Source organism: Lycium barbarum, chromosome 8 (assembly GCF_019175385.1).
Source record: "Lycium barbarum isolate Lr01 chromosome 8, ASM1917538v2, whole genome shotgun sequence".
In the NCBI taxonomy this organism is placed as follows: Eukaryota; Viridiplantae; Streptophyta; class Magnoliopsida; order Solanales; family Solanaceae; genus Lycium; species Lycium barbarum.
Genome location: NC_083344.1, coordinates 4,861,593 through 4,924,512, shown reverse-complemented (window position 1 = coordinate 4,924,512; position 62,920 = coordinate 4,861,593). Strand labels below are relative to the sequence as shown.

General features: G+C 36.6%; 3 protein-coding genes across 3 annotated transcripts; 1 reads left to right on the top strand and 2 right to left on the bottom strand.

Annotated features, from left to right (window-relative positions):
* Positions 1-3,745: 3,745 nt before the first annotated feature.
* On the bottom strand, positions 3,746-4,294 carry LOC132606115 (serine/threonine-protein phosphatase 7 long form homolog). The gene has a single exon (XM_060319456.1). The coding sequence runs from the start codon at positions 4,292-4,294 to the stop codon at positions 3,746-3,748; it is 549 nt and encodes a 182-aa protein (XP_060175439.1).
* Positions 4,295-10,498: 6,204 nt separating this feature from the next.
* On the top strand, positions 10,499-11,416 carry LOC132604957 (uncharacterized). The gene has a single exon (XM_060318305.1). It carries the CDS (start codon positions 10,583-10,585, stop codon positions 11,054-11,056), a length of 474 nt encoding a protein of 157 aa, XP_060174288.1. The 5' UTR covers positions 10,499-10,582; the 3' UTR covers positions 11,057-11,416.
* A 10,201-nt stretch (positions 11,417-21,617) lies between these two features.
* Positions 21,618-26,788, bottom strand: LOC132604956 (cation/H(+) antiporter 15-like). Its single transcript, XM_060318304.1, has 3 exons — positions 26,362-26,788; positions 23,696-24,700; positions 21,618-23,219 (listed from the first exon to the last, which is right to left on the bottom strand). Exons 1-3 carry the CDS (start codon positions 26,566-26,568, stop codon positions 22,047-22,049), a joined length of 2,385 nt encoding a protein of 794 aa, XP_060174287.1. The 5' UTR covers positions 26,569-26,788; the 3' UTR covers positions 21,618-22,046.
* Positions 26,789-62,920: the final 36,132 nt, after the last annotated feature.

The following is a 62,920-nucleotide window of genomic DNA, read 5'->3' as shown; positions in this document are numbered from 1 at the left end:
AGTAGTACTTGATGTACTTTAGTTTAAAATAGAATTCACCACAACATTTGAGAACAAAAAAAAAAAAAAAGGGAATGAATGGGGTGGGAGATAGAAAAAGAAAGTGTCGGCAGTGGCAGACCAACATTAATTATATTAATTGAAGAAATGAGATAAAGTTTAAATTGTATGCGATAATGGTATAAGAAAGATATTTTTATTAAGGTAATTTATAAGAGATATAAAATTATAACTAGTTTTTTTTTATGACAAATACTCCCTCCGATCCCTTTTTAACACCCTGTTCGGATGGTTATCACAAATCAAAACATACAAAGTATAGTTTACTTATAAGTTACCCCAATTTATTAGAGGTTTTTTTAGAATGAGAAAAATTAAAAGAATTACTCCTTTAATGTTAAGGGTATCTATAGTTGGAAATATTAGTCCACTTTAGTTTTGAATTCCTGGTTTGACAACTATTTTGAGACAATTCTTTTGAATTAAAATGACAACTAAAATGGAATAATAATAATAATAATAATGCGATAAAAATATACTAACTAATATGTTATTGAGTGTTAAAGTATTAAACTATATGGATAATATCATTTTATACACTATATGTATATAATTTAAAATTCAGTGAAATATAATGGTAACTAGCTAGCTAGGTGAAAACATGGGATTTGTATGTACTTCCAACAACAGTGACATAGTATTCAGCCAGGAAAAACGATGTCATGCTGGAAAAAGGAGCAACATTTGATGTTTTCCCCCTAGTTTGGGGTCCGGAATTTTTTTAACCAAAAAACAAAAATGGAACCAAACTAACCCATTAAAAAAAAAAAAAAAAAAACTAAAGTAGGCTTTACGCACAGAATCATTTACACTTTGGTCCTTTCACACATAGATTTTGTGCGTGAAACCCTCTTCCCCCCCCCCCCCCCCCCCACCCCAGCCTTTGGAAATCAAACTCAAAATTAAGTTTTTTTCCGTACTTTGACCGAAGATTAGTCACGTTTCAAAACACCGGAATATAAATATTTTATATAGAATTTTATATTTTTTTTAGTGTACAATAATATCGGCTCATTACATCAGGTATACATATACATTTGGATCGTCATTTTAGGGGTTGTAAAGTGCTCCGAAGTAAGTTTGAAAACTTGTTATATTTAAGTTTTTTTTTCGTACTTTGACCGAAGATTAGTCACATTTCAAAACGTTGGAATATAAATATTTTATATAGAGCTTAATATTTTTTTTAGCGTACAATAATGTCGTTTCATTACATTAAGTATACATATATGTTTGGATGGTCGTTTTAGGAGTTGTAAAGTGCTCCGAAGTAAGTTTAGAAACTTGTTATCTTTAAGTTTAATTGTCATATTTTATAGGGTTCTAATTAATATAGGACGTCGCACGAGTTATTATTAATAGACAATAAATACTAAAATAACTAATTATCATTAAAAAAATAATACCCAAAAATATATATAATATTAACATAAAATGTACATTTTATTTACAAATACACAATCTCGTAAGGCCTAAGGATCCTCCTAACCCACCACCCTCACTATCATCAGGATCCTCTCTCCTCCTCTTAATGACAGGATGATTTATGCCATGATCATCCTTTCTTCCCTTCTTCAGGCCCTGGGTGAAAATATACTTCCTGTGGGAGACGGCGGCGGTCGAAACCTAAGTAGCCTCATTAGATGCCTCAGGAGATGACTCAATCGAAGGATACTAGACCACAAGAGCAGAAGAACGAACCTGAAATAACATATAAACAATTTAATATTTCATAAACTAAACATGAAATAACATATAAACAATTATTTAATAAATTATTTCTTTGTAAAAAAACAAACCTGTGTGTCGACGGCCTCCTGAGATGGCTGGTCAGAGGACTCCTTCAACGGTCTCCTGAGCGCTACCCGGAGCTGTAGCTGAAGGTGGAGACGGGTCAATCTGAACAAGAGGATACGGGTCCACAGGCGCAGAAGAATGAACCTATAATACATGTAAATAATTTAGTTTAGATTAATAAAATAATTAATTAATTAATACATTATTTTATTGTAAAAAACAAACCTGTGTGTCGACGGGCTCCTAAGATGGCATGTGAGAGGGCTCCTAAGCGGCCCGCGGAGTCGGAGATGCAGATGGTGCCGTAGGCCTGGCTCTAGGACGAAGAAAGTACTCATCGAAAATAATCTCCAAGTCTAAGTCCTCATGTTCGTCTCCCATATGTAGGTCACTAACTGGCACCTGTGGAAATGATGACCAAGGATCATAATGTGCAAACATCTCTGACGTATATCTAGGTCTCTGTGAAGTCGACGGTCTGGAAAAAGAAGTCGACGGGATATCTATAGCCGACGGAGCGTGACGGGCTATATCGTCATGCTCATCTACTAGACCTCTGCCAGCTCGACCACCTCAGCCAGCCCGACCACCTTTATCAGCCCGACCACCTCTATCAGCCCTACCACCCTCTGGAATATCCTCTGGTACAGGCTCTGGAACATCCTCATCGATACGATGCCACTCCTGTGCCCGTGTCATACCAGTGTCGGTAAGCTAACTATCCGTGCTGCATATGCCACTATCCCAGGCTCAGGGGACTCCGTAAGGGGAATCCTCTCATGGCGTATCATCAGAGTCATCCGTAGCTACATATATTTGCAAATTTTAAGAATTGAATAAATTCGTAAAGTAATACATAATAAGACGATGGATTAAGTTTAAGACTAATAAAACTTACCAGCGCCTCATACGCTCCTGAGAGTGATACATATCCTCGGCCATCAGGATGAGGCGTCGAGGGGTTGGTAATCAAGGTGCGAGTGATCTGCATGTACCACGTCATGTATTCATGGACCAGAGTGTCATGTCCGACCGCTGCTAGAGTCGTCATTCTCGCATTCCATGCATCAACTTCCTGGTGCATACGCTCCCGCCATGCCGCATTGTCGATCGAACGCTCGTCCCTGGTATAGTGGGCGTGCTCCCAACACTTAGCCGAGGGTATGTTCTGTACATGCCCATACTGCCCTAACACGCGGTCAAGCGCGTGATGCTCAACGATGTCCATATGGATCAATGGACACCGTGCCATCCACATATGCTCACCAGCCCAACAAAACGCCGGCATCTGACCCAAAATCTGATCATACGGCGTCCATATGAAAGCCTATAAAAGAATTCAACTAGTTAACAATAAAAGATTAACAAAAATAACAAACTAATGTTAAATAAAAAAAACTTACCTCGAGTGCCGTCATGCGGTCTAACTGATCCCTAAATGGGAGAATGACATGGTGCGTCTCCACACCTCTGGTACAGCCTCGCGACCATCTCCGCGCGTATGGCATATCCTCATCAACATAGTCATCGGGAGGGTGAGCAGCTATGGGCTGAAAATGTCTCAACCTAGTCCACACCCATATCTGTCATAGTCATCAAAAAATTATTTATCAGTCGTCGTTTCGAAAAAATATAGTAAGTGTTTTATTACACACACTTAAATATATTACCTGAAGAAGAAGGCTAAATGCAACGACCTCAAGCCTCTCGCCCATAGAGGCTCGATCAAATCCTCTGTACATGTAAGCCAGGACAGAGGCGCCTCAACTGTAACATCCAGCTGGTCTAGATCTTCAATAAAGAGCAGATACCTCATGCTCATATCCGCACCCGACGTGTTAGGGAACATGATGCCCTCGAATATGATGAGAAGATATAAGCGAGCACGTCAGTTAGCATCAGCCTGAGGCGTCGCCTCGCCAATCGGATGCTGCAGATCTACGAGGCGCAAGTGAGCATGGAGAGAGGACCGCAACAACCGACTCTGTCCACGTATATCCCTCTGCTGAGGCACGAAACCAGTGAGCCTAGTCAACTCCTGGCGATACGGTAGCTGCGGAGGCTCCACTCTATACAATGCTTGTCCATCAATCTGTAGACCATAAATCACCTCGACATCCTGTAGGGTGATGGTAGCCTCGCCAGTGCGGAGATGAAATGTATGGGTCTCCGGTCGCCAACGCTCAATCATGGCCGTCACTAGAGCCCTATCGTGCACAAGCCGACCAACCTCGATGCACCGGTAGATACCGCTCCGACGTAGTATATCTATGAAACGAGGATGTGGGAGAATAGCCTCTAGAATATCCCATGCTAACTTTCCCGAATGGGTACAAACCACTCTATTATAGGATACCGGTGCATCCCATACATAATGGGACCTATGCTCATGCTGTAGATAAAGTACCCCTATGTTGTCGAAGGGCCTCGGCTCCATGGAGGTGTCCTATCTATTTTAGGCCTTTTAAATTAATCATTAATACATGAAGTAAGGATTAAAGTGGTATATTTTTTACGCATTTTAAATTAATCATTATTTTTTTAATTAATCTCTAATACGTAGTATTAATTATGTAATCTTTTATCGAGAAATTATACAAAGGATTGAATCCTAAACTAATCATTTTCAATTTCTAATTAGCAAATAAATAATAACAATTAAAGATATAAAGATTAATAATTAACAAATCAAAAAATTAACATTAGCTAGCAAACAATTAACATATAATTAATAAATAAACAATTAACTAACTAATCAAACAATTAATTAACAATTAGCTAGCAAACAATTGAACATATAATTAATATATAAACAATTAACTAACTAATCAAACAATTAACAAATTATTAGCATATAATTAATAAATAAACAATTAACTAACTAATCAAATAATTAACAAATTATTAACAAATAAACAATTGGCTTAACAAAAACTAAATAAATAATTAGCGAGTCTAACAATTGAAATAACTAATCTAACAATTAAAAACTACTTAACTCGCTAATCTTACAATTAACAAATACTAAATAAACAATTAACAAATTAACAACAAATAAACAAATAAAAAAATGAAAAAACGGGCTGGAAACAGCCCCATTTTGCGCACAAAAAAAGTGCGAAAAAGTTTTTTTTTTTTTTGTCAATATCCGCAAATAATACACAATAATAATGCCTAGGTTAATAATGTAATAAAAAAATCGTAGTAAAACACCTAGATTGAAGCTTTGATTTTGAGTTTTTGAATTGAATTATACGCCGTTTTATTGCGAAGAAACTTGTTCCTAGAATTCAATATACCAAAAATATTAACTTTCGGGTTGGAAATCAACAAGAAAACAATGTTTTTGATCATGTGGGACCTCGGAACGCACCTTCAATGGTTGATTTTCTTTTTCTTTTTTTATCGTGGGGGACCAATGGTGGGGAAGAAGGAGCCCGGTATATTTAACGCTTTTATGCACAGAATCTGTGCGTAAAAGAACTTGTACACTTTGGTCCTTTAGCCTGTTTTGGCTTTTTTTTAATGGGTTATTTTGATTCCAAAAATTTATTTTTGGGTTACAAAAGTCTTGGGCTCCCTAGTTTGAGAACAATGTAACACTCTCACTTGTAATTGAATCTGCGATCCCAAAGCATGTCGCTACTAATTACTCCCTCCGGAATAAAAAAAATGGTCTACTTAGCCATTTGTACACCCCTTAAGAAACTACTCACTCCAAGAAAAAAAAAATGTAAATTGACTAAACTATCCCTAATTAAATAGGTATTGGGATTTGATCACATAACACTCAATAGGGGCAAATTTGGAAAGATAAGGTTAATTATTTCTTGATTTAGTAAGTAGACACTTTTTTGGACCCAAGAAAAAAAGGTCAAATGAACACTTTTTTTTATTCGGGGGAGTACATATTACTTACTATTCTTGATGTAAAAGATCAACATTTTTATTTTATTTTATAATCATTTGATATTTGAGATTAACTGTCCAATTAATTGAGATTCAAACAATATAAGACCTATTTAAGATGAAAGCGCTTTACTAGAAATTTTTTCATTCTCAAGGTCCTACTCTAAATTGTTCGATTAAGTATAGAGGTATCGAATTTCATCCATCTTGCCACATCATTGATGGCGGGTAAAATATTACGCTTGCTTACAATCTAGACCTCTACTCAAGTAGGCTCAACTTTGTTCTAATGTGTTTTCCCTTTGGTAAGAAATACTCAGGCCATTGACATTATATTCAAGAGTATGACTTCAAGGCCAATAAATAGAAAATAGATCGTGAGAAATCAGGGTTTAAATCGCATTAAAGACCAGGTACCAAAAAAGCAATTGATTTTTCTCTAATTTATCAGTGTTGTAATTAATCCTACCTTTTGTCCTTTTGTGCAATGCAAAGAATACAAATACTTTAGAAGGATATTAACGTATTCATTTTAAATGAACTAAACATATTCATTCCAAATGAATTCTGTAATGGTTCTTTACTTCCATTAATTTTCATTAATCACCATATTTCTTCTCTTTGCAACCGATCTTGCAATCTCCTATATAAGCAGTGTCTTTGGTGAACATAATACACACGAACAAAAACACTTCCTTCTCTCTTTCTCTTAACTTATTATTTGGGCAATTGTCTTGAGCAACCTCCAAACTTGCAGTTACTAGTGTAAGTGTTAGGGTGTGTTGGTAACCTTGGGGAGCGATCGGTCTTAACGATTTGTATCGGAATCGAGCTGAAATCGCTTTCAAGGCAGTGACTTGCCACGACGCAGCGATTTAATCCAATAAATTGATTCTATCCTTTAGTTCAATTTTACTGATTGATATTGTTAATATTTCCAACAACTTGAAAGCGATTTGCTTTATACAGTATTGATCAGTAGCATATGGAGCGGTAAAATAGTTCTATACATATTTTGGTGGTGAGAGTTATCTTCGTCAATAACTGTACTTTTAGATACATGCTAATTATAATAAAAACGACATGATGGGAGCGATGCTAGCTATGGGACAAAGAAAGATTTAAATCGACACATTAGTTCTTATTTAAAAGTGATCTAATGCAAAAGTTCGATGATGAATTGATGTAAAGTCGAAAACAAAGTAAATTTTTACCGCAATAGTAAATCATGGATCAAGATCTATTTATTTAGTAGAATCAAGTATCTCACCCTTCAAGCACCTGCCATTACTCGCAGACCAAGATGCTCAAATTTCACTGACCCCACCTTTAATTAGAAAAACCTTTGGAATAATACAATTTTGATCAAGTTACGGACAAATTTTAAAGTATTATTCAAATTACAGATCGTTTTAGTTTAGTTTTTATTTTTAATTTAAAGAAAACGAGTGGAAGTCAGAGAATCGTTGCAGAAATTGGAAAAAAAAATGTATTTTTTTTCAGTTGTATTTCTTTTTCCGTACCTAATCACTGACTGCAGAGTTGTAATGCCTATATTCACGCCGACTAGCAATATGAGTTCATTCATGCAGTGGGATCCACTGAATGTCATTAACAGGCGGATTAGGACCCAAATCTTTCACTAAGCAATTCATTATATATATGGTAAGCCTCCATAAAAAAGGATTTTATGTAATCTTCATGAAAATAAAATAAGTTAGAAGCTATAACAGGTGGAAATGACCTGATGATGTAAAATTCCATTACGCTAGCCATATATATTACTTAAACTCTTAAATTTAAACTAACTTTTTTCCCTATAATTGTGAATTCCATTAAATTCCCTATACGAAGGAGGCGTCTTCATTTAGAAGTTTGTAAATGTTACATTTAGCTTTCTCGGATTTAAGATATAGTGTACTACATGTTGGGTGTGCGAACAAAGTACCGCATTGGTAACTGAAAAGAAAAAGGAGCTACTTATAAGGAGTTGGATACTCTTAATGATCTGAGGCCTTTTGGAGAAAACCGTACGGGCTTGGCCCAAAGCGGACAATATCACATAATGTTGAGAGTATCTTTGGGCCGTTTTATCTCAACAAAGTGGTATCAGAGCTTGTGGTTGTATTTGGTTGTGTTGATTGTCTATTTGAATGATGGAGGCAAATATGAGCAAGATGGTTTGTTTAAATGACAGTAATTACCATATTTGGAAAAGCAAGATGAAAGATCTTCTATTTGTCAAGAAATTGCATTTACCTTTGTTTGCTTCTAAGAAACCCGAGTCTATTAAAGATGACGAGTGGGAATTTGAGCATTTACAGGTTTGTGGCTATATTAGGCAATGGGTTGAAGATAATGTTCGAAATCATATTGTGAATGAGACAAATGCTAAAAGCTTGTGGGAAAAGCTCGAGACACTTTATGCTTCGAAAACTGGCAATAATAAGTTGTTCCTACTGAAACAATTGATGAATATTAGATACAAAGAGGGCAGCCATATTTCTAATCATATCAATGATTTTCAGGGTGTCCTTGATCAGTTGTCTGGAATGGGTGTCAAGTTTCATGAAGAAATACAGGGACGTTGGCTTCTTAATACTTTGCCAGACTCTTGGGAAACCCTTAGAGTTTCTTTGACTAATTCTGCTCCCAGTGATGGTGCAACTATGGAATATGCTAAGAGTGGTGTTTTGAATGAAGAGATGAGAAGAAGATCTCAAGCTTCGTCTTCTTCAACTTCACACTCCGATGTTTTGGTTACTAAAGACAAGGGGACAAGTAACTTCAGAGGTCAGAATGACAGAGGCAAAAGTAGAAGCAAGTCAAGATCCTTCAGGTACAAGAATCTTACATGTGACTATTGTCACTTGAAAGGGCACATCAAGGAACATTGCTACAAGTTTAAGAGAGACCAGAAAAGGCAAAAGAAAGAAGGCGATAATGAAAATCGTGTTGCTGTTGTTGCTGAAAATGATCTTCTTGTTGCTTGTGGTAAAAATGATATCAATCTTGTTTGTGATGAGTCTACCTGGTTTGTGGATTCAGTTGCCATTTCTCATGTCACGCCAAAGAAGGAATTATTTTCTTCTTATACTTCGGGTAATTTTGAAAATTTATGAATGGGCAATAATAGTGAGGTTGAGGTACTTGGTATTGACACAGTTTGCTTTTTAATACATACATATACGGATACTACATTTTTTTTATACTTAAAATGTAGTTTAACCTATTACTGTAGGTTAATTATCGTTTTAGCATGTTACCATTAACCATATTTATAGAAATTAATAGATAATTATTTTATAAATAATCTGATTGTGTAAACTTTTTTTTTTCCGGGCAATGTACGCAAGTTCCCAAATCTAGATTCTTGTTAGAATTAATGGTAAGTTACTTTCCAAATCAAGTTTTGAGAGAGAACATATTTTAATGCTATTTTTCTATGCCCAAAGATGAAGGATTGTCTATCATCACTAAACAATGATATTCGCCAAAAACGAGAAGAATAACAAGCAATAAGAAAGCTTGTAAGTTAGGATACAAATTCCTGCCGAAGTTTACTTTTCTTTTACTTGACTAATTAATCCATGTATAATCACTACATATTTGGTAGGTCAACAAGCATACATGCACGCTTGGATATGATTATTAGGTGTGGTAGGTGCTAAATTTGAGAATTCTAATAGAGTCCAAGTTATATGTACTAATTAATGTACAAACTATTTACAACTTAGTTAGGTTACTTAAAAGACAATAACATATAACTTTTGTTATAACCTTTTATTATTAATATCTTCATACTTCTAACACTGAAAATTATCTGCTATAATAAGTAAAAATAGATTGATAGTATAAAAGATCTTGGAGTTGTTTGAACTCTCATTTGACTTTTTTTCACTCTGCACGAAATGGCAGAAGAAATCCACAATTATTGCAATTTATTTACAGAAAGTAGTCTTTCTTCGATTAGCAACCTAGCTGCCAAACGTTAGCCTTACGAATGCTGGTAAATTATTCTCAGAAAATTATTACACTCAATTGAAGGCATCCTTGGTCAAATAATACTTAGAAGCAATGGCATAATTGATAGATTATTTCACACTAAAGACAACTTAAGTATAAGAAAATGAGTTTAATTTTTATACTTTTGACAATGTATTTTTTTTTACACTACCATATCACCTAAAATATATTACAAATAATTAATCTATCAAAAGTGGTATAGATTAGTGGCCTACAAAAATAAAATAAATCACCTGTTACACAAATTAAGTAATTACACGACGAGTGTAAAAATACTTTAGACTTATATAGTACTCCATCAGTTTAAATTTGTTTGTCTTTCTTTCTTTTTTAGTCTATTATAAAAAATGTCACCTTTTATATTTAGTAACTCTTTACACTCAAGGATGAGTGAGCCAACATCTTATCTGACATATTTAAGGTCAAAAGATTCAAATAACTTTTTATACATTACACACATCTTAACTAGTTTAAAATCACAAGATTCAAGAGCCTTTTTTTTTTCTTAAACTTTGTGCAGAGTTAAACTAAGACAAAAAAAAAATTAAATGGAGGGAGTATAAGCTGAAATAAGACTAGGGCAATTTGGTCATTAACTTTAACTAAAAGCTTTTTAAAATAAGCACAATATTATTTGTCCACATGAGTACGGTTGTTGCTATATATAACATGGCCCTTTCTAATCCAATCAACCAATGTTATCACATTCAATAACTTTCACACAAAACTTTTTTTTTAGAGAAAAAGACTCTTTTTCTTTCTTCTCAAACTTTGATTAAAATCATCAAAGATGGGAAACAGTTTAAGGTGTTGTTTGGCCTGTGTTCTACCTTGTGGAGCACTAGATTTAATTCGTATAGTACATCTGAATGGTCATGTAGAAGAAATAACAAGTCCAATAACAGCTTATGAAGCTCTCAAGAATTACCCTAATCATGTTTTGAGTAAACCATGCTCTCAAGGTACAATGGCTCGTCGGATTCTGATTTTGTCACCGGAGTCCGAGCTCAAAAGAGGTAGCATATACTTCTTGATTCCTGCTTCTTCCGTGCCGGAGAAGAAAAAATCTGGCACCACCCTCAAGAAGTCACCTAAAATTAGTACAAAAAGCAATAAGAAATGTCACATCAGCATCCCCGAGTGTGATCGGGATTTAAGCGATAGTACAACACCGAAATTGAAGAAGTCGACTTCTCATAGGAGAAGTAAGAGCGGAAAGGTTGTTGTATGGAGGCCTCATCTCGAGAGCATTTCTGAAGTCTAAGCTTGTTTGGTATGACAGAAGTCATTTTTAACTTCTTTTTGTTTTGTTTTGTTTATTACCCTTATGAAGGGTGATTTTTTTTTTTTTTTTTTTAAAATTTGTGGATATTTTTTTTTTGTTTATTTATTTTCCATCTGCATGTAATAGTGGCAGATTTGGATTGACAGGGATGTATATCCCAAGCAAATTTATGAGAGAGAGATTGGAGAGTGATTTTGAAAGTTGTACTCAAAGATGAGGAAATGGTACTTTGAACTCCCTTCAAAATAGATGAGGGAGAAAAAAGTATTATTTTTGTTTTTTCCTCTTTCTTGTAAATTTCTGGGGCTTCAATATAAACTTTTGTTGTTAACAATACAAGAGTTTCCTCCTTTCGAGAAATCAGTGAACTTTAATACATACAACTTGTATATATGTTTGATATGTTATTTCTTCTTTAATTTCTTGATCTGTCTGTATCTTTGAGTTGTACCATGCCTTAATATACCTTTTACTTGAGTATTTGTACATATCTTTGGCTCGGAGATTCACTTATGAGTTGTGATAGAGATTATTCTTTCTTGACCCAAGGCTAAGCAGCAAATAAAGTCCATTTTCAGCTGATTTAGAGTAAATGGTATAATGCCGATATATAAGCGCATTGGTAATCCCAGAATTTAGGCGTTGTGTGGGTTCAAAGAGTTGAGATTGTATCAAGTTCTGAAATGTACATGTAATTCTATTTATACCTTTTTTTTCACACGTATACATATGATTTCAACATTGGAATACTAGATTTCTGCCAAATCGCAAGCGAACACATTGTTAATCCTTAACTCTATAAAGATGTGCAAAAATTCTTTACACTATTTTCCTTCATTTTGCAGATTGGGGTTGATCCATGATATGAAGAAAGTAAACTAGTAACAATACTTAATATCATTGTCAAATATAAATCATAATTAGTTTTGGCATTTTATTATTTTAAGATTGGGATGATCTGGAAGAAGGTTAATGAGTCGTGTCACCGGTACCTATGTAGGCCAAAGGGGGAAACTAAAACCATGGAACTATTCAATGTCTCTTTCTTTATATCAAACTTATTAATAATGTAGTGATGTAGTTGTCATCTAATAAAATATATTAATCTCAATGATTGTTTTGATAGTTAGCTTAGCAAAACAATTTCCTTCTTACCTTTAATGTAAAGCAATTAGTGATCCAAAGAAAGATGCGTAATTAATTTAAATTTTAGCAATCATAGTGTCATTAATAACCATGTGTAATGTTGGTCAAAGTGATAACTGGCTGCGGGGTTCCTTTTTGGCAAAGAGTTCTATCTATGATTATAGAGAATCTCAGCAAATGCTACAATATATTAAGGGTTATATACTATGATACTATCAATTAATAGTAGTACTTTTAATAGAGATTTACGATTATTATTATATAAGTGACTTGATTGTATAAATATTTAAGACACCAGTCATAACTTAGAACTTACTCATAATACATATGTGGCACGCTTTCCTTTAATTTTAGTTTGTCCACAAAAGAATGTCATCTTTCTATATTTATAAAAAAATTAATTTTAAAATTCTCCTTTTATCCTTATTGAGATGATTTACAGTCACACAAATATCAAAGACTTGTTTTGAATCACAAATTTCAAATGTTTTCCTATCTTTCTTAAACTCTATGCCAAGTCAAATGGTGTCACATAAATTGAGACGGAGAGAGTAGTATCTTAAGAGTTCAAATTCTATGCTTTTACAATGTAAAAAATATTTACACAATCAAGACATTCAAAAGTTAATTATTTCCGAATAACTCTATTTAATAAACTTAATGCTTAACTAATAATGAGTGGTAAGCACTAAGCAACCTGCTATAACAAGTTAAACAATACTGGTTGTGTAAAACATTTTGGGAAATGAGATAAATAGTCATCCACCAAAAAATATATAGCTAGTATATGTATAATATACACCTAATATATGTATATATTGGCTATCGGATAAAAATGCTTTTTAACCGAGAGGCCAAATATAACTATCCCAAAAACATACATCGTAAGTGCATATAACTTAAAATTTTATATCTTAAATATGTTGACAATTTCCTTCTTACTTCTGATGTAAATCAATTAGTTATTTAACAAAGAGGTTAATTTATCTATAGCAACCATATGTCATTAATAACCATGTGTAATGTTAGCAAAAGTGAGAGTAACTTGCTTCTATGGCTTGTGTGGGGTTGCTTTGATTTTTGCAAAAAGTGATTTATCTATAGACATCTCAACCAAGGCTATATATCTTAAAAAGTTTATCACATTAAAGTGGGGTTCTACATAGGCAAAAATTAGTGTTGCATATTATAAGAATGGTTATATGATATTAGGACTGTTCCATAGTCTAAAAGCAAGTGTGTTTAATTATCTATTTTATAAAGATAGGGTATTATTATTTCACAACTAATTTCATGTCATTGTGCATCTATATTAATGTGTTATTATCGTTTATACTAATAGTCAAGTACGACCCCAAAAGTATGTGACAAATTAATTCTTGTATTTCCATCCGAAATTCTTGTATTTCCATCCGTTATATCTATGTGAAAAATCTTGTCATACTAAAATTAGATTTCACTGTAAAATTATGGGGGTATTAACAAGCCCGTGAATAGTATTACAGGAGAAGACTGAAGACGAGGCCTTTGCTGAGATTGAAATAATACACTTTAGTGATACAGAAAATTAAATTATTAGACGATAACTAATTTTCTTATCATTAGATATTTGCCTAGAGCCTATTTAGAAAAAAAACACTTCCTAGCAGGAATTTCTTTTTTCGGTCATTACACTCCTTGATGACAATAGATGCAACATGGAATAGGTATATATATGATTTTTTTATCTTACTTGTATATGTCACGCAATTAAATAGATGGTACTTCAAGCATCAAGGGTTGTGATAATACGAATAAGATTTTTTTTTTGGTCGAACTATCCACATATTATTAAGCACAAAGCAAACAAAAGATCCAAATCACATCAACGGCCACCAGAACAAAAGAAAAAGACCAGCGCCACCTATTCTCATCTACTTCTATCTATGTCTACTCTTCACTATACAGTTGCTCTTTGTAGTATATTCTCTATCCAAAATAGATAAGATTCATTCATTTTTAATCAAAGGTCTTAATTTGAATCCTACAAATATAAAAAAATATAAAAAAAATTACTAGGGAGCGCTTCCTCCTTTAATTAACCTTGCATGACTCAAATTTAAATTAATCGGAATCCTAAAGACCAAAGTAAATATTAAACACAGGATGAAAATCAAATCAACAAAATTATATATGGTACTCCAAACTTTAATTTATAGTAGCTTTCATCTCTTATGGTAAAAAAAATATTTATTTGAGTACCTTAAAATACGAAATAATTGAAGATTGAAGAAGGGGATGGGGACAAAAACGCTACTACCCACATTTTCCAATCATCGATGACTTGAAAATAATTGAGCCGTACACTAACAGATGCATGTATACTTCCAAAATTAGGCCGCATGGCGACGACTCCACGTTACAACCAAAAATAAACAAATAGATAATTAACTAAGTAATAATCACATAATAACAAAAATAGCTGGCAAATACCAATAAACAAAATAATATGGTTCAGATCTCACATGATTCCCCTCTTCACCCTCCCATCACTTCTTGTGCTTGATTTAATCGAAATTTTGATTTTACAAAATCAGAAGTAGAAAATATTGTTTCAGTCAATATAATTGGAATGCCCTGAACCTGAGATATCCTTCAAAAAGAATCGATTCCTTTGTTCTTTGAAATATTTAGTTGAGTATAGTCTATACACATTTCTAGCAAATTCCTAATAGAAGAGCAATTAGTCAATTTTGAGTGAATTTAGTATCAAACGTATATCAATATGTGCGCATGCACACATATAGTGTTTGTGTAAGCTTCTTTTTAAAAGTGTACACTTTGGTCCCTCATCAGTTATTGATAAATTATAATTTTGGTCCTTGTAACAGTTAGTTAGTTAATCGTATTTAATCTTCAATTAATTAAACTGTGTGTTTTGGTCCTCTATGTAGAAAAAATGTATATTTAAACTATTTTTAAAACTATATTTTCCCCAAATATGGAGTAGTAGTATAGATTTAGCATATTACTTTGATAATTGAATGATTTAGCACTTAATAATTCGTTAAATTTATGAAGATACATCGACAATATATCAAATAATTAAAGGTTACATGTGCTCAACTGAAAATCAAAAGGGCAAAAATTATAATTTATCAATATTGAAGGGACTAAAGTGCTAAAATCTCTCTCTCTTTTTTTTTTTAGAACAGTTTTGGGTTTTAGAACATCTTACATAATTTACATATTTGGTCAAGGTTCTTTGTTACTGCCTTAAGTGCAGAAATCACCCAAAGATGTGGCCTAGTGATCAATGAAGGGGAGTCTCCAACAATTTTTTCAATAACGACATATCCGATTTGGGTTGAGAAACATGAAATCTCAGGTTCAAATCTCAGCAAAGACAAGAACACTATAGGTGGTTTCTTCTCATCTGTCTTAGTCTGGGTGAACAGAGTTACCTGATACCTGTTATTGCTGGTAGTTAGGTGACAGGCATCCCGTAAAATTAGTTGAGGTGCGCGCAAACTATATTGGATACTAGGGTTATCAAAAAAGAAAAAAAGAGAAGCTAACAAGCATTCTTTAAGCAGTATAATTATTTTTATTGATTCCAACAACTTTGGCATTGAGAATAAAAAACAAAACAAGTATCTGTTGGGATCAAAAAGCTTGGTAAACCTGAGTTCACGGGCTTCAGCCACAATTCACAACTCACCTCACCAGTTCCCAAGGAAAGAACTTGGATTGACGCACTCAATTTAGGGGATATCAATCTCCAGGTTGGAGAAACTACAGTATTTTATGCATTTTTCAATCTGACACTAGTATCATATCTTGATTGCAGAGTGCCGATTCCGGTGACGAAATCAGAAACTCTAATAAGGAGATTCAAAAAAAGTAATATGAATGTCACGTTTGAGATTTGAACCTGCAATGTAATTTTTTTTTAAACCTCCTTTAACCGAGTTAATTTCACACATGCATGATGATGAGAATATACCATATTGCTGACGCAAGAGAACTTTGGATTCCTTATAAGGCTCGGACAATCCTTCTCTCTTTGAGTTAGCTTTTGGGGTATGAGTTAGGATCAATGCCTAGTTTGACACATAATCACAAGACTTATAACTTTTTGACAAAAAAATAAAAATAAAAAATCAATTGCATCATCTTGATTGCATGTAGCTTCGCCCCTATGAGTCCATATCCCTCAATTAGCTGACACAGACGGAGGCTTGTTATGAATGAGGCCCAAAATTTAACATAGTTTGGCGAAATTGGATCCATTAGAAAGAGTAGTAGGCCCAAAAGTCCACCAAAGAACCTGTTAAATGGGAATTTTGCGTAGTGTGGTAAATGTTAGACTTAATTGACATACATTTTTTTGCGCGGATTTCCCTTCTTTTGGGGTGGTCTTTAATTTTTTGCCCTTCAAATTGGTGGTCTTTAGTTTTTCCCTTTCGCCTAATACTCCGAGGTTCTGGGTTCGAAACCCAACTCAGTAAAAAAAAAAATCGCAAGGCAGAATTCTGCCTTAAGGCAGAGTTTTGCCCAAAACTCTACCTTAAGGTAGAATTAGAAATTCTGCCTACAAGCCTAACGTTGGCCCGAATAGGCTTAACTTTGCTACAAAACTCTGCCTTGTAAGTTTTTTTACTGAGCCAGGATTCGAACTCCAAACCTCATGGTATAAAGCGAAGGGCAAATATTAAAGACCACCCCAAAATAAGGCCATTCCTGCGAATTGCCCATTGACATATATTAATCAAACTTCAATAAGTCGGCACAAAATGGCCATTAATTGTACCACATGACCCATAAATCAGCCCCCACATTAATTTGTTTCCCATTTTGTCTCCCTCAATTTCCTCCACTCTCTTATTCATTGCCTAAAATCTCTCTAACGTTTCTCTCTCTCTCTCTCTCTCTCTCTCTCTCTTATTTCTTCCAACTCTCCATTACCGGTATATCTCATCCATTTTTTCCGTCTCTTTCCTTCCATCTTAAATTTCTCCGATCAAAATCGAAAATCTATCATGATATATTATGAAGTAGCATGTATACATTATGAGAATTCGATGGAGAAGGAGAGTACTATGTATACATTCTGGTATATATTGTGATGTACCATGTATACATTCTGATATGTATATTGTGAAGTACCATGTATACATACCGATATATACTATGAAGTATCATGTACACATTCTGACATATATTGTGAAGTATCATGTAAACATTCTGATATATGATGTGAAATACCATGTATACATTCTGGGAATTTGACGGAGAAGAAGAGTATCATATATACATTCTGGGGATTGTGAAGCACCATGTATACATTTTGAGAATTGGATATAGACAAACTTTCGGATATACATATTGTGAAGACATCTTCTGTTCTGTATACAAATGATAAGAATGTATACAATGTAACACATTCACAGAGAAATCCAAAATACTCATGATAAAAATTCTAATATACCATAATTACTTTGTAAATATTTAATGTATGTTGCTATATCTCTTTTGTAATTTTTTCCTATTCTGCAAAAATATACTGGAAGTATTTGCCAAATAAAATGCATAAACAAACAGACACACACACACACACACATATATATATATATATATATAGAGAGAGAGAGAGAGAGACAAAAGTAATTAGAGATAATTTCAGAGACCTCCCCTCGGGTTTGGCTTCGTTTCACTCACTTCCCTTGTGGTTTATGATATTACGCTTGCCTCTCTTATTTTAATTTTTTTTGTAACGATTCATTTAACTTATTAGTTATTAATATAAAAAATTATGATATGACTAAGTTGCCATTTTTAATGTACTATTCATTTTTAAAACTTTTTTAAAACTCCTGTAGAATCATTCTTTTTCCATCTTCCATAAAACTTATTTTGTTTAAAATGGTCTTATTATTCATACTCTTCGTTGTAGGATCGCTCATAATAGTGTCAGCAATTAGGGTAATATTTAAAATATAAGAATGTTAGTTTAATATGACTTTAATCATGTAGTTTAATATGACTTTAATCACGGAACGGGAAAAGAAGATGATTAAATTAGGACAAAGCGTATGTTAATTTGTTTGCATTCCAACTGATATGAAAAGGGTTTTGAGTTATTCAACGATTGATATTAAACTCTTCATCTTCAATAAAAAATAGACAAACAAATTAATTTCCAGTATCGCAGAGATTTTGACAAATAATGAATAAAAATATTTTTTTTCTTATATTCACAAAAAACTTTGCTTGAAAGCTTATTAGAATAGGTCTTTCCAATAATATTGCAGAAATTACATGTGCATTTGGGGGTGAATAGGTGGAACTGTGAATAAATTCTCTGCCTAATTAATGAGGCGACGGTGGCCAAATCGGTGGCATCAACTCCGAGTGTTATATGCCTTGTACTAATTCGATCTTCTTATCATGTTTAATTTTTTTCTTAAATATTTTATCTTTGTAGTTGGCTCATTATCTTCACGAGTTTAGTAGAAGGTTTAATGGGAGATGAAATATTACTTTAAAGGAAGATGAAATGGAATTTGTTTAAAAGAGATTATACAAAAAAAAAAAAAGGATATATTAAAAAAGGCCAAATTAGTCAGATCATAATTTTTTACATTAATAATCAATAAATTAAATCAACTCTTACAAAAAAAAATCAAAATAAGGGAGGTAAACGTAATATCGTAAATCACAAGGGAGGTGAGCGAAACGAAGCCAAACCTGAGAGGAGGTCTCTGAAATTATCTCAAATAATTATTATACTATTAAACAATGTATATTTGTCATGTATAAAAAAGGATACAATTATGATACCAAATTATGCATTAAATATGTAGAATTATAACCTTTTAAGTTTTAAAGAATAAAATAATCTTTTTCTTGATGTATTTTGACCGTAGAATATAGATGTTATATTGAATATAATTTATAGACGATGAAGAAAGTCTTCAGCATTATAGGAGCTAATTTGGCTAAAAAGTAGGAAGATATCATTTTGAAATATTTTATTTGAATGACTTCTAGTCCAAGTAGACACCCTTGATAGAAGGATTTTATTATGGAAAATTATGTTACTATTAATTAGGGGGAAGTATTCTACTGATTTTAGAGAAAATAATATTTTGCTTAGCATGATTTTATGAGCTGAATACAAATTTGGCTACATAATGCCATTATTTTTTAAGACTACTTTTGCTAAAAATATTTTGGGTCAAAAAGATGCTAATTTTATGTAGGACTTGTGCCATTGTGCCAATTCACGTTTGGGAACCTGGACTATACTAACGTAATGTAGGATAGCTAAGGAGTACAGGCTTATGAAGAAATTGCACGGCTTAACCTTCAAATGGGATCATTGAAACTTTTGTCCCCATTTTGTGCTAGTCTTTAATTTTTATCTCTCATAACAAACAATTTTTTTTACGGGACATAAATTTATATATTCGCATCATAATATTTTGCAAGTTATGCTTTTAAAAAACTTATGTCACACTAGGCATAAGTTTGATTACTAAAGGGGGAAATTAACCCGTTTGAAGGGGAAAATTAAAGACCAACCCATTTAAAGGGTCATTCGTGCATTCTTCCTTCAAATGGCCTGGTCTTTAATTTTTCCCCTTCAAATGAGCTGATATTTAATTTTGGGAGAACAACAAAAAATATCCCTAAAATGTAAAATATTTACCTGTTCTTGTCCCCTCCTAAATTAATTTTGCTTCTTACCCAATCAGTCGAAAATATTTACCCAAGTACCCCCTCGCCCAAACCTTCCTCCATGATACTATCTCAGTCTATTTATATATCATGATGGTATCATGGAGGACTAAGAGATGGACTGAAGCAGTACTCCATGGTACCTTTTTATTATTTTTGTGTACCATAATAGTATCATGGAGGACTGAGGAGTGTCTTATTGAAGGACTGAAGCAATCTTCCATGATACCATCATAGTATATGTATATAAGATGTATCTTTTGAATAAATGAACATGATACCATCTTAGCTTTTTTATATACCATGTTGGTATCATAATTTTGGAGCATTTCAGGTAAGTAGTTTTAGGTGCATGAAAGTAAGAGGGGTATGGCAGGTAATTATTTTGCTTTCAGGCGGTAGCGATGTTCTTTCCCCTTTAATTTTTGCCATTTAGCAACAAACTTATGCCTAGTGGGCATTGGGCAAAACTCATGCAGGGCATAACGTATGGGATATTATAATAGGAAAATATAAATTTATGTCTTGCAAAAAAGTTATTTGTTATGAGGGCCAAAAATTAAAGACTAGCACAAAATAAAGGGCATAAGTGCCAATGACCCGAGGCTTATGCTATGAACTTGTGTCTTATTTTCTTAGTTGTTGCTTAAGAGTAATTCTCAAACCTCCCTCTATTTTTTCTATTGTTTCTAAGTTTTAGTGCAAGTAATGAGATGAACTCTTATATTCCTATATCCAATGTATGTGCTTTAAATCCGTCCCTGCTTGAGTTTATGAAAACAGAAAAATGTATGTGATTACACTTTTCCGTATCAATACAAATACAATTTTCCTTCGTTACAAGGTTCGAATAGTGCCTTAGCAACTGATGACATATAAGGGGCCTTAGTCTTAGCCTCTCAAACTTATGCCTTATTTACAATTAGGATGCGTTTCACGGGTGACTCCAAAAAATTCGTTTCAAGCCATTGCCTTGAGAGCTACTACGAATGCGTTCTAGATAAAAATACGGAACTCGTTTTTGAAACGCCAAAACTAATTGGATTTAAATTTTAAATACTAACAACAACAACAACATCCCTAGTGAAATCCCACAATGTGGGGTCTGGGGAGGGTAAAGTGTAGGCAGACCTTACCCCTATCTCAAAAGATAAGGAGACTGTTTCCGAAGACCTTCGGCTCAAGAAAAAACATGACGAGAAAAGGTCAGATAGACACAAATAACTCAAAGCAATATGAAACTGAAAATTTTAAATACTAACAGTATAGAGATTTTAAAAGTATTTGATGTATGCTGGTAGTAACATGTCATTTATCACCTTTTAGAGGTTATCGAGAATCCATACTTACTATAGAGAGTACCCGTAATTGGTATTTAAAAGACCAATTAATGTAAAAAAAAATAAAAAATTGAAATGTCAGTGCATCAATACTAATACCAATCTTTTCAGCAACTCTAAACATTTTTTCGTTTGTGTATAATGGGAAATATAAAATAGAAATATAATACTGAATAGAAATATTAAAATCGTTCATAAGCTATATTATTGGAAAGTATTTGATGGGATATTGGCAGTAGAAGAAAATATGAAAAAAATAGTTGAAATGTTAGTTCAGCAGATATATAATAAAACATCACTTTAAATTTAAATTTTAGTTAAATGAATTTGTGAAAGTCGTACGAAATAATAGTATTAGTAGAAATGGAGCATTTTGGACATCCCAAAAGGGAAAATTCTTGTACAAATTGGGACAAAAGGAGTATCAAAACAGGTCATATTGGCTTAGTAGTTCCAACTCTTCCAACTCTTCAAAATTGTTACAGCACCCTCCTAAAAAAATACACCATTTTTGGAGGATTTGACACGCACCCGTCGAATATTTTGAAGCGTCTGAGCATAAGTCTATACAACTATAAGTTGATCCTTCTCAAATGTGTAGACTCTTCAAGATCTGCGCACCTGTCAAAATTGTTTGAAGAGCCCAAGCAACATAGGTCTATACAACTATAAGTTGATCCTTCTCAAATGTGTAAACTCTTCAGGATCCGACACACACCGTCAACATTTTTGAAGAGCCCGAGCAATATGGGTCTATACAACTATAAGTCGATCCTTCTCAAATGTGTAGACTCTTCAGGATCATGGAGTCCCCATAGTCTTGTTTGTTGCTGCACCACCAAAACTGAAGTGTCACTTTCAAAATCTGAGGCTGCAAGTACTTCTCCTACAACCCCTAATTCACCATCCACATTATTCCTCCTTGTCAATTGTAACAAAATTGGCGAGTCTACGTGACGCCTACCAACCATAACAAGATCATAGGAACGTCCCAACGATTTAACAACTTCTAACACGTCCACGCCACTTTTCACCTCTGCTTCTTGATAAGAAACTTGTTCTGAATGAAGGAATTGGAGATTGAATTCATTCAAGATTTGAGAATCAAGAACCTTACTCCGTTCTGAGCCACCAACAATATTTTCGGATGAATTACCCGATCTCGTGAACTGTATGAGTGTCATTTTTACACTAGGATGTCCGGACATTCGTTCTGCATATGACAAAGCTTCGCGATCATCTGCTCCGCCAAAGAAAAGCACCACGACCCGATATAATGAAGGTACTGTGATTGCATACCGAGATTTTTTTGTGTTTCCTCGATCCACAAGTATCGCGACTGAACAAGGAGCTTTCTCAAGTACATTCTTGTTTAGATGTCTATATGCATAGGATGTTTCGACTCCTTTTTCGAAGATCCAATGCTTGTGAAAAGGGATAATGATAAGGGTTGTTCTCTTTTCTAAAGCAAGGGAGCAAACATCATTGTGCATTGTTGCATAAGGTGAGATCCCTTTGTAGCATTGTACCATGATGAGGTCACTGTTTTGTTGCTCAAATTTTTCAAAAGCATTGAAGATTCTTTCTGATTGCGTTGGATTCACTGATGGCTTGTCACGTTGTTGATGTGCTATGAGCACGGACGAGGCGCGACCCGTTAGCTTAGTAAGATGAAGGACTACTGAACTGATGCGACTTTCTTTCGTAGGGTTAGAGACTTGAAGTAAACTGATGACTGCACGAACGTTTTCTTGGCTGTGTATGCACGCGAGTATACGAAATTCTTCGTTTTCTCTACTATGCATTATTGTCCTCCTCTTGTAGGCAATGTACCTTCTTGAAGGGTCATATAGAACTTTCACAAGAGGTGATATAACCCCTGTTATAACCACCACAGAGATTAGCATGATTGTATAGTTTTCTTCAGACATGTCCTGCATCACAACTACATTAATGAGAAGGCCAATTTCATATGTAAAAAGATCTATAATTACAACCAAAAAAAAAAAAAGTTAAAAAAAATATACTAGAATTAGCTACGAACTTCGTCTCTAATCTGTCCGTTAAATTGCTCGTAGCTAACAGAACTTTTTGATAATCCGTAGCTAAATAGGGTCAGCGACTGGTTTTGTTGTTTAATAATGTATGTTGCTTGGACTCTTCAAAATGTCAACGGGTGTGTGTCGGATCCTCCAAAAGTAATGCATTTTTGGAGGATCCGACGCAGGTGCTGCATCATTTTTGGAGGACCCAACACAAGTCCTACAACATGTTTCGAGAGCCCGAGCATCACTGAAAAAGATACTTCTACAATCTATTTTGTGTGCAAGAATCACTTTTACATATTCCCTTCTTTGATAGTGTGAATTCTGTAACATTACTATCTCAAAAAAAGAGTACAAGGGCTTACTTTGTTCTGTTTGAAGTCATTCAAGAAAGCAAGTTCCATAATGCCTTTGGAGTTCATGATCAAAGCGAGAGAGAAGGCGTCTCGAAGTGGCATTCTCCAGAGAAGAAGGGGCAATATCGTTCCAATGATCTTTCCGATAAAAGCAACTAACACAACTAACTGCAGCACTCCTAAATTCTTCAACCTCACTATCGAAAAAACGTTCATTTGCAATCCACAAATGGTGAAAAATGGGGGCATAAGCAACACGGACACAAAGCAATCGAGTCTTTCAACTATTGCAGCACCTAACGGTGGTCCATCCGGTATCACCAATCCAAAAAGAAAACATGCCACAATAGAACTAAGCCCAATCACTTCACCAGTGAAACCACACCATAATAGTAGAGCAAGGACAATAAAAATATAAACGTTTTTCACAGGTTTCCCTTCTGGTGTTTGTCTAATTGCCCACAAAATTGCTGGACGAATTCCAAACACGACAACTAGAATATAAAGGCCAACAGACACAATTGACCCCAGAGTTACTCTCACTGACTTTGCCTTAGCTAACTCGAGAGCATACTTTAGACTTACAATAGTCCAATGGCAAATATCACAGATAATTGAGGACGAAGAAGCTAATCGTCCGATCTCCGAGTTAAGGATCTTTAACTCATCAAGGAAGCAAGCAATGCCAGGGTAAGCTGTCATAGATTGAAGAATTACTACCCTTGAAAGCAGAGTGATGAGTTCTTGATCCAATGATAGAAACTTTTCAAGAAGAAAAGCCGTGAAGCTGGCGAGTCCGAAAGGAACAAAGAAGCCCAAAATTCCTACTGCTAAAGCTTTTCTACTAGATTTTAGAACTATACTGAGATCTATCTTAACTCCAATCTGAAAAATGAAAAGCATGAACCCGAAAACCGAGACCGTATCCAGTACTGATCTGCCTTTACTAGGAAATACTTTAGATGAAAGTTGTCCATTTTTTCCAATGACCGATGGACCAAGTATCACACCACCCTGTCAGCACAAGTTAGTAAACAGAAATGATTAAATTAATTCAGATAACTACATACTTAGGATTTCTTGTTTAACAAATACCTTGATAAAAAGGATCCAACTAGAGATAGTTATCATTAGTTTATAGCATTGTGTTAAGTACATGGAAAAGTTGTATATCTAAATGCCCACGTACACGGAATAGGATCCTTTTGTTGTATTTCTTCCCTTGCTACAAAATTCTAACATGCATTTTAAGCAAGAATCCCTTTTTAACTTATTACACTTCTCCATTTAACATGACATAAGAAAATAAGATAAGAATTGAACTTTTGTTGTGCTTAAGTAAAAAATGGCGAAAAAAGTTAAAGAAAACCAGCGGCTTCCTTTCCCGCCACACTTTTTGAGTTAAAAAACTCCACCATTGGTCTAATTTATAGCAACATTAGACTTTCATTTATATTTCTTCAAATCCAGCATGACATGTGTCAAAGAAGCGACTCATCAAAGAAAGTACAGAAAATCATGTTTTGGTAAATTCAAAGTGTCCATTTGCTGATTTGCCTAGCACTTTGTGGGTGATCACAAATTTCTTTTAATTAAATCGAACTCTAGGACTTACCCCTAATATGTAGAAGAACCAAAAAGCAAGACCCTACACATCCCTTCAAAACATAGAACAAAAGTAATTAACTAAATCGAATGAAAAACAGTTCACCAAGTTAATAGCAGATGAAAATTCGTAGAAGAACCATACTTATCGACCAACAATTACGCCTCAATACCAAACAAGCCTTTAAGAACCCTTTATATTTTTTCATTCTATTTCAACTGTTCTATTACTTTACTAAATAATTCAAGTCTGGAATAGCATGGGTAATAGACAATATTTTCCACCAAAAAGTCATTTACCGGTGTTCGATTTTGGAAAGAATTTCTATCAGACGGGGAAAATGACTACCCTCACCTCTAGGCGAAAGTCATTTTCTTTACAACTATCTTATCTTTTACTAACTTCATATCGCTTGCTCTAACTAACACATAGACATTATAATACTCAAAAGTTTCATCAAAATGTTGTCCCATTTGCTAACAGTATTATCAATCTTTAACGCATATTTGTCACTTACCAACCTAACACCAGTAAACATTTCATTTTAACTACTTCATATCGCTTGCTCTAAACACCCACATAAACATTATTATTATTTAACATTCAAAAGTTTCATTAAAACGCTATCCCATTTGCTAATTGTACTCTCAAACTTTAACACATATTTACCACTCACAACCAACAACAACTTACCCAATATGATCTCACAATTGGGGTCTGGGAAGTACCTTGTGAGAGGTAGAGAGGTTGTTTCCGATGAACCCCAGGCTCAAGAAAAGCGATTGCAAAAACAGGTTTGACAAACACTAGTAAAAGCAATGGTGTAAATACTGTAGAAAGGAAAGTGCTGACGACAAAAATAGTACAAATAACCCAAGTAAAAGAAACAATAGTAGTAATACAAAGATACTTAGAACCATGCTCTCCCTCAGGAAAAAGAGAAATCGCTCGACTACCACTCACCAACCAAAGACCATTAAACATTGTTCAGGAAAATGACTTTCCTCGTACCAAAATGCAGTTCTTGGCAAATTATTATATAAAAAAAACAATAGAAGGGAATACTTACAAGAATCTGAGAAACAATGAGGGGTTGTCCAAGAGGCTTGAGAAGTGATTGGATAATACGAGTGAAAACAGAGATGAGAGAAAGTTGCAATAACAGAGAAGGAACAGAGTATTCAAGAGGATCATCTCCAACATATAAACCTTTAGAATTGATCTGATTAAATGAAGTGCATACTAAATTGGCTCTTAAGGCTGGCACATTGCTCATGATTGAAAGCCCAAATTTAAAGGCCTTTTAAATTTCAGGCCTGTATATATAACGAGATGATGTTAATGTTGCCTGATATTGATGATCACCATTATTGTGATGAAGAAAATTGTTGTTTCATTTTGGTTAAAGATACAGAGAAATGAAGGAAAAAATTGGAAAGAGAATTAGGGGCAATGGTGCTAATGTGTGAGCACAGAAGTGTGGGGGAAGCCCCACCCTTTCTCAGAGGATGGAAAAGATGTATGGAAGAGCATGAGAAGTGGAGGAAATTGAAAATGAAAAGAATATTAACCCACCTAAAAAAAAAAAGGTAATAGGAGTAGCACTTTTTTTTTTTTTCCACTTCATATCAGGCTTATTGGGGTTCAACTGAATTCGGATTCATGCCAGAAAGTTTGACATTGAGGGTAAACTGCTCCCTAACAAAAGTGCTACCCTAACAAATGTGACTTCCTAGCCAATATGGCTCGAACTCGAGACTTCTGCTTAAGAATGAAAAAGTACTTATCACTTAACCACAATCCTTGTTGGTTGGGTAGATTTTATTTTTGATCTTTCTCATATACGACTAAACACATTTAACATTTAGTTTATTAAAATATATTTTTGATCTTTTTTATATGAAATATAGTTACATTTAGACTATTTTGGAATTATATTACCTTCACATATGAAGAAAAAGGTACAAACTTTTCTACTATATAGAAACTCATGTTTCTATATAGGATCGTCGTCCACCCCAGGGACCCACCTATATAGAAACTAATGTTATTATATAGTAGAATTTTTTTTTAAAAAAAAATTAAGGGCCCACTCTTCTATAATTTGAAACTAATAAAATTAAGGGTCCACTCTTCTATAATATTAGAAATAAAAAAAAAACAAATTTAAGGTGGGGCCCACGTGAAGAATTAGGAGACAATTGCAACAAAAAAATAATAGGACATTTAAATAATGATAATAAGTTCAGAAAATGATAAAAGATACGCTTAGAGAAAATTTAAAGAAGAGAAATTCAGGAAAAAAGAAATAACGAATTAAATTGAACACAAAAACCGCTAAAGAAGTCATAAAACCAAAACATTTAAAACTTATACCTCTGGATATAAGTTTAGACACATACATGAGTTTCTATATAGGATCGTCGTCCACCCCAGGGACCCACCTATATAGAAACTAATGTTATTATATAGTAGAAAAAAAAAAATAAAAAAAAAAATAAGGGCCCACTCTTCTATAATTTGAAAAAAATAAAATTAAGGGTCCACTCTTCTATAATAGTAGAAATTAAAAAAAAAAAAAATTAAGGTGGGACTCACGTGAAGAATTAGGAGACAATTGCAACAAAAAAAATACGGTGGGCTCCACATGAAGAAGTCCGAGACAGTTGCAACAAAAAAATAATAGGACATTTAAATAATGATAATAAGCTCAGAAAATGGTAAAAGGTACGTTTAGAGAAAATTTAAAGAAGAGAAATTCAGAAAAAAAGAAATAACAAATTAAATTGAACACAAAAACCTCTAAAGAAGTCAAAAAACCAAAACATTTAAAACTTATACCCATAAGTTTAGACACATACGTCTCACACAAATAATGAGAAATAACATCAAGCTAAGAAAACGAAATATAAACGGTCTTCTGTAATAGTAAATTATAAAATAAAGGTGGGGCCCACTTTTCTAAAATAGTAAAAAAAATTTAAAAAAAGTTGGGGCCCATTCTACTATGATAGTAGAAATTAAAGAAAAAACAAATTTAAGGTGGGGCCCACTCTTCTATAGTAGTAGAGATAAAAAAAAATTAAGGTGTGGTCCACGTGAAGTTTGGGTATAAGTTTAGACACATACGTCTCACGCAAATAATGAGGAATAACATCAAGAAGATGAAATATAAACGGTCTTCTATAATAGTAAATTATAAATAAATAAAAAATTAAGGTGGGGCCCACTCTTTTATAATAGTAGAATTTTTTTAAAAAAAATTAAGGTGAGGTCTACTCTTCTATGATAGTAGAAATTAAAAAAATAAATTTAAGGTGGAGCCCACTCTTCTATAGTAGAGATAAAAAAAATTAAGGTGGGGTCCACGTGAAGAATTAGGAGACAATTGCAAAAAAAAAAAAAAAGTGGGGCCCACGTGAAGATGTAGAAGACAATTGCCAAAAAAAAAAATAATAAGGTGGGGTCGCCGTGAAGAAGTAGGAGAAAATTAAGGTGGGGGTCCACGTGAAGAATTAGGAGAAAATTAAGGTGGGGTCAACGTGAAGAATTAGAAGACAATTGCCCAAAAAAAAAAAAGTGGGGCCCACGTGAAGAAGTAGGAGAAAATTGCAACAAAAAAAGGCATTTAAATAATGATAATAAGTTCAAAAAATGATAAAGGTACGCTTAGAGAAAATTTAAATCAGAGAAATTCAGGAAAAAAAAATAACGATTTAAATTGACCACATAAACCACTAAAGAAGTCATAAAACCAAAAGATTTAAAACTTATACCCAAAGGTATAAGTTTAGACACATACGTCTCACACAAATAATGAGGAATAACATCAAGAAGACGAAATATAAACGGTCAAGAAATGTATACACATACAACAACAACAACAACAACCCAGTGAAATCCCACATCGTGGGGTCTGGGGAGGGTAGAGTGTACGCAGACCTGACTCCTACCAAGGTAGGACGGCTGTTTCCGAAAGACCCCCGGCTCAATAAAAGCATAAAAAGAAGTCAGATAAGGTTAAGAGATTCGGATAAGAGATTTAAAGCGATATGAAAATGAAATAATGCAAGCGACACAGATAACACATGATAATCAGAGCACAGGAAATAACAGATAATAGCAGAAATCGGAGCAGATGACACAAGATAACCAAAGCACAGGAAATAACAGATAATAACAGATAATAGCAGAAATCGGAGCACAAGAAATTATATTGCAATAATGCGACTACTAATAAGAACGGATAACGAGACTATCTACTAGCCTTCTACCCTAATTTGTGTCCTCCAAACCCTCCTATCTAAGGTTATGTCCTCGGTAAGCTGTAATTGCGCCATGTCGTGTCTAATTACCTCTACCCAATACTTCTTCGGCCTACCCCTACCTCGTCTGAAACCATCCATGGCCAACCTCTCACACCTCCGCACTGGGGCATCTGTATCTCTCCTCTTCACATGCCCAAACCATCTCAATTTCGCTTCTCGCATCTTGTCTTCCACCGAGGCCACCCCACCTTATCCCGAATATCCTCATTCCTAATCCTGTCACTCCTGGTGTGGCCACACATTCATCTCAACATCCTCATCTCGGCAACTTTCATCTTTTGAACGTGAGAGATCTTAACTGGCCAACACTCCGCCCTATACAACATAGTCGGTCTAACCACCACTTTGCAGAACTTGCCCTTAAGTTTTGGTGGCACCTTCTTGTCACATAGCACTCTGGAAGCAAGCCTCCATTTCATCCACCCTGCCCCAATACGATGTGTGACATCATCGTCAATCTCCCCGCTGCCTTGCACAATAGACCCAAGGTACTTGAAACTACTTTTCTTCTGGATGGCATGGGTACCAAGCCTTACTTCCAAGTCAGCCTCCTGAGGTGCTTCACTGAACTTACACTCCAAGTACTCTGTCTTGGTCCTACTCAGCGTAAACCCTTTAGACTCCAGAGTATGTCTCCAACACTCCAGCTTAGCGTTAACTCCGCTACGAGTCTCGTTAATCAGGAGTATGTCGTCCGCGAAAAGCATACACCATGGCACCTCACCTTGAATTTGCCGTGTCAATCCATCCATCACCAAGGCAAATAAAAACGGACTAAGAGCTGATCCTTGATGCAACCCCATCACAACTGGAAAGTGCTCTGAGTCTCCTCCTACTGTCCTCACCCTGGTTTTGGCTCCCTCATACATGTCCTTGATCACCCTAATGTACGCCACAGGTACACTTTTAGCCTCCAAGCATTTCCATAGGATCTGTCTTGGAACTTTGTCATAAGCCTTTTCTAGGTCGATGAATACCATGTGTAAGTCCCTCTTCCTCTCCCTATACTGCTCCACCAACCTTCTCATAAGATGGATGACTTCTGTAGTTGAACGTCCCGGCATGAATCCGAACTGGTTTTCTGAAATAGACACACCTCTCCTCACCCTCATCTTCACCACCCTTTCCCACACTTTCATAGTATGGCTTAGCAGCTTGATACCTCTATAGTTGTTGCAACTCTGGATATCTCCCTTATTCTTGTATAGAGGGATCATTACACTCGCCCTCCATTCTTCGGGCATCAATGCCGTCTTAAAGATGACCAGAAATGTATACACATATTTTCTTAAAATGATGAAGTTGGTCTTTACTTAAAAATTTAAGACTGCAGCAGATGCTGACACATGAAAGCGCTTTTCAGTTTTGTTGAGTAGAAGAGATGATGGCATGAAACTCGATAGGAGAATGCGTATTTCAAATCTTTCAATTGGAGAACCAAACCAAAAAAGTCATATATGGGAGAAGCGGACTAAATAAAATAATTTATTGATATTTTCAGTTAATTGAATTATAATAATTTTTATAATAAAAATTTCATAATTATATTACTAAAAGGTACTCTCTCTGTCCTAATTTATGTGACATAGTTTGACTAGGCATGAAGTTTAAAGAAGAAAGGAAATATCTTTGAAACTTGTGGTCTAAAATAAGTTATAGATATTTGTATGAATTTAAATCATTTCATTAAAGGTAAAAAGGAAAGTTTCAAGTTAAATGATTTCTAAACATAAATTTTTTTATTTTTTTTTTAGATAGACTAAAAAAAACGTGGTATTATTTTTTGTGTTAGGCTCGTGCTAGCACGGGCTTTCATCATCTAGTAACATGTATAATTGGGAAAAGGACACAAATGGCCGCTGGGGCATAAGTAATCCCACGAGCTGGCCCATCTACTCCCAAACACAAAAATTAGCCCCTAAACTATTTCCATCCGTTAGCCATAAAGTCAAATAAAACCCAAAACATATAAATCGTGATTTTCTCCTTCAGTAACTCAACTTCAACATTATATAAACACCTATAAGATGTGATTTCCTCCTTCGGTAACTGATAAACATGGGAACAACCGTAGAAATCATTTTGATACAAAATCTAGGGTTTTGAAATCACGAAATTGATTTCTTCTGTTGCAAATTCAACTCATTGATGTCTTCTGTTGCAAATTCAACTCATTGATGTCTTCTGTTGCAAATTCAACTCAAACTTTGGTTCCAATTTTGATACAACATGGAGGTAATTGGTTGAACAACAATGAATTTGCTAATTTCACTGTTAATGGAATTCTAATCAATTCAGACTGTAGTTATGAGTATTTTGTTGGTGAGATATACAAACAATTAGATAAGGATTCAACTACAACTTTAATGGAGATTAAGTATGTAGTTAGGTCCGGATCAATGTCTATATACAATGATATGAGTGTCCGATTGTATATGGCGATGAAGAAAAAAACTTAGATATAAATGAATATCCACTATGCATAACATTAAAAGATGTTGCTGAATGTTCGAATCGAATGTTGTTGGGAACAACTTCAGTTGCTATACAAAATAGTTTGATTGAAGAAGTACAGGTTCTTCCTATGGTTGTGGAAGGAGTTGACATTGATGATGCTATTATGGTTGATTATGGAAGTGAAGATGATTTTGAGGACATAGCAGTTGAGGAAAAAATAATAAAGGATCCACTTCATAAGGGAATTGCAGAACATCAACTGTATTGGAACAAAGATACAATATGAAGCGTAATGAAGAACTATGCAATACGAGAGAGATTTCAGTTTAAAGTCGACAAATCATCAAAAACAAGGTATGATTCCCTATCTGTAATGTATAGAAACTGTATATAAGGTGTATGAGCATAGTGGTCCTGTGTGTAGAATAGAAAACTGTATGATTTATGTATATAATATGTTTAATTTGTGTATATAATGTGTGTAAGCATAGTGGTCCCTGTGTGTAAAATAGAAAATGTATAATTTATGTATATAATATGTATCATTTGTGTATATAATGTGTATGAGCATAGTGGCCCTTGTGTGTAGAATAGAAAACTGTATAATTTATGTATATAATATGTATCATTTGTGTATATAATGTGTATGAGCATAGTGGTCCCCGTGTGTAGAATAGAAAACTGTATAATTTATGTATATAATATGTATCATTTGGGTATATAGTGTGTATGAGCATAGTGGTCCCTCTGTGTAGAACAGAAAACTGTATAACTTATGTATATAATATATATCATTTGTGTATATAATGTATATAAGCATAGTGGCCCCTGTCTGTAGAATAGAAAACTGTATAATTTATGTATATAATAGATATCATTTGTGTATTTATTGTGTATAAGCATAGTGGCCCATGTCTGTAGAATAAAAAATTGTATGACTTATGTATATAATATGTATCATTTGTGTATATAATGTGTATGAGCATAGTGGTCCCTGTGTGTAGACTAGAAAACTGTATAATTTATGTATATAATATGTATCATTTATGTATATAGTGTGTATGAGCATAGTGGTCTCTGTGTGTAGAATAGAAAACTGTATGATTTATTTATATAATATGTATCATTTGTGTATATAATGTGTATCAGCATAGTGGCCCCTGTCTGTAGAATAGAAAACTGTATCATTTATGTATATAATATGTATCATTTGTGTATATAAAGTGTATTGTATGTGTTTTAAATAGGTATTCTCTTAAATGTGTCTATACAAGATGCGCATGGTCTTTTAGATCTTCAAGTCTACATGATTCAGAAATCTTCAAGGTGAGAAAGTTCATTGATGTTCATACTTGCCCAATTGTGGAGAGAATGTTGTCACAACGTCATGCTACTTCAGTAACCATTGCAAAAATGGTGAAGAAAAAGTATGTCAATCTTAAATCAACATACACTCCAGCAGAAATCATGGAAGACATGAGAAACCAATACGGAATTAGGATGAATTACAAGAAAGCATATAGATCAAGAGAAAAGGTGCTTGAAATGTTAAGGGGTTCGCCACCTGAATCTTATCGTAAACTACCAGCTTTCTTGTATATGGTAAATAAGACAAATCCAGGATCTTTCACAACGTTAAACAAAAAAGCAGACGGGTACTTCTTGTATGCTTTTGTCGCACTCAGTGCATCAATCAGAGGATGGAAATATTGTATGCCCGCTGTCGTGGTTGATGGGACTTTCCTTAAATCATCATACGCGGGGACCATGTTGTGTGCTACTGTGCTTGATGCAGCAGGTAAGTTTTACTGACATGTTTGAACAATGCTATTATGTTCAGTTCAAAGAATCTTTTTAATATATTTTTTGCTTGTCAGTACAATATTGATTCTTTCTAATTTGCTTAATTCAGGTAAAATCCTGCCACTAGCATATGCTATTGTTGATTCTGAAAATGATGCGTCATGAGATTGGTTTTTTCGAAAGTTGAAACAGGCTTACGGTTAAAGGGACAACATGTACATAGTCTCTGATCGGCACGATAGCATTTTGAAGGCGGCTTCGAATGTATATCTAGATGTGTCTCACTATAATTGGATCTACCACCTATGGAACAACGTCAAAGGTAGATTCAAAAGGGAGCATGAACGATTAAAACCCATATTCTTTGCAATGGCCAATGCATACACGAGGGCAGATTTTGATCGCCTCATGGAAGATATGGACAATATCGATGATAGGGTGAGGGGTTACCTGTTCAATGTTGGCTATGAAAAATGGTCCATAGCTTATTCCACAGTAAACAGATCCATGGTGATGACTTCAACTATAGCAGAGTCCCTAAATTCAGCAACTAGACATGCAAGAGACCTGCCAATCAAGAGTTTGCTACAATTCATGATAGACTTGGTTATGAGATGGGCCAATGACAACAGAAAGGATGCAACAACAACATTTACTGAATTAGGGAACAAATATAACATAATAATGAAGGAGAATATCATTTTGTTGGATAAAATGACGGTAAAACATTCTGTTTTCATTTTTATTTCATATACCTGACTACACTCCCCCCCCCCCCCCCCCCCCATTTACTGATGACATTTGGAAAAAATTCAGGTAATGGCTTCAACTCATTATGTATATTCAGTTATGGATGGTGAAACACGCAACATAGTGTGCATGCGTGAAAAGAAGTGCAATTGCCAACGATTTCAAATCGACGGGATCCCTTGTCCACATGCTATGGCGGTATTGAGCTACACACATATGGAGGTGCAAAATTATTGCACTGCTTATTACACCAGAGAATACTTTTTGAAGGCATATGAAATGCCAGTGAATCCACTTCCTGATGAGAGTGCATGGGACATTCCAACAGAGGTATTAGATCAAATAGTCAAACCACCGACATGGAAAGGCAGACCAGGTAGACCAAGGGTTAAACGATACAAGGGAATTTTCGAGTATTTGGCTACTTCAAATCCAATCTCATGTGGTCGGTGTAGACAAAAAGGGCACAACAGAAGGACATGCAAAAATGCTCCCACAAGAATCTAACAAATGTTGTTCCAAAAAATGCTTTACTGTTTCCTGTTCTATTTTTCGTTTGAATGAAGCAACTATTTACGTTGCAAAAATGTTGCCGGATAATGCATTTACACTACTATTCTCTGATATTTTAGAATAAAAAAACTACTCTTTCCCATGCACTGTTTGCTGGAAGATTGTGTTAATTCTTCTATACCTTTTGTATAAGTGCATTTGTGTTGCTATTTTGTATAAAAAATAATCTTTGCTGCTCAACAGGTACACCAATCCATTGCTATTTTATCCTTCAGTGCTGAAACTTGCAGTAAGGACATGAAACAAGTCTAAAATCAGGTTATGCATACAGGTTTATGTATACAGGTTCAATATATACACTATATATACAAAAATGTGTATATATATATATATACAGAAAATATACAACTTATATACATACCTTTTGTGTGTGTGTGTCAGAAAAGGAATAGCCTCGATTCAGATTCTCAACCACAGCAGTTGCACCAGAACCAGGTGCGTGCTTCTATTTTTGGTATGCAGTGTTACTCCAGGTGCACGCACAACCACAATACGTGAGCACATCAAGTTATTTCAACTTATATATATACAATTTTCATACATAGGAAATTTACTATACATGTTCAACATATATACTATATATACAAAAATTGTGTATCTATACAGAAAATATAAAACCAATAAAATATATTGAAGAAAATGACATTGAACAATAAACTAAACGAATGATATTAACACATTGAGTTTTACGCATTGACATAATATTCAAACATAGGTAAAATCCAAACAGATTCTTCAACAAAAACTATACAATTGTATCTGCATTAACATATGTCACCTACTATATTTGCAACTATCCTAAAATCTAATTCTTCTTCAAATCACTCCATGCCTCAATCTACCAGTAGACTCGTCATCATTAACTGCGTTTCTACTTTGTTTCTTTTTTCCATAATCCCATAGCAGTACCCCATATCGGCTCCGGAAAGCATTAATATCATCTATATCTTTGGGGATTTCAAAGTCTTGAATCAGGTACTCAGCAAAAACAGCAACAAATATACCACAGTCCCTGCAACAAAAAGTCACACAAAGTTGGTACAAAAATCTAAAAAGAAAACAAAATGCATAATGAAAAAACAAAATCAGTAGTAATTTACGTGTTCGCTTGGGTTGGCAATCCATCAACTATCTGGATCTGAAAATCAGCTGCTGGTATTCCATCACTCCTACTGGCCCAAAAGTCAATACGAGAAAGGAAATGTGGGATCAAAGTAAAGTATGGTTCAACTACTTTCTTGATTGTAAGATTTTGTCGTGCACCACCCATCGAATCATATATATAAAAGAAATGATCTTTAAAAGATAATCTAACTAAAATCCAATGCCAATTCTCAGCAACATTTACAAGGAAAAAGATATCATCAACAGTACACCATGGCACATTGCACCTCATGAAATACCCCAGCATATATTCAACAATTGGATCTTCTTGAGTAATAAGGTTGACATCTTTATTTTTCGCCAAAAATTGCTTGTACATAGTTTGTATCAAGCAGTTATACCAACAATCAGTTGTTGTGAATTTCAATGAAAAATGTGAAGAAAACACATAGTTAGGAAACACACAAATTGTAATGCATACATTTCTCTTACTGCTATATACACTTATTATATTAAGTGTATAATAAGTGTATATACATTTAATAAATGTATATGTAACTGCATATATACTTATTATACATTCCTTATACACTTATTATACAAAAAAAAAAAAAAAACTTAACTGCCCATAACAGGATACGCTTAATAAATTTATAAAAAGTGTATATACACTTCATAAATGTATATGTAACTGCATATACACTTATTATACACTTATTATACAAAAAGAAGGCTTAAATGCCTTTAATAGGATATGCTTAGTATACACTTATTATACAATTAATATACACTTATTACGAAAAAAAAAAAAACTTACTGAATCACTTAGTGGTTGCCCGGGATATGCAAGTATGAAAAACCATTCTCTTTCTCCGATAGATGCAACTCCAAAGTCAAAAAACTTTTTCAGCTTATTAACTTTTTCTGAATAAACAAGCCTGCAATAATTCATGATATAGAAAAAATCAAATGAAAAACATAAAGTGGACAAAAACACAGAAACAGAAGCATAAAGTGGGGAAAAAGGAGCATAAAGTGGAAAAAACAGAAACAAAACATTACTTTTCCTTCACTCGTATCGACCAATTAACAAAATTGTTGAACTTTTTTAACAACTCGAAATCAATAGCAAGTTCAACACTTGTTTCGAAGGGGTGCTTTGTAGAGAAAATACGCTTAGTTAAAGGCGCAACAGGACTTTGCACGCTACTACCACCAGATTCAAAATTTGTCACATATAGTGATTCACATGCCTTAGCTGGTTTTCGGGGTCTACGAGCCACTACAGGTGTGTCGTCCAAAACAACAACACCGTTGTCCCGTTCTAGAGAATCCTCCACCACATTTTTCTCTAACTTTGTAACAATAAAATTTTTGTCCACTCCCTCGATTATATTTTTACCCCTGCTAGGTTGGGTAAGTTTTGAGAATTCGGTATCAAGTATAGCAGCCCAATCGAACTCCTCAATGTTATCAGCTAACTTATCCCCACTGCTTTTACATTCTGAAGCAGTCAAATTGTCAGTAAAACCTTCGGTAATTTTAGAGAAACCCCAGTCACCACCATCCGTAGTCTTATCATTTTTATCATCCATAAAATCCTTCACCACATTATCAACCCCCTCCGTAGTCGTATCATTTTTATCACTACCAGGCTGAGTGAATTTCGAGAATTCCTATCAGGGATAGCGGTCCAGAATGCATTTTCCCCACTGCTTTTATCCTCATCCAACACATGATCGCCCTCCTCCTTACTATCAACTACATGATCCTCCAACACATCGTCACCCTTATTGTTACTCTCACCTACCTGATCCTCCAACACATCGTCACCCTCCTTCTTACTCTCACCTACCTGATCCTCCAACACATCATTACCCTCATCCTTACTCTCACTGTTAGCGCGGGCATCAGACAAATCACCCTCATTATTATTTTTTCTCTCCTCCCCACCACTGTTCTCCTCGTTACTCTCACTGTTAGCGCGGGCATCAGACAAATCACCCTCATTGTTATTTTTTCTCTCCTCCCCATCACTGTTCTCCTCGTTCGCCATATGATCATCACCTACAGAATGCCCCCCCCCCTAGTATGCCATCATTTTTTTCAACCCCATCATCACCGACCCCGTCACTATCATGGTGGTCCTCCTCTCTTCTATCAGGTTGTTCCCACACATCATTCTTTATTTTTAACGCTTTAAAAATCTTTTGGAAGGAGGAACCCATTAATTCCTTCATTGTGGCAACCTCACCAGATAACTTAAAAAAAGGGCAAAAATCAGGACATCAAAATTAATAAAAAAACTACTACTCGGATTGAAAAATATAATTCAGACAACATATATACCACGTTGAAATCCCTTCTCAGTAGTGTCAAATCATCACTTCTCATGGTTGCTTTATGCTTTTTGGGAAGTTTAGTAGACAGAATACTCTGTTGAGAACTCGCAGCCACACAAATTTCATCTTCTTTACAAACAGGTTCAAAAGCAGGCAACTCGGACGATGATTTTTCAACATCATATGGCACAATATTACTCAAAACCACCTGCATGACACAAAACAAAAAAAAATGAGCATGAAATCAAGTACGAGATAGTAAATTTTTTTAAAAAAACTTTTTACCTCATCTCGGCTAAGATTTAAAAATAATTTCTTCAAACTTTTGTAGGTCACTCATAAAACCAACATTGAAAAGCCAAAGGCAAACCGCCACACCGATACATGCTACTCATCTTCTAAACCCTATTCTTCATCGACTCCAACATAGTCGAAAAACATACTTTCCCCCAAGGGTATGATTTGTAATCACCAGTCTCGACCAACAAGAAATCATCCTTTGTTATGACATCAATATTTGTAATAGAGAAAATAAAAGTTTGAATGAAGTACAAAGTAGCAATCATTAATGCATCCTCATCAGATTGCCATTTTTGTTTGTCAAAACATTCAACCAGTTCACCCTTTGTAACCTTCAACATACCGGGAAAATACACCGCCATCAACCGACTTGGCTGGTCAAGAGGATAATTCTTATTATCACTGCCAGTGCACTTTAACCCGGTAATTAGAGAAAACTCCCCAAGTCCAAAGCGTAACCTAGTCTTACTGTCACGACCCAACCGGAGGGCCGCGACGGGCACCCGGTGCTAACCCACCTGGGCACCTCTTATCATACTTTCACATTTACATCTAGGTGAGCCACATATCTAATTCATACTTCCATCCATTATTCATACTAATTTAATTGGGAAATAGTACATATATATCATCATCAATAACAATGCCCATATAGATGTACATAAGCCGACGAGGCTAACAAAATGATATCCAAAATATAGGCCGACAAGGCCAAACACATCTAACCATATACACATGTCTACGGACCTCTAAGGAGAGTATGTCATATCATATAGGCGGGACAGGACCCCGCTATGCCCATAATTATGTACACAAAAGAATAAGTACCAAAAGTTGTAACTCTGAATGAAATGGAGCTCCGCTATGTAGTCTCTGAGTAATAAAGCTACGGATCAAGCCTGTCTCCTTGGCCACTTGCGGGCATGACGCAGCATCCACAAACAAAAGGACGTCAGTACGAAGAATGTACTGAGTATATAAAGCAAGATCAACATCATTATGAAAGCATAATAGACAACATAAGAAATAGCATAGGATGGGAGATAGTAGTATCATCGTCACAAACACTTACTAGCTTTTCATAGGGACTTTCCATTTCCAATGCGTGATTATGTACATACATCCATATCCGTTTCCGTATTCATATCCGTACTCATTTACATTTTGTATTCATATACATATTCATATTCATATACCTATTCATATTAATATACATATCATTTACATAGCATACCCGACCATGAAGGTTCGATGTTTCACATACCTGGCCCTACCAAGGCTCAGGGTCATACATACCTGGCCCTACCAAGGCTCAGGGTCATACATACCTAGCCCTACCAAGGCTCAGGGTTGTCCGTACCCAACTGCAGTGGTGCGCGCGCAATATATATATATATATATATATATATATATATTCTACCCGGCCATATAAGCTCGGGGTTTCACAATAGCCATACATAGGCACACATACATAAAAGCTCATAAGCATCTTTAGCATCATTACTATCGTCGTTCATTACATCTATCCTTAGAGGATTGCTCGTCAAATGAGGAATTTAGTACAATCGTAACATATCGAGAATCATGAGCTCAATAGCTTTTGAAGATAACATCATTAGGAGGACATCATAGGCTTATAGAAGATTAGATATTTGGCCAAAGAACCATGCCTTATGAAAGAAGGGTTAGCCTTACATACCTTTCTGTTCAACTATTCTATCACTTGCACGTTCTCCTTCAATGCTCACGTTTCTACCTTCATTAGAGTTATACTATCAATAGAAAATTGATAGCTTAGCAAACATGACTAAAGCTAGAGAAAAGTGGACAACATTTCCTTTATTTATACGACTTCCTCCATATCATATATCAACTCCCAAACATCAATAATAACATTCACAACATCATAACAATGGTCTTTATTCACCTACATTATCCATATTCCCCAATTCAATTCGAGTGATCCATATCCATAGTCATAGCACACTATTACATTCACTCATATACAATGTTTATCCCATGTTCTCAATATCATTTATAACATGATTATATTCATAAATTATCAAGAATCATTACTCAACCCAAGCTACTACTCACAAATGACACTATTCCAACATTCATAACCCATTTTCCATATCCTTCTACAATCCAAGTGTTTCAACTTCTTAATACCTTAAACAACATGAAAATACCATAAAACTTACCTTAGATGTTGTAGGAATAAGCTTTGGGTGGAAATACTTCACTTGAGCCAAAACCCTAGTTCACCTCCAATGAAATTTCTTGACTTGGATGATCTCTAATGAGTTTCTTACACTTGGTTTTCTTAGTTTGATGAAGTTGATCATAAACTTCTCTTGTGTTCTTATGGATGAAGAGTGGAGAGGGTTTCTAGAGAGTTCTTGAAGTGTTGGATGAAAAATAAAATGAAATAATGAACTTGGGGTGCTTTTTTATAAAATAAAAATCTGTCCCGGCATTATTATACTGACACTTATACGGTCCGTATAAGTGACCGTGAAATCATCCCGACCACACGTCGCTTCTGTAATCATTATACGGCACATTATACAGTTCGTATAAATTTATACGGTCCGTATAAGTGACCGCAAAATTATCCCAGCAACAACTCATTCTGTGACCATTATACGACACATTATACGGCCCGTATAAGTGACCGTATAATCCCACCAGTGAGGGACTTCACTGTGACGATTATGTGGACCATTATACGGATCGTATAACATTATACGGACCGTATAACATTAGACAGACCGTATAATCGGCCGTGGAACCCATCTTTTCTCTGATCTTGTTCTCGTCACTTCGTTTGATCTCAAATCCTTATGGAACCTTCTTGATACCTGTTTAACACCTCATTACCGATCTAAGGGACGTTATAATTCTTCTCCAAGACACTATTAAATCATCATTAACTTGTTACTCATAAATATTTTCTGATACACATCGTATGCCTTGCCCTTTCTTGGCAAACTTTCTCCTCTTACTCCGAATATCTATGCAAATCTCAATTAGGGTCATCAAATGTCATTCCTTACTTATTGCAATACGGTATACTTCGTGCCCTTCGTTAGTCTATTCACTGTGCATCAACGGGGAATTTTCCGAGGTGTAACACTTACTCAATCTAATCCATATCTCATCATCTCTATCCGACACAACTTCCCTAAGCAATAATGCATGTATAAGTTGGTTTTGGATGAAAACTGGTGGCCAATCTAAATAATAACCAAAACATGTATCTTTAAACATCTGAATTATCGAAGCATCCAATTTGGATTTCAACTTATCCACAATGAGACAATTTGTGTGCACACTAACTCGAGTCGAGAAACGATCACGGGGACGAACATAGAAATCACAAAGCTGCAATCCAAATACACTATGTGATTATACATAGCATACACACTAAACATACAGATATTATACATCTCATATACACTAAATATATAGAATTTAGACATCTCATCTACACTAAATATACAGATATTACACATCGCATATACACTAAACATACAGATATTATACATCTCATATACACTAAATATACAGATATTAGGCATCTCATATACACTAAATATACAGATATTATACATCTCCTATACACTAAATATGCAGATATTATACATCTCATAAACACTAAATATGCAGATATTACACATCTCATATACACTAAAATATACATATATTATCCATCTCATCTTATATACACTAAAAAATACACAGAGAAAAAAGAAATAACAAAATTTTTAAAATACCTTCAAATCAGGCTTGCTACTCTTCTTCACAAGAACATCATCTTTATCATCCTCATCCCGACGAATAGGTTCCTTTCTTTTCTTTGAAGGACCAACATCATCTTGGTCCCTGCTCGCTTCCCCACCCATTGCTCGCTTCCTTTTAGAAGCATTGCCTTTTTGAAATTTCAATTGTTTTTTGCTAGAATCACTCCCCATTTTACTTTGTGACCTCGTCCTAACTGTACCAGAGGGTATATCATCGACACTCTTTGCCCCTGTTTTTCTAAGAATGGGAGTTTCAGTAAAATCATTATCCACAACAACAAATTCAGTGTCGTATTTCACCCCTTTACCTGCTAACTTCAACTTACTTTTTGTTGGTGACTTCCACTTAGGCATTATAATGTGAAGAGAACTATCAATTTTGATTTTAAATAGAAGATAAAAGAAACCCCTTTCAGTTATGTTTTTGAAAATAGAAGATGTGTTTTTTGGGGTTCAGTTATGAAGAAACCCATTTGAAAGAGGAACGTCACGTTAGGGGTGGGTTGGGAATCTAGACGTTAGGCGTGGGCTGGGAAAATAGACGTTAGGCGTGGGCCGGTCATTTTTAGCATTAATTTGGGCCGACCTGTCACGTCCCAAAATACCCGCTAGACGTGATTGGCACCCAGCAAACACCACCCGCTAGGCGAACCATATATCATACTCTTAATCATTTACAAAAGCACTAAAAGAAAATAAGTGCAGGTCCAACAACGTTATTAATGATAAAAATGCGAAATAGTCGCCAACCAAATCCATAATCGATTTATGAAAACCAACCAACGCTAAGATAAAAAGAATCTCTAGCCCACATCCCACGCTAAGACCATGAAGCATCTAACAAAGTTACATGAGTTTGAGTATCGGGCATGTAAACCCAAAATAAAAGAAATAACTAGAAATAAACTAGATAAAGCTGAAATGGCTGCCTCCACGAACAATGTGGTGGCTCACCTCAACAACAGAATCCACTCACGAAGTCTTCAATTACCAGCCTCGTTCTCAACGACAGTATCTACACGGACATGCAGGTAAGGAGTGAGTTATACATAAATATAACCCAGTAAGATCCTCGACCCGCCACTTCAAATACCCCTGCAACAAGTGTTAGAAAATACAAACACACAATAAGCACAAAAATATTATGCACATGAATATATCATTATATAATAGCAACCAAGGTCCAAACCACTGTTTATCAAATTTATTATATATCTCAACACAATTTACACTACGAACCGTCATAAGTGGCAGTTAAAGAATTAGTCAACACTATGAATCCACGGCAATATACACAATGTGCCAAATATGTCAAGAAGCATACACAATGCTAAGGGAAGCATACACAATGCCCCAATATTATCAAGAAGCATACACAATGCCCCAATATTATCAAGAAGCATACACAATGCTAAGAGAAGCATACACAATGCCCTAATATAATCAAGAAGCATACACAATGCTAAGGGAAGCATTCACAATGCCTCAATATCATGGCTCACAGCTATATCACATCACAAAATAATTTATAAAGAGAGTTTTGGATTATTTGAAAATAAAGTATATGCGGTTGCCTTAAGGACCACCGATTCTGCCAAGCACACGCTCGCCCCAACACATGGACCAGGCAGACAAAACATATTTTTAAAACGGGTTTTGAAAAGCAAGTACCCAAAGTTTAAAGTTTCACTTACCTCAAATTCACAATTCAAGCACACTTCCCAATAAATCAAAATTGTGTTCTCAAGTCTCCGGATTGCCTCAAACTACACAAAAACAGATTTAGAATGGTCAAAACCCTTAGGGTAAACCACTTCTATATTTTAGAGGCTTAAACGGTTAAAGTCAAATTTTAAAGGACGAAAACGCCCTCTGGTCAATGTGTTCAAAACCCGACAAGACTTATGTTTTCGGAAAGGCCTTAACGAGAGGATTCCAACGATATATAGAAGTCTAAAATCCGGCGCTATTTGCCCTTTCAAATCAATGATTTTGGTTGAAAACCCTAGAGCTAAACTTTCTCAATTCCTCAAAATATCCCCATGTTTTCACCATAAAAATTCACCCATAATTATGTAATAAACTTAAATAAAAGATTAGAGTCATTACCTTGATGATTTGGGATGAAAGTTCTTGTTTTTATCCTCTCTTTTCCTTTCTTTTTCTCCCTTTCTTTTCCTTTGTCCCACTGGTTTTTTTCTCCTTCTGTTGGCACGTTTCCCCTTTTTTTTTTTTCTCTTTCAGCAATTTAGTGATTCACGTCTGATGGCTTAGCCATCAGAATTTTAAATCCCCCCCCCCCCCCCTTTTTTTTTTCTTTTTTCCTTTTTTTTTTCCTTTTTAGGCTTGGCCCACTAAATTGCTTCTTTTTCTATTTTCTCTTTAATTCTAATTACATATTTCTTTTCTTTTAAATTCCTTTTAGCTAAAATTACCAACTAAACCCTTATTTAAAAATTGAGTTATTACATTCTCCACCACTTAAAATAACGTTCGTCCTCGAACGGATCTAGATCATACTTGTCGCGTCAAATAATTGAGGATATTTATCTCACATATCCGTCTCAGACTCCCAAGTAGCCTCCTCGGTTGGATGATGTTACATCCGACATTTTTGTTCATTCGAAAAATTCAAGATAAAATGACTTGTGATGGATAAGGCCACAATTGGACCTTACTTGGTATGAATGTGTAGGTTATGAATGCAATGGTGTGGAATTACAAAAGGTGGCCAAGGGCAAAAAAATTGGAATTTTGGAAACTTGTCCCATAAAATTACAAAATTAGCCAAGTGGGCTCAAAAAAAAAAAAAAGGGAGAAAATTAGGCCCAAGTGGGAAGGCCCAACCAGCCATGTACATTGATCCAAAGCCCATGGAATTAGTTAATTCCCATGTGCTAATATATAGCATCCCTATCCTTAAGAATATTCAAGAAAGAAATCAAAGAGAAGCAAAAAAAAGGGGAAAGAAGCCATTTCGGGTTTTGGAGAAAGAAAGAAAGAAAATAAAGAAAAAATTTTTGGAGCCAATCCTTTGGTCTAAAGAGTTCAACTCTTGAGAGATTATTGCTAAGCACAAGATTCTCTACAAGTTGATGTAAGCATCTTGACAAGGAAACAACTTCAACCCCAAGTGAAGAACTTGAAGAAAGGTAAGGATTTCATGATTTTGTTGTGTTAAAAATGATGTATGTATGTTGTAGTGTGTGTGAATGAATGAAAAATATGGAAATTTGGTGTGTTGGAATTTTTGGATGTGTGGCCGAATGCATATAGGGTTATTGCATGATTTTAATGGTTTGAATTCTTGTGTAAGTTAGTTGTAGTGTGGTGGAAATTGTATTAGAAATGAAAGTGGAATGAACTAGTGAAATTTGGAAAATATAGCATGTGGCCGTGTGGTGTGTGTTGGTGTTGGAAGGTGAATTGAATCTTGTTAGCATGTTAATTATGTTGTTATGGAAGATTGGTTATTAAGTTGTTGAAGGAAATTATTGAACTTTGTTATGACTTGTGTATAAGTGAAAATGAAAGTGTTAAGAGGCAAATTATGCTTATGACAATGAACTTGGAATATAAAAATGTGTTGATGAGTTTGCATGTTGAAAGTTAGGAAGGGATTGGAAAAGTAGTGACTTGATGGAAAGTTGAATGTTTGTGAATTTTATGAATATCTTGTGAATATTATGTGAACATGTTATGGATGCCTCCGATGTATGTCGTAATGATTTTGATGGATAATGGCTATGAAAATAATAAGTTTTGGTTGGAAATGTAAGTTTGAAACGAAAGATAATTCGTCGTGTCGAAAGGTGGCTAATAATGCCATAGGGTATGATTTAGTGTTTATTGATGTTTGTTGTTGTTTGGATGTCTCCTCTGGGTTGTTGTGTTGCTAAATTGAGCCGAGCTAAGTCTCGGGGATGTCGTATATACAGAGGAAATGCTGCCGAAATTTCGGTAGGCAATTATGTGTAAAGTTAGAATATTGAAAGAATGGAACTAACCAAATGGTAAACTTGACCATTTCCAGATTTTGGGCGAAATTTGGATTGACGCCAAGAGAGCATAAGGCGCCATCGAGGTATGTTAAGCACTTCTCTACGTTCCTAGGCATGTTCTGGATGTGGTAGGCTCGGCCGCGAGCCTTAGGTCCGACTCCGTTCCCCGGAATTCGAGACGGAAAACCGCTCCAATTCCTTCAATTCAATTGAACCTATTTTCTTACAAATTGCCCTTAAAGTGAGATTTTGTACAAAACTTCCCCAAACGGAGTCGGAACACTTCCGAATGAGTATGGGTTACCTCATAAGGTCAATTAGCAATAATTTACGTATATAGCCTCGGGTTGGTCCGAGGTGGGCCCATAAGGCCCGATACTTCCGGTACGATTTTAAATACTTCTGTTTCGGGTCGGATTTTCTCTAAAAACTTCTGAATTATTATTTTGTGTATATTATGGCTATTTTTGTGTAATCTATATAACATGCTTTCTGAACATCTGAGCATCCCATTCTGATAATCTGTCGTGCCTTCCCAACTAGGTTATAGGCGCGTACTATGCATACTATCTGGACATTCTGATTTTGGCTCGCCGTTTGGCACCCTTCAGTTTGATTGAGTCTGTATGTTGAATCTGTAGGTAGGTGGTTTCTCATTTATCGATTCGTGTCTGTCTCAATGAATTCTTTCACTGCGACCCGGGCCAGGTTCTGTTATCGTGCACATTTCTCTGCATTGTTCACCGCGTCCCTCGGCGTACGGGCCGGGATCTGTATGTCTGTATGATCTGTGTATGGGGATGGCGGCCAGGATGGCATATGATCTGATTTGATTCTGTCTGTCCACCGCGTCCCGTACTAAGAGGGCCGGGTTCTGTTACCGCGCCCCCAGACAGGGCCGGGATCTGTATGAATATATGCGTGTGCTATCTGTACTTATAAAGCACACGCCTCTGTATGATTTTGTATGACTCTGTGCTACTCTGCATGCATAATTCTGTCTGACGTACTACTGTCTGTCCGTCTGTGCTTCGACTATTTCTGTATGTCCGTATGGATTCTGACTCTGTATGTCCGTATGGGTTCTGATTCTGCCCGTCCGTCCGTATTATGATTCCGTCTGTCTGTCCGAACTATAATTCTGTTTATTTGTATGGAACACGATTCTGTATGTCTGTCTGGATCATAACTCTGTCCGTCAGTCTGATTTATGGTTTTGTCCGTTATATTTCTGTGACTCCGGTTCGGACTATGTTTATATCTGTTATGTTTCTGCTTTACATACTCGGTACATTTTTCGTACTGACCCCCGTTCTTCGGGGGCTGCGCTACATGCCCGCAGGTACAGACGCGCCAGGTGACACGCCGCCAGCGTAGGTTCTGACTCTGCCATTCGAAGAGCTCCTTTGACTCGGAGCATATCTTTTGGTATATATTTTCTGTCTTCTGTGTACTCCGTATGTATGTATATTCTGGGTACGGCGGGGCCCTGTCCCGTCATATGATTCTGTATGTCTGTAGAGGCCTGTAGATGGATATGTGGGTTACGGGTTTCGTCTGTATGTTAGCCTTATCGGCTTATCTGTAAATGTCTGTATGTTCAGGTATATGTATATATATATGTAAGTTACGCGCGTGCCGTAATTGTATCGGCCTACTTTTGTAATTTCTGTTTTAAAAAGAAAAAAAAAATAAAAATCCGTATGATTCGAAATTCGGTCGGGTAGGTACGTATGGGTACCTAGTTAGGGTACCAGTCGCGGCCCACGGGGTTGGGTCGTGACAAAAGTGGTATCAGAGCGGTTAGTCCTCGGTATGTCTACAGGCCGTGTCTAGTAGAGTCTTGGTTATCGATGTGTTGTGCACCACATCTATAAACAGGAAGCTACAGGGCATTTAGGATGTTACCCTTCTTTGAATTCTTAGATCGTGCGTTAAAGCTGTATGGTTAGGATGATTCTCCCTTACGAATTGCTGTATCTACAGCGGGGCTCCAAAGGAGCAGAAGTGTCGGTATTCGGGAAAATGTTTCTGACCCTCTCCTTGCAGGTAGTTGTAGGTTGGTGACGAATGAAGAGGACGGCTTCCGACGATGAGGATGGGGGTGCCAAGAAGGCCCCCAGGTTGTTACCGGGGCCGAGTAGGCAGGGCCCCAGTTACTCGATCGAGACGGATCCTTCGGAGGATTCCCCGGAGGATAGCTACGATACGGATCCGTCGGAGGACCCATCTACGACTCCTCCAGAGTCCCCGAACCCTGGAGCAGAGGATCCCGTGGAGGATGGCTACGATACAGATATCTCGGAGGATTTGGCGATGACCCCTCCGGAGCTTCTTACCTCTGAGGAGGATGATAGTCATGAGGCAGGCCCGACGGAGCATTCTTCTGGGATGACGCAGGAGGAGATTTTCAAGTATGCACCAGCTCTTATTATTAGGGAGAACCTTGATAGCCCGGCCACCTCGGAGAGTGCTATGGATTTCTCCTGTTCTTGGCCTGGGTCACCAGTGGGCCAGGATTTGTTTGATCGTCCATACCCCTCCGATTCAGATGCGGGTGATAATGGAAACCGGGTAGGTAGGGAGCAGACAGGCGTGGATGATAGTGGGCATACCTCTCACGACAGCTCCCCAGGTCAGACTCGATATTGATTATTTATAAGTGTATGAGTTTTTTTGAACTTCCTATGTGTGTATGATATTTGTAAGACGTTGTTCTATGAAGACGACGGAAATTTAAAGGAATTAGAGACCTAGTGACCCAAGGCAAGGGCGACGGAGATGTCCCCACCGTCAGTGTGAGTCTAGAAATCCTGGATGAAAGTAAACAGGAAGGTGCCTCCGATGCTGTTTGAGTTGGGCACGTGTGGTAAGTGTCGACGACATTATAATTCTCATTTGAAGTTATCAGCCCCGTGTGGCTGCGATACGACATGATATGATATGTATGTATGTGTATATGAGTTGGCCCTGTGAGGCATGATTGGTATTTCTGGTGTACAGGTTTTGGATAGTAAGAAATGCAGAGGAAACTCTGCCCAAATTTTTCCAGGAATATGGAGGTTAACATGTAGATTAAGTACAAAAAGGTCCCGCGATACTTGTCAGACTTTAGTTCCTTCTGTCGGTGGCCGAAGAACACCTTGCGGTGACATTTTATCAGATTCCACCGATTATTTGGAGGCGGAATTCGTGTGACGAAGACTTAAATCCGTGGGTTATCTGGCATCATATGTATATGTGTATGAAAGTGAATGTTTAAGATTCAGAAAGGCGACATGGTAGTGGTACGACTTAGCTGGGGGTGGGACCCGCTACAAAAATTTTCCGAAAATTTGCGAAGACCCCGATTTGCTCTAAAATTTCGTGACAAAGGTCGTGCGGGGCGATCAACGAAATTATATCTTCCCTAACGCGTCGAAATGCATGAAAGTTTCGGAGTTAAGCGTGCTCAGGCCAGAGCAATTCTGGGATGGGTGACCCCCTGGGAAGTAATGCAAAGTTTTGCACAAGTGTAGGTATGACTGATATAAAAGAAAGTTTGGGGTAATCTAAAGGAAAAGAGAATGTATGGAGTAATTAGTGCCTTTACAAACACCACACAGTCCGATGCGGTACATGGGCAAAAAGCCAAGGGTGCGATACCACTCGGAAAATTTAGCGAATCTGGATAACAGTCAGCGATGACCCGAATGTTGTCAGGGGATAGAAAACGCCCAATTACATCGTAAGTTAGTATGGTATGACGATAGTTGTAAAAGGAAAAAGAGTATGGATAGTAGGGAAGGAGAGAGATAAGTAGAGCGAGTAAGCAGAATCTTTGAAAAAGTCGATAAGCGACACCCAATGCGATTTGTATGATTGACTCCGTATACGTTTCTGTCTGACATATCTCTGTACGATTAACTCCGATTACGAATCTGTCTGACACACCTCTGTATGTCTGACTCTGGATATAAATCCGTCTGGTGTGCCTCTGTACGTCTAATTTTGATCACGCATCTGTCTGATACATCTCCGCATGTCTGATTCTAAGTGTGACTCTGTATGATACATTTCTGTAAGCCTGATTCCGACTTCGAAATCCGCCCGATACCTTTCTGTACATCTGACTCTGATCTCAGATCTGTCTGACATACTTCCGTATCTCTTCTTTTGATTATGAATCCATCCGCCATAGTTTAGCATGTCTGCTTCCGATTACGAATCCGTCCGATATACTTCTACGCGTCCGGTTCTAGTGCTGAATTTGTTGGTATGAAGTGTCTGGTATGAAGAAGGATTACGATAACGTGGTAGAAATCTCCGGAGTGTAACAATAAATGATACGGACTATGACGTCTGGAAAGCGTTCGTCAGTTACAAGAATATAGCTTATGGTTCGACGATTGCGTGGGGTACGAGAAGATATATTATGAAGGCATCTGAATCAGTGATGTGAAAAATTACCCCATAATGTTGGTAAAGAAGCCATGTCGGAAGGTTAGCAAAGGACGACTACAAAGAGAACCCTCCCGGAGTAGTATGGCGCCCCATAAGGTCAATTTAACATTCGAGGACGAATGTTCTAAAGGGGGGGAGGATGTTACATCCGACATTTTTGTTCATTCGAAAAATTCAAGATAAAATGACTTGTGATGGATAAGGCCACAATTGGACCTTACTTGGTATGAATGTGTAGGTTATGAATGCAATGGTGTGGAATTACAAAAGGTGGCCAAGGGCAAAAAAATTGGAATTTTGGAAACTTGTCCCATAAAATTACAAAATTAGCCAAGTGGGCTCAAAAAAAAAAAGGGAGAAAATTAGGCCCAAGTGGGAAGGCCCAACCAGCCATGTACATTGATCCAAAGCCCATGGAATTAATTAATTCCCATGTGCTAATATATAGCATCCCTATCCTTAAGAATATTCAAGAAAGAAATCAAAGAGAAGCAAAAAAAAGGGGAAAGAAGCCATTTCGGGTTTTGGAGAAAGAAAGAAAGAAAATAAAGAAAAAAATTTTGGAGCCAATCCTTTGGTCTAAAGAGTTCAACTCTTGAGAGATTATTGCTAAGCACAAGATTCTCTACAAGTTGATGTAAGCATCTTGACAAGGAAACAACTTCAACCCCAAGTGAAGAACTTGAAGAAAGGTAAGGATTTCATGATTTTGTTGTGTTAAAAATGATGTATGTATGTTGTAGTGTGTGTGAATGAATGAAAAATATGGAAATTTGGTGTGTTGGAATTTTTGGATGTGTGGCCGAATGCATATAGGGTTATTGCATGATTTTAATGGTTTGAATTCTTGTGTAAGTTAGTTGTAGTGTGGTGGAAATTGTATTAGAAATGAAAGTGGAATGAACTAGTGAAATTTGGAAAATATAGCATGTGGCCGTGTGGTGTGTGTTGGTGTTGGAAGGTGAATTGAATCTTGTTAGCATGTTAATTATGTTGTTATGGAAGATTGGTTATTAAGTTGTTGAAGGAAATTATTGAACTTTGTTATGACTTGTGTATAAGTGAAAATGAAAGTGTTAAGAGGCAAATTATGCTTATGACAATGAACTTGGAATATAAAAATGTGTTGATGAGTTTGCATGTTGAAAGTTAGGAAGGGATTGGAAAAGTAGTGACTTGATGGAAAGTTGAATGTTTGTGAATTTTATGAATATCTTGTGAATATTATGTGAACATGTTATGGATGCCTCCGATGTATGTCGTAATGATTTTGATGGATAATGGCTATGAAAATAATAAGTTTTGGTTGGAAATGTAAGTTTGAAACGAAAGATAATTCGTCGTGTCGAAAGGTGGCTAATAATGCCATAGGGTATGATTTAGTGTTTATTGATGTTTGTTGTTGTTTGGATGTCTCCTCTGGGTTGTTGTGTTGCTAAATTGAGCCGAGCTAAGTCTCGGGGATGTCGTATATACAGAGGAAATGCTGCCGAAATTTCGGTAGGCAATTATGTGTAAAGTTAGAATATTGAAAGAATGGAACTAACCAAATGGTAAACTTGACCATTTCCAGATTTTGGGCGAAATTTGGATTGACGCCAAGAGAGCATAAGGCGCCATCGAGGTATGTTAAGCACTTCTCTACGTTCCTAGGCATGTTCTGGATGTGGTAGGCTCGGCCGCGAGCCTTAGGTCCGACTCCGTTCCCCGGAATTCGAGACGGAAAACCGCTCCAATTCCTTCAATTCAATTGAACCTATTTTCTTACAAATTGCCCTTAAAGTGAGATTTTGTACAAAACTTCCCCAAACGGAGTCGGAACACTTCCGAATGAGTATGGGTTACCTCATAAGGTCAATTAGCAATAATTTACGTATATAGCCTCGGGTTGGTCCGAGGTGGGCCCATAAGGCCCGATACTTCCGGTACGATTTTAAATACTTCTGTTTCGGGTCGGATTTTCTCTAAAAACTTCTGAATTATTATTTTGTGTATATTATGGCTATTTTTGTGTAATCTATATAACATGCTTTCTGAACATCTGAGCATCCCATTCTGATAATCTGTCGTGCCTTCCCAACTAGGTTATAGGCGCGTACTATGCATACTATCTGGACATTCTGATTTTGGCTCGCCGTTTGGCACCCTTCAGTTTGATTGAGTCTGTATGTTGAATCTGTAGGTAGGTGGTTTCTCATTTATCGATTCGTGTCTGTCTCAATGAATTCTTTCACTGCGACCCGGGCCAGGTTCTGTTATCGTGCACATTTCTCTGCATTGTTCACCGCGTCCCTCGGCGTACGGGCCGGGATCTGTATGTCTGTATGATCTGTGTATGGGGATGGCGGCCAGGATGGCATATGATTTGATTTGATTCTGTCTGTCCACCGCGTCCCGTACTAAGAGGGCCGGGTTCTGTTACCGCGCCCCCAGACAGGGCCGGGATCTGTATGAATATATGCGTGTGCTATCTGTACTTATAAAGCACACGCCTCTGTATGATTTTGTATGACTCTGTGCTACTCTGCATGCATAATTCTGTCTGACGTACTACTGTCTGTCCGTCTGTGCTTCGACTATTTCTGTATGTCCGTATGGATTCTGACTCTGTATGTCCGTATGGGTTCTGATTCTGCCCGTCCGTCCGTATTATGATTCCGTCTGTCTGTCCGAACTATAATTCTGTTTATTTGTATGGAACACGATTCTGTATGTCTGTCTGGATCATAACTCTGTCCGTCAGTCTGATTTATGGTTTTGTCCGTTATATTTCTGTGACTCCGGTTCGGACTATGTTTATATCTGTTATGTTTCTGCTTTACATACTCGGTACATTTTTCGTACTGACCCCCGTTCTTCGGGGGCTGCGCTACATGCCCGCAGGTACAGACGCGCCAGGTGACACGCCGCCAGCGTAGGTTCTGACTCTGCCATTCGAAGAGCTCCTTTGACTCGGAGCATATCTTTTGGTATATATTTTCTGTCTTCTGTGTACTCCGTATGTATGTATATTCTGGGTACGGCGGGGCCCTGTCCCGTCATATGATTCTGTATGTCTGTAGAGGCCTGTAGATGGATATGTGGGTTACGGGTTTCGTCTGTATGTTAGCCTTATCGGCTTATTTGTAAATGTCTGTATGTTCAGGTATATGTATATATATATGTAAGTTACGCGCGTGCCGTAATTGTATCGGCCTACTTTTGTAATTTCTGTTTTAAAAAGAAAAAAAAAAATCCGTATGATTCGAAATTCGGTCGGGTAGGTACGTATGGGTACCTAGTTAGGGTACCAGTCGCGGCCCACGGGGTTGGGTCGTGACAGATGATTACGCCACAATACTTTGACTGAAGCTACCTTCTTCGACCTCAATTGTCGCACTTGCCTATCAAGAATAGATATCGGACCCTCCTCATAAGTCAAATTTTCATCGAGCTCCACATCCTCTGGTTGAATCTTATGGCTATCATCACCAACATATCGTCTTAGCATAGACACATGAAATACAGGATGAACAGCAGACAATCTCGGAGGTAAAGCAAGTCTATATGCCACCAACCCAATTCGATCCAAAATTTCATAAGGATCAATGTACCTAGGACTTAACTTACCTTTCCGACCGAATCTCATAACTCCTTTCATAGGGGATACTTTTAGAAAGACTTTTTCCCCCTTCATGAAATCCATATCACGTACTTTCTTATCTGCATAGGACTTTTGTCTTCTTTGTGCTGTCTGAAGCCGTTCTCGTATCAATGCAACTTTTTCCAATACTTGCTGAACCAGGTCTGGACCTAATAGTTATGCTTCGCCCGGTTCGAACCATCCAACTGGTGAACGACACATGCGACCATATAGAGCCTGAAACGGCGCCATCTGTATACTCGATTGGTAGCTATTATTATAAGAAAACTCTGCCAAAGGCAACTGATCGTCCCAATGACCACCAAAATCAATCGCGCAAGCTCTAAGCCTGTCCTCTAAAATCTGAATAACTCGCTCAGACAGTCCATTAGTTTGTGGATGAAAAGCTGTACTCAACTCGACCTGTGAACCCAACGACTTCTAAAAAGACTTTCAAAACTCAGCAGTAAATTGTGCAACTCGATAAGATATTATAGAAATAGGCACACCATGAAGTCGTACTATCTCATGGAGGTAAATATTTGCTAACTGCTCTGCGGTATGAGTAACCCGAACTGGTATAAAATGCGCGAATTTGGTGAGTCTATCCACAATCACCCAGACTGAGTCATGTTTCTTGAAAGTATTCGGCAAACCAACTACAAAATCCATCGTAATCCTTTCCCGCTTCCCCTCTGGGATAATCAAGTTTTGCATTACTCTGCCGGGTTTTTGATGTTCATATTTGACCTGCTGACAATTTAAGAAACTTGTCACGTGTTTCAAAATATTAGCCTTCATACCTTTCCGCCAATCTAATCCATGCAAGTCTTGGTACATCTTCGTAGCACCTGGGTGGATGGAGTATCGCGAGCTATGAGCCTCTTTAAGAATTAGTTGCTTCACATTACCCACCATAGGAATACACAGTCTACCATGACAACGTAACACGCCTTCGCCATCAATAGAGAATGACTTAACGCCCCCATTTTGCACTCGATCTCGCAGTCTAGCAAGACGGGGATCTTCATATTGGCAAGTCTTGACCTGCCCCACTAAGGACGATTGTGCCACCATAACTGCAAGTAACCTGCCCTGTACTGTATGATCAATCCGAACTCTGCGGTTGGCTAATGCCTGAATATCCTTAGCCATAGGTCGTTCTTCAGCAGTAAATCGGGCCAAGGTGCTTATAGACTTTCTACTCAAGGCGTCTGCCACCACATTCACCTTACCAGGATGATACAAAATAGTAAGATCATAATCTTTGAGTAACTCTAACCACCGTCGCTGTCTCAAATTCAGATCTCTTTGCTTGAATATGTATTGCAAACTCTTGTGATCAGTATAGATTTCACACGGCTCACCATAAAGATAGTGACGCTAGATCTTGGGTGCAAATACAACCGCGACCAATTCTAAGCCATGAGTTGGATAATTCTTCTTATGTTTCTTTACCTGTCGAGACGCATAAGCTACCACTTTACCATTCTGCATCAAGACACAACCCAACCTGACTCGAGATGCATCACAATAAATGGTGAAACTACCCTCATCAGTAGGTAAGGTCAAAATCGGAGCCGTAGTCAATGCAGTCTTTAATTTCTGAAAGCTTTCTGAACATTCATCTGACCATTGGAATACCACACCTTTCTGAGTTAAACGTATCAATGGAGCAACTATCTTCGAGAAACCCTCCACAAACCTTCTGTAATATCCAGCTAGTCCCATGAAGCTGTGTATCTCTGTGGGAGTAGTGGGTTGAGGCCAATCTCGAACTGCTTCAATTTTCTTTGGATCAACTTGAATCCTATCTCGGGACACCACGTGTCCTAAAACGGAAATTGTGCTCAACCAGAACTCACATTTTGAGAACTTGGCATAAAGCTTTCGTTCCTTAAGTGTTTGTAGCACAATTCTCAAGTGTTGTCCACGCTCAGCCTCACTTCGAGAGTAGACCAAAATATCATCAATGAACACAATCACAAAATGGTCTAAGTATGGCTTGAATACCCTGTTCGTGAGGTCCATAAATGCTGCGGGGGCATTAGTCAGCCCGAATGACATCACCAAAAATTCAAAGTGCCCATATCTTGTCCGAAAAGCTGTCTTGGAGATGTCCTCAGTCTTGATTCTCAGCTGATGATAATCTGATCTCAAGTCGATTTTGGAAAAATGAGTAGCACCCTGCAGTTGATCAAACAAATCATCAATACGAGGCAATGAATACTTATTCTTGATAGTCGCCTTGTTCAGTTGCCTGTAGTCAATGCACATTCTCATCGTGCCATCTTTCTTCTTCACAAATAACACAGGTGCACCCCAAGGTGATCCACTAGGCCTAATGAACCCCTTATCAAGTAGTTCTTGGAGTTGAGCCTTCAGTTCTCTCAACTCAGCTGGAGCCATATGATATGGAGGAATAGAGATAGGTTGAGTCCTTGGAACTAAATCAATGCTGAACTCGATTTCTCTCATCGGGGGTAGGCCGGGTAAATCTTCAGGAAAAACATTCGCAAATTCGCAAACAACAGGAACACTATCAATAGTAATATTCTCCGCTCGAGTATCATGAATGGTGGCAACAAAACCCAAACACCCATGATTAATCATTCGGCGTGCCTTTACATAAGATATTATTTTTCCTTGAATCACAGGAGTCATGCCTTTCCACACTAAAGTTTTTCCAGGAAAATTAAAACGTATAAGCTTAGCATAGCAATCAACCGATGCATAATATGATGCCAACCAATCCATGCCCATAATCACATCGAAAGCGGACATCGGTAACACACATAGATCAACTACGGTGTCCCTGCCCTGAACAAATATCACATAATCTATATAGACTCTATCCACTAATATACTCCCCCCTACTGGGTTTTCTACCACATAAGGCACATTAATAGACTCAACTCCCTGTTTTAAGAATATAGCAAAAGAAGGAGATACATACGAATACGTAGAACCGGGATCAATAAGAGTGTATGCACCATGAGAACCAATAGTAATAATACCTGTGACTACTGCATTAGATGCCTCGACATCCTGTCTGGTCATAGCAAAGAATATCGACGGTCCACCTCCTCCCTGAGCAACCTGTGCACCCTGTCGACCCTGTCCACGAGCACCATGTGGAGCGGTCCTAGCTGGCTAAATCTGACCCTGTGTAGCTATAGTAGTTCCCTGTGGCTGTGTAGTAGCTCGACTAGCACCAGAACTTCCTTTAGGACAGTATTTAGCAATATGCCCCTTTTCACCACAAGTGAAACAAGCCCTATCTGCCCCAAAGCAACGACCACTGTGATTTCTACCACAGTTAGAACACCTCGGATGATAACCTGACTGATATGAGCTATTACCCTTCCTCTGTATCTGCTGCTGGCCCTGTCTAGCGGAATAACCACTAGAAGACTGCACCACTGATTTTGACTGAGTAGATCTGGACTGCCCACGATAAAAACCACTCTTGCCCCCAGATGGAGCACCACTAAACCCACCTGTGTTACGTGGCTTTTTGTTTTCACGCTCAACTTTGTCCATCTCTAGATAGGACTCGTAACGGAGAGCAGTGTCAACTACATCTGAATAGGTACCATATCGCACATCTCGTACCACAGGACCACGATAGCGATGCTCAAGCCCATCCACAAATCGTCTCACCTTCTTTCTCGGATCCTCTACCAAATAAGGTACATACCTGGATAAATCTGTAAACTTGGCCTCATATTCTGTAACGGTCATAGTTCCCTGCCGCAGATTATTGAACCGACGTCTCATGTCATCTTGCTTGCTTAATGGAATAAACCTATCCTTAAACAGTGATAAAAATTCTGACCAAGTAATAGGTGGTAACCCTGCTGGTCTAGCTCTTTGAATCGAAATCCACCAAGACTCTGCAGAGCCTGAGAATAAGAAAGTGGCAAATTCCACACCACGAGTCTCCTTCAGCCCCAACGTAGTCAATATCTTTTCACAACAATCAATGAACTTCTGAGGTTCAATAGAAGTTGGTGAAGCATCAAACTGTGGTGGCTTAAGATCCATGAAATTCTTAAACTCCTTAGATTGCCCTGCAGACTGGACAACCTGTTGAGGGGCCAACTGAGGTGTCTGATTAGCTGCAACATTCAACTGAACTTGAGCTTGTGCTTGTGAAGTAGCCTGAGGGCCTGGAATTCCATCATGATTAGGCGCCAATGCCTCCAACACATTCAATAATCTGGACACCACATCTGCGGGCATAGTAATAGTAGGGGCAGCAGCTGGTGCCGGTGGAATGTTTTGAACCACTTGTTCCTGCACTTGCTCTGACGCAACTCGGGGCTGACCCCCATTCACAACTTCAGGTTGAGGAGTGGCATGAGTCCTAGTTTGAGCTCTAGTCTTATGAGCACTAGTTTGTCTGCCTCCACGGGTAGCACTCTGTCCAGCATCACGTTTAGCAGATGAAGATGCGCATTTCTTAGCCATCTGCGAAATAAATATTACAAGGTTAAACTTGATTCAACTCACGCACGAACAAGGAATGAAAGAAGGGAAAACTTCCTAGATGTCTAGTAGCCTCAAGGTCATAAGTATGGGCGTCTACATACCCATGAACAAGATTCTACTAAACACTGCTCCATGACCCGGGACTTAAAGCCTAGGCTCTGATACCAACTTTGTCACGTCCCAAAATACCCGCTAGACGTGATTGGCACCCAGCAAACACCACCCGCCAAGCGAACCATATATCATACTCTTAATCATTTACAAAAGCACTAAAAGAAAATAAGTGCAGGTCCAACAACGTTATTGATGATAAAAATGCGAAATAGTCGCCAACCAAATCCATAATCGATTTATGAAAACCAACCAACGCTAAGATAAAAAGAATCTCTAGCCCACATTGTTGACACCTAATTTTGGCTCGATGTGCTTAAAATTAACGTTTTGGGGGGCCCTGATTCGTTAAAGAGCACGAAATACATTTTTACACATTTTTACATTTTTTCAACAATTTATTGATGATTATCCTTATTTTAGGAATTTTCTCAATTTATTGTCATTTTTCAAGAATCATTATTTTGCACATGTACAGCGTAATACTACCATTTTTGTGCAATTAATAATTGTTTCTTAATTTTATAGCAATACATTTTCATATCATAGACATTAATGTTTATATTTTATACTTGCGTTATTATTTATACATGCATTAGTTAACTATATTTTAGTACAGTCTGACAGTGCAGAGAAAATCGGAGTAATTATTTTTTTTAACGCAGAGTAAAATCGGATCAAGTCAAGATTTCATCATTTTTTTTAAAAAGGGATTAAGATAAGCATTGAGGAGACAAAAGGGTGCAATCTTCTATTCTTTGGACAAAACAGGGACCATTTTGCATTATAAGAAAATGGTGGGGTTAATTTAATTATTGGACACACACACAACATTTGAACACTCAGATTTTTTTTCCTCTCTTCTGAAAACCCTAAACATTTTTCTCCCTCTCCCCACTCCCAACAGCCGCCGCCGCCTCCACGAGCTCCGGCGACGCTCCGCCCACCTTTACCAAACTACCACCATCACCGCACAGCCCCACTTGATCTCCCTCTCCCCATTAACGCCGCCACTACCCCCACTAACCGACGCTGGAGCAGTCGAGAACCACCGGACAACCACCACAACGCCGCTGCCCCACTCCCTTTTCTTCTCTAGCCAACGCAACCACCAGCCCATCCACGCCGGAGCTCCGAGATCCGGTGAACTCCACCAACACAACCCACACGCAACCAGCCACCAAAATAAACCACCATTTTCTTCAAATCTATACAACAAAAAACACATTTTTTCCTTCATCTTCTTCCTTCTTTATCTAATAGAGTATTTTTTTTTTCAGAACTCAGAAAAAGAAAACAAAGCAGAGAGTAAAAAAAGGAACAAAAATAAGCCCAAAAACTCCATTTTTTATGACGTTTAAAGGCTTTAACATTGACAACTCTTTTTCTTTGTACCCAAGGTAAATTAAAACAGTATTGGGTACACATAATAATGAAACTTTAGGGATTCACATTTCTCAATGACCCAAATCCAAGACCTTTCAATATATTTTGCTTTTCTCATTTTCATTTTCACCTTGTCATCTTTGGATTTGCGTTGACTGAGTGTGTTGACAGCCAATGAAGGAGTAATTTCGGGAAGTTACATTTTTGCTTTATATATTAATAAAGACATAATCTTTATCTGATTTGGAAAGGGACTAAACTATGTTGTCCAAGGGTGAACATCAGACAATCCCATTGTCTGTGTTGTTGAAACGTGAATTGGCTAGTGAGAAGATTGAAAGACCTGAGCTTTTACATGGCCAAGCTAGTCAGAGCAAAAAAAAAAAGGTGAAGAATTTACGCTTGTTAAGACTGAATGCCAGCGGGTTTGGGTGATGGAGTTGCCACTTAATCTGTTTTTGGATTATTTGATGGGCACAACGGGTCAGCAGTCGCTATATTTACTATATAAAACAAGATTTATGATACTGATTCGGAGAATGTTAACCCTTGGCCGATGAAGAAATTTCCGTCGATTTCCAAGGCCTTCCATGTACAAAGACGGATTTTTATTTTAAGTTTATTCATTATTTTTTAATTCATCCGATAATTATTTATTCTCTTACTAATATTTTTTTATTAAGTCTCATGCAGGTATCTGAAGTTATTTTTTGAAGATGACACTCAAAAGAAGTTCAAATAGCTTCTTAAATTCTTTGTTTATATTTTTTTTTACATTCTTAAGTTATGCAAGCATAAAATATAGTGAAACTTTACTTTTTAGGGTGTAGGTTAGTGGTATTTATTTATGATCTGCTTAGGAGATTTAAATTTTATGTGTTTTAGATAAATTAATATTAGACAATTATTATTTTTGTAGCTAATATTCCTATAGTTATCATGTTTTGCTAGAGTTTTAATTCAATAGCTTAGCACACTTAAGTGAATAAATAGGGTGATTTGCCTCAATATTTAGGCTTTATAATATACTTTCATAATTAATTGATTAGGCGTACATACTTAGCTAGTTAAATTAGTTAACTCACTTCGAGTGCAAAATAATTTCATGCCCATTTTTTATACCTTTGTCACATACCCAAGCTTCTAAGTTGCACATAACTTTTTTTTTTAATAATTATTATAACACATGTATAAAATACGTATTGCATGATTATTTATGTGAATATTCATATTATTCTTTAGTCTAAATTCTATTAATTTTTGTAAATAATAAAGCCTTTTTACACATCCCTCGTATAGTTAAATTGGTCCAGCCGGGAACCACATTTGTGGATTCTGAAGGATGCCTAACACCTTCCCTTCGGAATAATTTGAACCCTTACCTAGAATCTCACTTATTTTCGTAGATCATGTTAAGCTGCATATATTAATAATTTATAGGTACCCTAGTATACCTTAAATGCTAGGTGACGACTCTGTACATAATTAACTATTTCAGAGCTCCATAAGTTGTGCTTTGTTTAGCCTTTGGTAAAAATGGGGTGCAACACACATCCCATGCTAAGACCATGGAGCATCTAACATAGTTACATGAGTTTGAGTGTCGGGCATGTAAACCCAAAATAAAAGAAATAACTAGAAATAAACTAGATAAAGCTGAAATGGCTGCCTCCACGAATAATGCGGTGGCTCACCTCAGCAACAGAATCCACTCACAAAGTCTTCAATTACCAACCTCGTTCTCAACGACGGTATCTGCATGAACATGCAGGTAAGGAGTGAGTTATACATAAATATAACCCAGTATGATCCTCGACCCGCCACTTCAAATACCCCTGGAACAAGTGTTAGAAAATACAAACACACAACAAGCACAAAAATATTATGCACATGAATATATCATTATATAATAGCAACCAAGGTCCAAACCACTGTTTATCAAATTTATTATATATCTCAACACAATTTACACTACGAACCGTCATAAGTGGCAGTTAAAGAATTAGTCAACACTATAAATCCACGGCAACATACACAATGTGCCAAAAATGTCAAGAAGCATACACAATGCTATGGGAAGCATACACAATGCCCCAATATCATCAAGA

What these genes read in the sequence shown, in the direction of transcription:
- LOC132604956 (XM_060318304.1), bottom strand. Translation starts at nt 26,568, where the DNA reads ATGAGCAATGTGCCAGCCTTAAGAGCCAATTTAGTATGCACTTCATTT. An exon ending in TCATTGTTTCTCAGATTCTT is followed by an intron (nt 24,701 to 26,361) that starts GTAAGTATTCCC and finishes TTGTGCTGACAG; the next exon opens with GGTGGTGTGATACTTGGTCC. An exon ending in ATGACTTCAAACAGAACAAA is followed by an intron (nt 23,220 to 23,695) that starts GTAAGCCCTTGT and finishes GTTGTGATGCAG; the next exon opens with GACATGTCTGAAGAAAACTA.
- LOC132606115 (XM_060319456.1), bottom strand. Translation starts at nt 4,294, where the DNA reads ATGGAGCCGAGGCCCTTCGACAACATAGGGGTACTTTATCTACAGCAT.
- LOC132604957 (XM_060318305.1), top strand. Translation starts at nt 10,583, where the DNA reads ATGGGAAACAGTTTAAGGTGTTGTTTGGCCTGTGTTCTACCTTGTGGA.